The sequence below is a fragment of the Ascaphus truei genome, chromosome 9, assembly GCF_040206685.1.
Source record: "Ascaphus truei isolate aAscTru1 chromosome 9, aAscTru1.hap1, whole genome shotgun sequence".
Classification (NCBI taxonomy): domain Eukaryota; kingdom Metazoa; phylum Chordata; class Amphibia; order Anura; family Ascaphidae; genus Ascaphus; species Ascaphus truei.
This window is the reverse complement of record NC_134491.1, coordinates 35364207-35426496: the sequence shown is the minus strand read 5'-3', so window position 1 is coordinate 35426496 and position 62290 is coordinate 35364207. Positions and strand designations below refer to the sequence as shown.

The 62290-nt window shown below is 44.3% G+C and overlaps 2 protein-coding genes across 6 annotated transcripts; one reads left to right on the top strand and one right to left on the bottom strand.

Moving 5' to 3' along the window:
* Positions 1-2003: 2003 nt before the first annotated feature.
* On the top strand, positions 2004-24470 carry LOC142502815 (kelch-like protein 28). Of its 3 annotated transcripts, none has more exons than XM_075614348.1 (5): positions 2004-2141; positions 14239-15137; positions 20416-20859; positions 21937-22145; positions 23121-24470. In XM_075614348.1, the coding sequence occupies exons 2-5, from the start codon at positions 14239-14241 to the stop codon at positions 23345-23347; spliced, it is 1779 nt and encodes a 592-aa protein (XP_075470463.1). In that variant the 5' UTR covers positions 2004-2141; the 3' UTR covers positions 23348-24470. The 3 variants fall into 3 exon arrangements, with proteins under 3 accessions (XP_075470463.1, XP_075470464.1, XP_075470462.1); XM_075614349.1 differs by lacking the exon at positions 2004-2141 and adding an exon at positions 11126-11385; XM_075614347.1 differs by lacking the exon at positions 2004-2141 and adding an exon at positions 11413-11645.
* A 9355-nt stretch (positions 24471-33825) lies between these two features.
* On the bottom strand, positions 33826-42642 carry DORIP1 (dopamine receptor interacting protein 1). 3 transcript variants are annotated; one of them, XM_075614345.1, is made up of 5 exons: positions 42477-42641; positions 37669-38193; positions 36072-36161; positions 35816-35950; positions 33826-34788 (listed from the first exon to the last, which is right to left on the bottom strand). In XM_075614345.1, exons 2-5 carry the CDS (start codon positions 38190-38192, stop codon positions 34605-34607), a joined length of 933 nt encoding a protein of 310 aa, XP_075470460.1. In that variant the 5' UTR covers position 38193; positions 42477-42641; the 3' UTR covers positions 33826-34604. The 3 variants fall into 3 exon arrangements, with proteins under 3 accessions (XP_075470460.1, XP_075470459.1, XP_075470461.1); XM_075614344.1 differs by having other exon boundaries at positions 42482-42640; XM_075614346.1 differs by lacking the exon at positions 35816-35950 and having other exon boundaries at positions 42482-42642.
* Between the last annotated feature and the right edge of the window lie 19648 nt (positions 42643-62290).

Genomic DNA, 62290 nt, shown 5'->3' with positions numbered 1-62290 from the left:
GCGGCATTTATAGTTGGCTGATGTTAGTCAGCCATTCTATAATAGGACCGCGCACATGGTAGTGTGCGTGGAACTGGCCGACAGGGGGGAAAATGAGGAAAATAATGAATTCGTGCCGCTGGTGTGTGTGTTTGTTTACAATTAATAAATAAATTATTAACGTATTTATTTCAAATGTAATAAACACACACACACACTACCCACACACACACTACCCACACCCCCACCCCCTACACACACACACACACACAAAAAGCGTGCGACACGCACGCATGGTCGCATACACTATAGAACGGCCCTGATGCTCAATTATTATGGGTATATTAACCCTTTGAGTGCCCCATGATGTAGTCATGGGATCTAGCACTCCAAGGCCCCCCATGACTTGTCGACGAGGGGAGAACGCGTTCTGCGCTCCTGTATCCGGCAGAGGACCGGAACAGGAGGGCTCCTACGTGTTTCGCGTCAGTGATCGGCTTGTGCCGGCGCGGCCATTTGGAGTGTGGCAGTCCATTTGGCAGGTAAACGGTTAAACCCCTTTCCAGGGGGGGGGACGGGGGGGTCAGCAAACTCATTCCAACCTCTCCTGGGACAGAAGGGGGTGAGGGAGGTGCTGCTGCGGTCCTCAGATCTGTCAGTGTATTGTATTGTATGTCTTTATTTATATAGCGCCATTAATGTACATAGCGCTTCACAGTAGTAATACACATGGTAATCAAATAGTTAACAGATAATATAAATCACAGGTCATGGGAATAAGTGATTCAGACATAAAAGTAACATTAAGGAAGAGGAGTCCCTGCCCCGAGGAGCTTACAGTCTAATTGGTAGTTAGGGAGAACGTACAGAGACAGTAGGATGGAGTTCTGGTAAGTGCGTCTGCAGGGGACCAAGCTTTATGTATCATGTGTTCAGAATATCCACAGTGCTATTCATATGCTTCTTTAAGCAAGTGGGTCTTAAAGGTGGATAGAGAGGGTGCTAGTCGGGTACTGAGGGGAAGGGCATTCCAGAGGTGTGGGGCAGTCAGTGAAAAAGGTTTAAGGCGGGAGAGGGCTTTAGATACAAAGGGGGTAGAAAGAAGACATCCTTGAGAAGACGCAACAGTCTGGATGGTGCATAACGAGAAATTAGGGCTGAGATGTAAGGAGGGGCAGAAGAGTGTAAAGCTTTAAAAGTGAGGAGGAGAATTGAGTGTGAGATGTGGGATTTGATCGGAAGCCAGGAGAGGGATTTCAGCAGGGGAGGCGCTGAGATAGATTTCGGAAATAGAGTGATTCTGGCAGCAGCATTTAGGATAGATTGTAGGGGAGACAGGTGAGAGGCAGGCAGGCCGGACAGCAGGAGGTTACAGTAATCAAGACGGGAGAGAATGAGGGCCTGAGTCAGAGTTTTAGCAGTCGAGCAACAGAGGAAAGGGCATATATTTGTTATATTGCGGAGGAAAAAGCGACATGTTTTGAATGTGAGGGGCGAATGTGAGAGAGGAGTCGAGTGTGACCCCCAGGCAGCGTGCCACAGATTTATTATTAGTGGCATTATAGAATAAGGTGACATTAGTGGACATTAATCAGTGTCACGTGATGTGATTATAACGCATGCGCAGTGCGCTGTTTATGGGAAACCCCGCAGTAACGCTCCCGCGCTACAGTAACTGCACCTCAGCCCGGGGAAGCCACCGCTACCATGGTAACAGCCCGGCCCCGCCCTCCTCCAGCCGCAAGGAATCAGGCGCACGCTGCCGCGCAAAGCATGCTGGGAGTTGTAGTCTCAGTCTATCTCGGTGCATAACTCCTGGAATGAGCCAGGGCCAAGATATTAAGAGTACAAGTATTTGTATGTAACTTAGGCATGCTGGAATACTAATTTAACATGAATAAGTATTTTCTGCTGTGATTATTTGGCAGTAACCCCGCCCCTGCCTCATGTTATTAGCAGAGCTCTCCCCCCAGTACCTATTTGTTTGCTTCAAACACCCCCCCCCCCCCCCGAGGCCCCGGTACAGCAGCCGGAAATGACGCACCGCACTGCACTCTTGGCGACTGACTGGAGGCCGGACGTTACGCACCGCGCTGTGTTGGTGACTGACAGGAGAGGGAGGCCGTGACGTGTCTCGGTTCCGCTGTTTCCGAGTGACCCAGGTAACGTCCCTCACCCCCAGCATTGTATGAATTACAGCATGTTGCTACTCACCCCCAGCATTGTGTGAATTACAGCATGTTGCTACTCACCCCCAGCATTGTGTGAATTACAGCATGTTAGTACTCACCCCCAGCATTATGTGAATTACAGCATGTTAGTACTCACCCCCAGCATTATGTGAATTACAGCATGTTAGCACTCACCTCCCCCCCAGCATTATGTGAATTACAGCATGTTAGCACTCACCTCCCCCCAGCATTGTGTGTTACACAGTTACAGCATGTTAGTACTCACCCCCAGCATGATATGAATGACAGCTTGTTCGTACTCGCTCACTTCCAGCATTATATGATTTACAGCATGTTAGTTCTCACCCCCAGCATTATGTGAATTACAGCATGTTAGTACTCACCCCCAGCATTATGTGAATCACAGCATGTTAGTTCTCACCCCCAGCATTATGTGAATTACAGCATGTTAGTACTCACCCCCAGCATTATGTGAATCACAGCATGTTAGTTCTCACCCCCAGCATTATGTGAATTACAGCATGTTAGTACTCACCCCCAGCATTATGTGAATCACAGCATGTTAGTTCTCACCCCCAGCATTATGTGAATTACAGCATGTTAGTACTCACCCCCAGCATTATGTGAATCACAGCATGTTAGTTCTCACCCCCAGCATTATGTGAATTACAGCATGTTAGTACTCACCCCCAGCATTATGTGAATCACAGCATGTTGGTACTCATTCCCTTCCAGCATTATACATGTGTGTATTACAGCATGTTAGTACTCACTCACCTCCCCCCCAGCATTGTGTGTATTACAGCATGTTAGTACTCACCTGCCCCCAGCATTGTGTGTTACACAGTTACAGCATGTTAGTTCTCACCCCAGCATGATATGAATGACAGCTTGTTCGTACTCACCCCCAGCATTATGTGAATTACAGCATGTTCGTACTCACCCCCAGCATTATGTGAATTACAGCATGTTAGTACTCACCCCCAGCATTATGTGAATCACAGCATGTTGGTACTCATTCCCTTCCAGCATTATACACGTATTTTAGACTTGCTGATTATAGCATATTACTACTCACTCCCCGCATTATATTCACTTTATCATGGACTTAACCTAAACATTTCTTTTCACGAGCCCTCTCTTCTTGCCTGACCATCACTCTACAGTAGCATCTATTTATAAAATGTTTTACCAGGCAGTAATACATTGAGTTACTGCTCGTTTTCCTGCATGTCCTGGCCACAGTTATGATAACAATACATGGTTACATTAAATGAATAGGATTATACATATTTAAAGACGTTGCATGAACAGTTAAAGATGTTATGGGCGTGTGTAACGGTAACAGACCAGATTAACATGTGAGACAATTGTGAATAAAAGAAAAGCGCAAAAATATTGCTATGCAAACAAATTAATCAAATGAACAATGTGAAAATAGAGCATAAAATGAATCGGGGGGGGGGGGGAGAGAGGAATGTGAGACTGCTTTAGTTTTGAAAGAACTTAGATTGGTGGCGGTTTTGAGAGTCTTTGGTAGATTGTTTGAGGTGTGAGGTAAGAGAAGCGGCAGAATACTTTGAGCCTTTGAACCGTCTTTTGGAGTCAGATCTCAGTTGACAAGTGCTGCGTGTGGTATGGGTGAGGAGCTTGCTCAGATACGGGAGTATCTTGCCCAGAGAGTATTTGCCCAGAAAGTATTTGAAGGCAAGACAGGAAAAATAAACTTTGTGCCTAGACTCGAGTGATGGCCAATCTTGTTCTTTGAGCATTTCGCAGAGATGTGTGTTGTAGTTACATTGGAGGATAAAGCGGCATATTGAGTTGTAAATGTCTAGTTTGGGGTGCTGTTCCATATACTATGTCCCCATAGTCTAAAATTGGCATTACCATATGCTGTGCTAGGTGCTTTCTGATCAGCTAGCTTAGGGAGGATTTGTTCCTATAAAGTACACCTAGTTTGGCATAGGTTTTAGATGTCAAGGTATCAATATGCAATCCAAATGTTAAATAGGAGTCAAACCATATGTCCAGGTATTTAAAACTAGTGACGGGCTAGAATTGGTTCTGATCTGTATCTATTTTATTGGTAGCTTTAGAAATTTTGCGCTGGTCCCAATTACCATTGTTAGTCTTGTCAGTGTTTAAAAAACAGTTTGTCGTGAGAAATCCAGTTTTCAAGTCTCGAAGAATCAGATTGAAATGTGTCCAAGGTCAGAGTCTAGGGCTGTTGTCTATAAGATTGTCATCCGCATACATGTGCATTGAAACTTCCATACAAGCGGTAGGTAGATCATTAATGAAGACTGAAAAGAGTAGAGAACAGAGCCTTACGGCACACCACAGGTGACATCCAAGTGGTTGGAGTTAGAGCCAATAAGATGAACATGTTGGGATCTAACTCCTAAGAGTCAAACCAGTTTAAAGCTGGTTTCCTTACTCCCAAGCACTGGAGCTTGTTTAACCAGATAATGTGATCAATAGTATTAAAAGCCTTTGCAAAATCTAGGAATGTTGTCCCAGTTCCATTCTGCACTGGATCTCATTGCAAACTTTTAGGAGGGTAGTTACCTTGGAGTGTTTTAAGCAAAAGCCAGGTTGGAGTTGGCTAAGGAAATGTGTCTTGGTATAGTAATTCCTTAATTGGGAGTGGACACATTTTCCCATGAATTTGGATAGTATTGGGAGAAGAGAGATTGACTTGTAGCTTTTTTTTTTGTCCCCACTTTCGGTTTCTAAGGATCATATTCATGGATGTCTTTTTGCCATGCCAAATGGTAACTTATTGAACAATAAAAAAAGGTTTCATGTTAAGTGAAAAATATTTCTGCTTTTAGGAAGTACTGCATGCTAAGAGATAATGGGGAAGGGCAGGGTTGCAGACCTGTCTGAGACGTGAACGTGCTCACAAGTTATATTTTTATTTGCTGTACGTTGGAGGGTTTTTGTCACTTATTTTGCCCACCTTAACTACTATAATGTGTGGTTGAAACCGATCCAAATTTTACATTGCAAAGCTAGTATAACCAGCCTCAAACTAAGATCCAAAAGGTGAGAAAGCGGTCTGTGTAGGTTTTACGGACTACGTACGTCTGTAACCCCAGGGTGCTGAAAAGCTGTGTAATGCGCCAGGCAGAAGCTTATAGGGGTTCCATGTTAAAATGGATATGAAGCAAAGGGTGACACTGTGCTCTTCTGCATGTCATTTCCCAGAATCCCTGGCTGCATTGTATGCTTGGAGATAATGGGGAAGGGCAGGGTTGCAGACCTGTCTGAGATGTGAATGTGCTCACGTGGTATTTTTTTTGTTTTTAGGAAGAACTGCGAAAGTAGTTTTTGTAACATTTGGTAATGAAATGCTTCTTTAAATACATTGGCATGTAACAGCTTGAAAGATTAGTTCGTGGTAGCTACTTTCTCAAATGTTCTTGACTATAGCTTTGTGTATTTGAAAATGTATAGCTATAGCCTGTCTGTATACCCGTCAGCATGCTCATTTCCAGTGGGATTTTAACATTTCATTTAGCAATGTCTAAAAAAATAAAATTAGATTTGGAAAAGATGTCCATATAAACAAAAACGTTAGTTTATTTTGTTTTTACATTTTACCATACTACACACTATGAGCTGGTGTCTGTTTTCCCGGCAGCAGGCTCTATAACCACCTCCCTCTCCTTTTATTTCTTCCAGATTATGGTCACTCGGAGGCCCATATTCACTGAAGGATGCAAAGCTTTAGTACGCCTTGACTCATATCCGTGACCCTTTAGTGAATCTGAGCAAGCGAGTGCTGGTTAAGCGTTAGGGTGGCATATTGGCATTAGAATAAGTGTTAGGCTGGACAAGTCTTTGGATGAACAGGTGCCTTATTTACCCGCCTCACCTTTCAGTGATATGACCTCTTGCTAGCAGCATTTGAAATGTCTAATGTACTCCAATAGTCAACAGCACTTGGCATACATTTTAATTTAATTAAATGCCTACTGAAGTGCTCTGAACTCTTGTTGTTATGCCTCGGTTTGACAGAAAGGCCACAGTTTATTGCACAAGTTACCCATCTTTTATATTTCTTTTGCCATTGCAAGGTGTGCATGAATACTGCTTCAGATTCCTCCTGCTGACAGTAAGCAGGCTTGATGAAAAAAAGTAGAATGTAATAATTGGCAACATTATGATAATTAGCTGTTTTAATAGAGGGCTGTATTATTAGGGTTTGTAGTGTCCACTTCAATCTCCATATGGATGACAGGGCTTCATTATTATATATTTGAGAGTTGTGAACTGTATTTCATCTAATAAAGTGACGGTGCATAATGAATTTGCAGAGGTGTAAATTAGTGTGATTGCTACAAAATAAAACCTGTTATGTGGGTGGTGCACATGAATTGACTTAATTGTGAATCCAAAAGTAGAGTTCTAGGAGGCCTGGAGAAATGTGTAAATGTGTTGCAGAATGTAATCCTTTTTTTGATAGAATAACAGTAGTGTTCGCTGTATATGTTGATAAACACAAGCTTTAAACTGCTGAAATCTGTGCCTTATTATAACACACCTTCATCTCAAGTAGATACTTTCTTTTCAGATGCCATGAGTGCTTTGGCCATTAAAAAGGTTCATGTTTAAGGGAACACTGTTCCATAAGGGGACTGAACAGTGGCCTATTTTTTTCATGCCTAATAGTCATTTACAACTATATCCCTGCCTATTAATTTCATATTATTTGGACTGACTGTCTGTCTGATGCACATACTGAGGGACATGAGTTGCAGCAGTGGCGCAAAATTCAATAAATCGTTGGTCAGATAACTTCACATGCTGCTTTTATCAGGTGAAATGGAACATGCAGTGTCGTGCTGCACCAAGCCTCTTTTCAAGCATACAAAATGGTGTACAAATGTGGTAGTTAAATGATATAGAAATGTCAGCATCATTAAAGGAGCCGTCCAAGCTGTGGTGTGTGTTTTTTTATTTTTATTTATTTTTTTTTAAATATTTTAATTCTCTCTCTCTCTTTCCCCCCCCCCCCCCCTTTTTATAATGTGCATTAGTACAATCCACACAAGTAATTAGTTAAGTTGCCGATCAATCAGTGAAGATTCTGCTCGGGGGTTCATTAAATGACAATGCAGCAGAAGAGGACCAAAGATGCAAAGTTCTGTGGGGAAGATCATGTGACCAGGCATGAACCCCTCCCCACTTTCCAAGTAACCAGTTCTTTTTTTTAATGCAGCTGGTTGGGACACATCCAATGTGATCATTCTTCCTCCAAGTACAGTATAGAGATAAATAAGAAGTGTAATCAGTTAGTGCTAGGACCTGCTAATGGTCATCCATTGAAGTGGCTTGCAGGGTTAAAATGTTTTGACCAAAGGGTTTAACTAAATGACCCTTCAAGTGATATATATATAGCTCAATAACGCGAATCCGCTTATAACGCGATGCAAGTGTGGCTCCCAATTTTTGTATTTATGAATACGTTACAACACGATTTTTGGTATCTTAAATACTTTATTGTACAATGCATACAATTATACATTATTTCTAACGGGATCCACTTATAGCGCGATGTGATTCTTTGGACCCCAAGCACAGCGTTATAAGGGGGTTGAGCTGTAGGTATTTCACTGTATATTTTTGTCATATTGGATGTAGCTCTGGACTAATTTTTTTGTTGTATACATTTAACCTCGCCCAGTAGCACTCCAATTGACAATTATATACATGTATATATTATGTGGTAATTTGGGGGGTTTCTTAGAGCTTGCTGGGTATCTGTGTGCACTTAAAGGGTGAGCATTGTAAAAATAACTGGGTGTACCACAATTAGCACATAGATTTATAAACGGGATGAAAAACAAATGGTGCCTTTGTCTCCACATAAATCAAAATGGCAGGTGGCATGCATTCTCCGACATTGGCTTATCCTTGCAAGTAAACTGCTTTTTTTTTTTAAAATTCCCTCTTCATACAGATGTTCTAAGAATCTGTTTAATAAATTTATCAAAGTAGTAAGACCAACTTCTTCCTTGAGAGCTTTTCTTGTCTGATAAAAATATAAAATGGTACATAACCATTGTAATTCGGTAATCAAAACACCCTATACCGTCCACACTACCTGATTTCCATTAGGAATTTCTATACATGCAACTCTAATTTTGTACTTTATATACTGAAATGTCTCCGTGACATGTGTTCTGTTGGACTAAGACCTGATGGGAGAATACCAATTTGCCATTAGCAATATCATGAAAGATACTAAAGCATCTAGAGTCCCAGTTGAACGACATTTTAAAGAGGCATTATATAATGTAAATCGGCTGATTTTTCAGTTTGTCGATCGGGTATAGGAGAGGGGACGACAGACACTACTGAAACACGAGCTTTGGGTACGTTATCAACCCTAGGCATGTAATGGGAATTTGATTATGCCTTGTATTTTTGGAGTGATTTTTGACTGTATTGGGAGGAGCGGCTCAGTGAGTACAGACACTGACTGGCACAGAGTTTGAGGGGAACCTGGTTCAATTCCCGGTGTCGGCTCCTTGTGACCTTGAGCAAGTCACTTTAACTCCTTGTGCCTCAGGAACCAAAAACATAGATTGTAAGCTCGGCGGGGCAGGGATTGTCTGCAAAATGTCTCTGTAAAGCGCTACGTAATACTAGCAGCGCTATACAAGAACAAACAATAATTATTAATACTGTATTTTGTGTTCCTCTCCCTTCCCTGTGTATTGGATCGTTGTGTTAACACACTCTTTTTGCATTTGTTGTTCCACATACAGTATTTAGTATCCATGTTTAATTTATATCTGTTGGTTGTGGTAAATCCAGTTGTATCTATATTTTATGGTGGTTATCACAATTCTCAAATACTAATGATTTTTTTTCCTGATTTTTCAATCCACAGAGGGTTTCTGTATTTTCTTGCCTTTCATTTGGTGTTCATTGCTGGAAGCATTTCCTTGAGATGAGACTGGAAGTAGCATGTGTACTTTACTTGTGGGAACAGGCCTGAAGAAGGGAGTCCCTCGCCAAAAACGTTGTCCCCCTTTATTTAAACTTTTTTTTCCTCCTGTTTAAGCTCCTCCCTCCATTCACCTTTTTTTTGTTTTGCCCTTTTATATATGAATTTTCAGCATATTTGATACTCACTCGTATCCTGCATGGGTTGATAAGTATCTGTATTTGTACTTGTGTATATATTTTTGGTGCATTTTTCTATCATTCGTGATCGTATAGACATGTTGTATATATCTAATGTGGTTTATACTTGTGGATGTTATTTATTTATCTTTAGTCAAGCAGCATTATTACTGCATTTGTACACCATTTTGTATGCTCGTATACGGTTCCCACTATCTCGCCTAATAACAGAAGCATGTGAAGTTATTTGACGATTTTATAAAATTTTGCCCAAGTTGTTGCAGCTCTTCTGCTGTAGTACAGTAGTATGTGCTTTATATTATACACATCTGGAATCCGTCTTTTAGATGTGCTACTAACATGTACATTCACTTTTCCTGCCATACTTGTTCTGCTTTTTGATATTTTTAAGTCTAGCTCAGCGGTGGCCGACTCCAGTTCTCAAAGGCCACCAACAGGCCAGGTTTTAAGGATATCCCTGCTTCAGCACAGGTGGCTCAGTCGTTGACATTGAATTTGGTCGTTGACTGAGCCACCTATGCTGAAGCAGGGATATCCTTAAAACCTGTTGGTGGCCCTTGTGGACTGGAGTTGGTCACTCCTGGTCTACCTCATGGTCTAATGTAGCTGGTAAAGAGAGACTACATCAGCCTCCACATACGTGTTCATCTTGGTTATTTGCTTCAGTGTACTTTTTAATGTTTTTCAATGTAAAATGTCTTTCTTTTGTATAGAAAGTATATGGTTTAAACAGCACTCTAAGAATATAGGGGAGTAAATAAGACTGGTGCACGGGAACCTGGAGGGACCCTATTCCCTCCCAAAGGACAATATAGAACAAGAAATGGGGGGTTGTACCCAGCACTCAAATCAGAAAAATAATGTAAATGAGAAATATGTTATAAAGAGATTTTACTGTGATATTGCCACAATATGACCACACAATATGTTTAGATAATCGCAAAGGTCAGCAATATACGTACAACAGTGAGTAACCGCAAATGGAGTGGGAGAACACTGGATGGGGAAAGGAATAAGGAAAAGACAAGGGAAAAGGGGGAGGGATCAAGACATAAGGGGGGCAACATTTCGGGGTGGGATGCCCCCTTCTGGCCCGTTCCCCAAGATTTGTTTTCAAGGGTACTTCCTTTAAGTCCGATATGGACGGTATCTCCCACCACACTGAACAACTAAAAACAAAATACACAATATGACAACCTATAAGATAATCTAGGGATCCAAGAGTGGTCACTAGTAAATGTATGCCCAAACGAGGCTAGTGGCAATTAGACCAACCAACTGTAGAGCATCTCTCAAGGATAACCGGTAATTAGCAGAGAACCTCAAGCAACAATGCTATATAAGCCAACAATGAAGGGGTTAATTAACAAAACTGCTACAGGCTATGGAAGCCAATAATATCATAGAATTAGAGTCAGATAGGCATAAGGTATAACCAGCACTGAGAGGCTCAAAGGGATTACGTGCACCCAGTAGAAGAATTGTCTCAGGAAGCAGCACTGGATACTCTGCAGGTCACCTCCTAGTGCAGCTGATTAACTGAATCTAAATACCAGAACTTTGTGATGTCACATGGGCGTGGATCCTGCCGAGGAGCATACTGATGGGTCCATGGTAGTCATGGGGGGGGGGGAGGGGTGCCCTTGCAAACCAGGCAGGAAATGAGGCTGTTGATAGTTGAAGTGTCCTCATGGCAACCTCTGGTTGCTAATTGGCTCCCTGTTGTGATGTCATTAGCTGAAACCAGCCAATAGGAGCAAGATACCCACATTGCAATTGAATGTGATAAATGTGATGCCAAGGCAACCAGGGATGCCGTGGTAAGTCACGTGGACCGGGCTTTGCAAACTGCCCAAGCAGGGAAATTCCCGTCAGGCTCCATGTCGGGAATACAAGAACAGGAACCGATTCTGTTCGGCAGAGCTCTCAGTATGTCACGGCAGCAATGCAGGGATGTAAGAAATAGAAACACACAGGGAGACGGCATTAGTGAACAAATACTGTGTAAACAGATATGATGGACCCAGAGATACCCAACTAGGAGGCTAAGGTGCAGAAACTTATAAGATATATAGATGGATGATCTCAAGGCATCTTGGTACATTAGTATGGTATAGCCCCATAGTGGATTATAAATTGTACAATAAAGAATAGTGAACAGCTCAGTGGAGAACAAGCATAAGATAATCCGGTAAAGATATGTTGCCTTTATGTGCATATAGAACAGATAGGGCAGAGAGAGGTAGGATGAGACCAATGTATTCAAGGATGGATCACAAGGAAGGCGAGGACGGAAACGGAACAATCAAGGTATGTGGACAGATGGTTGGGCACATATTTCTTCTGTATAGGGCAATGGGACAATTTAGGAGGCAGAACGGTCTGTGGATAGAGCGTAAAAAAGATGTCAGTAAAACTATACTAGTCAAGATAGGCATCAAATGACTATACCATGAGCGTATTTCGATAAGGATTAACAAGGTTGATCCAAGAAGGATCAGAAAGAGACTCCAAAAGTTGCACTCGTGCCAGTGTATATATTGTATGAAATAGGGATTCAAAATATCCCTGAGATGTAATATCTCATAGAGGCAAGTCTATTCACTAATGGATTCATTGGTCAATAGACTTGCCTCTGAGATATTACATCTCAGGGATATTTTGAATTTCTATTTCATACAATATATACACTGGCACGAGTGCAACTTTTGGAGTCTCTTTCTGATCCTTCTTGGATCAACCTTGTTAATATATACATTTATTCCCCTATGCACATTGCAATCTTACATATACCTATAATTTAGGAATACTCCTGGTGAGAGGTTTGGTCACCTCTCTATTCAGCCTATTTTGATAAGGGTACAAGGTTTGCTGAACCACTAGCTGGGTCCAATTCAAATCAGAAAGCAGCTAAGGTCCAGTTCCTTGTTAATCCCCTCCGGGATCATCGTGTCAAGACGCCTTATCCATTTGGACTCCTTTTGCATAAGGAGCCTATTAATGTTACCACCACGGCGGCTTTTGGTGACCCCATCGATCACCTGATACCTCAGTTGGCTCGCATTGTGTCCTGTTTGTGAGAACTGATGTGCCACAGGGACCTCAAGATCATGCTTATGGCCGCGCTTATAGTGCTGGCGACTCGACGTCGCCTGAAAACAAATGCATTGCCGCCACGTGCGCTTATAGTAAGCGTAACGGTGACAATGCGACGGAGCGCCGTCGCGAAAACTGATAGCCAGCAAAATTTGATTTTTCAAGGCTGTCGCCTCACGTGACGGCCTTTGAACCAATCAAATGGACGGAAACCAGTGCGTCCGCCGCCCGGCGAAATATAACTTTTGCCGGTGGCGACGGTGACGTCACCCGTCGTGTCGCCGACGGCACTATAAGCACGGCCTATGGCATGACAGCCTTGTGGCAGGTATGGCAGGCTTGTGTCATAATAATAACTAGTGGTCACTAGTAAATGTATGCCCAAGCGAGGATAGTGGCAATTAGACCAACCAACGGTAGAGTATATCTCAAGGATAACCGGTAATTAGCAAAGAATCTCAAGCAACAATGCTATATAAGACAGTAATGTAGGGGTTAATAACAAAACTGCTACAGGCTAAGCAAGCCAATAATATCATAGGATCAGTGTCAGATAGGCATACGATATAACCAGCACTGAGGCTCAAAGGGCAGTAATGCAGGGGTTAATAAAACTGTCGTTTTGTTATTAACTCCTTCATTGTTGGCTTATATAGCATTGTTGCTTGAGATTATCTCTGCTAATTAACGGTTATCCTTGAGATATACTCTTCAGTTGTTTGGTCTAATTGCCACTAGCCTTGTTTGGTCATACATTTACTAGTGACCACTCTTGGAACGCTAGATTATTTTATAGGTTGTCATATTGAGTATTTTGTTTTTAGTTGTTCATTGTGTTGGGAGTTACCGTCCATATAGGACTTAAGGGAAGTACCCTTGATCACTGATCTTGGGGAAAGGGCCAGAAGAAGGGGCATCCCGCCCCGAAACGTTGCCCCCCTTATGTCTTGATCCATCCCCCCTTTCCCTTGTCTCTTCCTTATTCCATTCCCTTCCCCCACCCTGTGTTCTCCCACTCAATTTGCGGTTACTCACAGTTGTACATATATTGCTGACCGTTGCGATTATCTATACATATTCTGCGGTCATATTGTGGCAATATCACAGTAAAATGTCTTTAACATATGTCATTTACTTTATTTTTCTCATTTGAGTGCTGGGTATTCCTCCATTTCTTTTTCTATATTATCTTTCTTTTGTATGTGTGCAGAATTTCTTAAACATGGGTGTATTTGTACTTGTTTGGTTTTCTCACAAGAAAGTCTAAAACCAATTAAATAATAAAATGTCTATTAAAGCCGTTAAGGGGAGTAATGAGGGTGGGCAAAGAGTCGCAGGAGGAGGAAACAAAGGATGGTGGAGTGCATAATTCTCTGGTCCTTGTGGCTGTGCTATGTTTTCAAGGGACAGCATCTGTTTTCTTTCTTGCTGCTGCATGTTGTATCTCACAGAGCTGCCAGGCGCTCCCCTACTGCCTCCCTAACTCTCTTCAGGTAGGCCCCATATAGACACGGGCACCTTCTGCCTCTCTTCTGTCCGCGCGTCTGACAGCTCTGTAAGAGACGGCTCTACCTGCAGCAGTTGCATCTCTGACGCTTGCCGTGCTTTCTTTCATTACCGCATTATTTTTATAGCACTGGTATATTGCCCATCTCTGTCTATATATGAAACAAATCTTATATGGGGTCCTGGTGTTTTTAAGTTTAGCACATTTTTTAAATGTTCTTTTCTAACGTATAATTCCCCCCCCCCCCCAAGGATTTGCGTGTCCTGTAGTAGTAATAGCTTATTTTCTTGCTCTTCACAGATGGACCAGTCCTCTCAATCCTACATGCTTGCCAACTTAACCCATTTGCACTCGGAACAGCTTCTGCAGGGCCTGAACCTCCTACGCCAGCACCAGGAGCTCTGCGACATTGTCCTCCGAGTCGGCGATGTTAAGATTCACGCCCATAAAGTGGTGCTCGCGAGCGTCAGCCCTTACTTCAAAGCCATGTTTACCGGAAACCTTTCAGAGAAAGAGAACTCGCAGGTGGAGTTTCAGTGTGTGGATGAAGCCGCCCTTCAGGCCATCATTGAATATGCCTATACAGGAACAGTCTTCATCTCTCAAGAGACAGTGGAGTCTCTTCTTCCAGCTGCAAACCTCCTTCAGATCAAGCTAGTGCTGAAGGAATGCTGTGCGTTCCTAGAAAGCCAACTCGATCCAGGCAACTGCATTGGGATTTCCCGTTTCGCCGAGACTTATGGTTGCCATGAACTATACCTTGCCGCCAACAAGTACATTTGCCAGAACTTTGCAGGCGTTTGTCAGACCGAAGAGTTTTTTGAGCTGACAAATTCTGAATTACACGAAATAGTTTCCAACGACTGTTTGAATGTTGTGACTGAGGAGACTGTCTTTTATGCGCTAGAGTCATGGATCAAGTACGATGTGCAGGAGAGGCAGAAGTATCTGGCACCGTTGTTTCACTGTGTCCGACTGCCATTGCTAAGTGTCAAATTTGTCACTAGGTTGTATGAAGCAAATCATCTTATACGCGAGGACCACACATGTAAACACTTGTTAAATGAAACCCTGAAATACCATTTTATGCCTGAGCACAGACTCTCCCATCAGACGGTGCTAAAGACGCAACCTCGTTGTGCTCCTAAAGTGCTCTGTGCAGTGGGAGGCAAAGCTGGACTGTTTGCGTGTCTGGAGAGGTACGTTTCAACCCCAGTATGACCGTCATACTGCAGCTTGTTTAAAAGGTTTTATAAAACATACATTGTAAAGGTTTTTTTTTTTTTTTTTTTAAATGAATGTTAAGTTAGAGAAGCATAAAATATTTTTTTCTAAATCCATTTTGAGTACTGTCCCAGTAGCGCATTGCGACTGTAAGTAATTCTGGGCTTTTTTTGTGAAATGTAAATTTTTTTTTTTTAATCCTGCAACAGTGCACTTTTTTGTAATGTTCAAAACTGGTACAACGTCCTTGGTAGGAAATTCGTCTCAACAGAGCAGATTCTGCACAACAAAGACAGTTTGTATTTTGACCAACTTTCTAAATCCTTTTTGTTCAGCATCCTCTATGGCAGGGGTGTGGAAACTGGGGGGCGCACAAATTTGTAAGAGGAGTGCCACTCTTGTAGAGGCCCCGCGCAACACAGCGTCAAATGGCAATGCAACGTCAGATGCTGTAGAGCAGGGGGGGCGCAAGCAGGTTGGAGAGCAGGCAGGGGGTCGCGACTTGAAGTTTGTGCACCCCTGTTCAATGGACGGCATAAAATCTGGGATATAACTCCTCCTTATAGCTGGGGTAGGGCAAGAGTTCTAATGCAGGTATAAAGCAGGTGTGGCCTCATCTCTGGTCAGTTATTCTTGTCCTATATAAGTTTCCCATTAATTTTTTTTAGTTTGTATTTTTTTTCCATTTATTTGGCATTGTGGATTCAGGCTTGCCTGTTTTTTCTCCTGAACTGGCTGCTCTAAAGCTGTTCATGGGGGAAGGACCAGCTAAGTACCCATTTCATGGCACCCTTTGGCTGTGCAGAAGAATTAGGAGCCAGGCGCACAGGGCTGCTCCGTTTGGTCTGGGACGCAGTATTCCTCTCACACAGCCTTCACCACGTGGTCCTGGCATCCCAGAGAGGCCACCGTCCACTCTGCGGGGCCTGCTAATGTCTCTTTCGGTCATGTTGGAAGCCTGGATAGCGCATAGGCAGGACAGCCAGGTATGTAAAAGGTGGTGTTGTAGTATGTTTATTTGCACAGTATTGATTTACTTCTTAGCAAATTGAATGAGCTGCATCTGCCTGTAGAACTCGATAGCTTTCCAAGTGGCTACTCCCAGCAACTCTAGCAGCCTGCTTGCCACCTCATTGTTGACCGCTTTACTCAGCTCACTACCATTGCCTTGCTTAGTCTGCTCTTCCAAGCCGCTATTTTGGATCTCTACCCTTAAAGTGTCTGCCTCCTCTGCTTCAGGGGACCGGAAATCTGAGCAGCGGGGAGTCTCTGGCTACTAAGCCAAAGAAAGCAGCTGCAAAATCAAAATATTGTGCTACCTGTGAGGCCAAGTTACCAGCCTCTCATCCTAAAAGGCTGTGCACTGATTGTGTTAGGCTGTGTCCATACAGGGGCAGACAGCGCGGACGCGTCCGCACTCTGAGCGATCAGACTGCCTAAAGGCAGTGATCGCGTCTATACAGTGGGCGCGTGCGCGTGGAAGCGGGAGGGGCGCGCGATGCGCGTGAAATCGGTCAAAACTGATTTGTCGCGCGATATGGTGGTCACGTGAGCGGTTCGCCCAATGAGGGCGAACCAGCTCCGTGACGTCACTAGCCCGCCCATAGACACGCCCCCGGACGGCGCGTGTACTGAGGCCAGGGAAAGCACCCGCTTTCCCTCGGCCTCCGCACAGCTGCAGTGTCTATGGACCAGCCTTAGAAACATTTCGGTAGACGCTCCTTCAGCTTTAAATAATTTTGACTGCATTAAATCCTTTGCAAAATTAGAATCCCAGACTAATCTCAATCAGCTGGTTTGCAACACCCTGCAAGACCTGCCGCCCAGAATAGCAAAGGTTGTGGGTTTTAATCCTGTTGGGCCTAACATTGGTATCTCACAAGCTTTTTTAGACTTGTCAACTCGATATACTTTGCATATTTCATTAGTACTGTATATCTTTCAGGTACCTCGCGTGTGCTACTTTTAAGCAGATTTCAAGAAGACCATGTCATTTTAAAGTTGATTCAATTGAAAGATTGTTTAGAATATGCACAGTGCATTAAACATTGAAGACCCTAAGGAGAAACTCTGGATCTTGGATCAACTCCCAGGAAAACTGCTAGTTTATTCCAGATTCTGAGCCCCATTCAAAGCACTATCAAATCCGAATGGAAATTAGTAGGATGTGGTAATGTGACAAGACACTCTACTAATATTTACACATTCCAGGAAGAAGACTGCAAGACGTGGAGTCATCCTCCTAAAGTGGACGTGGCAATTACACAGCAAGGCACATGACCATCCCCTTAGAAGATGGTTCTACTGTTAAAAAACAACAACAATGGAGCTACTTGTTGAGGGTGTGTTGCGGAAGCAATACACCACTCTAGGAACGACTTTGAAACCAGTGACTGCCATGGTCCGTATATAGAGATCGGTGAGACTGGGTCTCTAATTTAGAAGGCATTAAATCACAGACTTCCAGACAGAGATTTAGTTGCAAAAAAATTTGCACCTCAAACTCCATTTGATTTTTTGTGACACAGATCCATGGATGTCACCCAGCTCACAGCAAGATCCTCAGCATATGCAGTAGCTGCCAGGAGGGCACTGTGATTGAAACCTTGGGCAGCAGACATATCTTCCAAACTGAAGTTCTTATCCCTGCCTTATAACGGTTATCTTTTTGGAGAAGCTTTGACTGGCATCCTTACCAGGCTCTCTAGCACCAAGGGTTAATTCCTGACACAGCAAAAAAAGTCAAGAACATCATCCTTTTTGAGACCACCAAGATGTAGTTTTCAGGAGGCCACAGCCTTGAGACCAGGTAGACCTTTCAGCAGAAACTATGAGCAGTACCAACTTAACTTTAGCCCAGATAAAGCGGGCTGAAGAAGCAGAGCTTCTGAAGGTTTATCGACCCCAGTGGGGAAGCATATGGATGTTGGGGTTAGACTGGCAAAGTTTCTCGACCGTCGGGTACATACTACGGAGGATTCCTAGATCCTTCAGATCATAGAGCATAGTTATGCCCTAGAATTTGTAAAGTCCAGGCAGGCTCTTCAGGGAGTCTTGCCCACCATGAGACCTGAGCAAAGCGGTCGAATTAAGGTAGGCTGCTGTTCAGGATCTCTGGCTCAACTCCGCCTTTCAACCGGTACCGCAAGATCAACGCTGTCAGGGCTTTTACTCTACTGTTTTTGGTTCCTAAAATCAGGTTGATTCCAGTAATAAACTAAAGAGGGGTCAAACATTTTTTCATAAGGATTCGACACTTCAAAGTGGAGTCCTTATGGGCGTTCATGTCAACAGTAAAAGGCATTTTACTTGGCATTGCTCTGAGATGCAGATATCAATATTCTGATTCACCAGGCTTATCACAAATTCCTCCGCTTTAGTGTAGAAGGCAGGCACTTCCAGTTCAAGGCCTTGCCGTTGGCAACAGCACCTCGGATACTCACAAAAGTGATGGCAGTGACGGCAGCAAAACTTTGACAAACTGGAATATCTGTCATGTCTTATCTAGACCAGCGGTGCGCAAACTGGTGGGGCTGGGGCGCAAGACTGACTGCGGGGGGCGTGGGGTTTACAGAGGCCCAGCGCACTTCCCGAAGGCACTTAAATTAAGTGCAGGGGGAGCTGCAGGGCCTCTGTACACCAACTTACCTTGGCTCCGCCGGCTTCTCTCACGTGTCGCCATGGCAATGCGGCGTCATTTGAGGTCAGACGTCATGACGCCGGAGCGGGGCGCGGAGGTGAGGGGACCGCCGGCAGGGGGGCGCAGGGAAAAAAGTTAGGAGTCTGGTCTTCACTTCAACAGCTTTTGAACCTCCAAGTTACCTATCCATTAAAACTCGCCATCAAGTCTGTATTTCTCACAGCAATCATTACAGCATGCAGAGTTGCAGAATTGCAAGCATTATCATGCAGAGAACCGTATTTCCAAATTCATCAGGATAAAATTGTGACATTTCCTCACTTTCATACTAAGGTGGTATCCCGCTTCGCTATGAATCAGGATATTGCAGACACTTCTTTTTGGGTTATATCTCGGCTGGTGCGAAATTAGGAAGGAAGGTTTTACGAGCTGTAATTCCGGAAGCTATTTAGGATGTACCCACTATTTAACTGCTTTGGAACATCCCAGATGTTAATGCTGCCATAGATGAAGCCATAGAAAATAGGAAATATACCTACCTGTATTTCGGTTTCTTAAAGTCCTCTATGGCAGCCTACTTCCCTCCCTTATTTTTTCTCTATTTGTTCATTTTAGCCTCTTTATGAGTTTAGATAACCGACCAGGGATGAGGCTACACTCCTTAATACTTGCATTAGAAATCTTGTCCTACCCCAGCTTGGAGTTGTATCACAGATGTTATGGCCGCCATAGAGGACTTACAGAAACCGAAAGATCGGTAGAGATTATATATTTCCTATGTTTTTTGGGGGGGGGGGGGCAGGCGGGAGGGGTGGTGTTTTCCAGAGCTTTTAATAACGGAGCATAAATTGCTTCATATAGCAGATCAAAGGGACTAGTCAGTTTAGTCCCCACCTTTTTAAGATACTGTATTTGAGGGAGATTGGTCTTGAATGCAGTTAGGTGGATTCTTCTCTGTCTTAAATACCATTAAAGAGATCTATTAGATGGAGGTTCAAAGTAGGGGAGACTTTCTTTATAATATAGTCTAGTAATATGATTCCAGGCCAAACGACAAATCTTCAAACCGATAATGGAAAATGCTACCTCTTGATTTCTGATTTTTAAAGACTCATGAATCATTGTTTAACCTGGGCAAACTGCAAGACCCCAGAAAATCATCCATAGAACGTCTAACCTTGGATGTATGTGAATTTTTTTTCCCGCCATAAAGAGTAGTCAAGTAACACATGAATTCTCTTGAAATTATAACTGGATTATGATATCTCGCATAAGAAAGACAGCAAGCACTCCTGTGGGCCTAAAGAAACCAATGTTGACTACGATCAATGTTTTGGTTCTCACATGGACCTTTATCAAGATTTAACCACAGTGTACCATAAATGCCTCCACCCATGTGGAGTCAGAAATTGGCACCAAAATGCAGCAACTGGCTTTGCCTAGAAACACAACGGAAGTAAAGAAAATAAAAATTAGAAGAATTAAAATGACATATTTTCTTAATGTAATGTGTATGAATTTGAACCAGAATTACCGTGTGTGTGTGTGTGTGTGTGTTTCTGTTCTGCTTGTTAGTTGTGACCTACTTTGAAGTATACTCTTGTTGCTTTCAGTATGGAGATGTACTTTCCTCAGGATGATTCCTGGATAGGGCTGGCCCCACTTGGCTCCACTCGTTATGAATTTGGACTGTGCAGCCTGGACCAGAAAGTGTTCGTCGTCGGAGGGATTGCAACTCACATTCGACAGGGCATCAACTACAGAAAACACGAGAATTCTGTGGAAAGCTGGGACCCGGTCACAAACACATGGACATCGGTTCAAAGAATGAATGAGTGCCGGAGTACTCTTGGAGCAGTTGTTTTAGCAGGTGAACTGTATGCGTTAGGAGGGTATGACGGACAATCATGTTTACAGTCAGTGGAAAAGTATATTCCGAGGGTTAAGGAATGGCAACCAGTGACCCCAATGATTAAAACAAGAAGTTGCTTTGCTGGTGCTGTGTTGGATGGCATGATATATGCCATTGGTGGCTATGGCCCAGCTCATATGAACAGGTACGTTGTATCTCTTGCAAGTGTTCAGAGATATAATGCTCTGCGGTGTTATGATTTGTCAGATGTGAACAGTGTAAAGCTTTGAACATTTTAATCCACATCAGGATTAAAGTCCAGAGACTCAGAATCCAGAAGGCACTATAAATATGAGGTCATGGTAAAATGATCTGTGCAAATGAAGAGCTGCATTCAGGAATATCAGAAACTTTACACTGAGAGAAGACCTGGGTCTATTCAAGGAGAGAATGTTACATAATCTGGATGTAGTTAGAGCATGTAATTCAAATTAAAGTCTCAGAATAGATTAGAAGTTAGGAATGACGGCAAATATTAAAATCTTATTTTATGTGAACTTCTCATCCCAATAAGTAACTTCTGCTGTCTCTTAGCTAGCGTATGTATGCATGCATGTATGTATGCATGTCTTTATTTATATAGCACCATTAATGTACATAGCACTTTACAGCAGTAATACCCGTGACAATCATATAAATAACACACAAAGGGGAGAAGTGCTTCAGACAAAAGTACCATTTAGGAAAAGGAGTCCCTGCTCCGAAAAGCTTACAATTTAATTGGTTGGTAGGAAGAACGTACAGAGACAGTAGGACGACGTTCTGGTAAGTGCGTCTGCAAGGGGACAAGGTTTATGTATGAGGTGTCATTAGCCATGGAGCTACCCATATGCTTCCTTAAGCAGGTGTGTTTTGAGGTGGGTCTTAAAGGTGGATAGAGATGGCGCTAGTCTGATATTGAGGGGAAGGGCATTCCAGAGGTGTGGGACAGTCGGTATATACTGTAGCTCAGGAGTGGCAAATTCCAGTCTTCAAGGGCCACCAGCAGGTCAGGCTTAAGGATATCCCTGCGTCAGCGCAGGTGGAACAATCGGTGGCTCAGTCTGACCAGAGTTGGCCACCCCTGCTGGAGCTAGACATCAAGATGTAAAGCAGATAGAGGGGAGATTTCAGGAGATAAATATGCATTTCCTCTTACGATTTAAAGTCTCCATTCAGCAGTAAATACAAGCAGATCTCTATTTGGAACACAATCAAACTACATTCTTCTCTCTCTTTCTAGTGTGGAGAGATACGATCCTAGTAAAGACTCCTGGGAGATGGTTGCTTCAATGGCTGATAAAAAAATTCATTTTGGTGTCAGCGTTATGCTGGGCTTTATCTTTGTAGTAGGTGGGCACAATGGAGAATCTCACTTATCAAGCATTGAAAGATATGACCCTCATCAAAATCAGTGGACTGTTTGTAGACCTATGAAGGAGCCCAGAACAGGTAAGATCTAACAAAACAGATGTTAAGCTGTGACATGATGAGGATAACTATTTAAAGTCGAGACAAGGTTTGAATGTTTAAATGTCATAGGTCATTCCAAATTATGTATCATCTAGATCCGAACTCCAGTTATCAAGGACCACTAACAGTGCAGGTTTTACATATACCCCTGCTTGTGCACATGTGGTTCAGTCAAAATAATTGGGCCCCCTGTGCTAATGATGATATCCTTAACCTGAACTGTGCACGGGCCTTTGGGGGCTGGAGTTTGGATCCTCCTGATATATTTTTTACTTGGAGAGAGAGGAAAATAACTATTGATTTGGCTGTCGGCACAATGCCACTTATGTGTTTGGAATTTGATTACGGTATATGTTTTAATTAAAAATAAGTTCCAACCAATGCAAAAGAAAAATAGCAATGTGGAGATTAATAAATATTAACGGATAAAGTAAAAAAAAATGATAAAGGGTTTCATATCCAGTTGACTATCCTTCCCAAGGTGAAATATCAATACTGTATTTACATTTTTCCCTAAATATCTGATACGCTGATTTTAAGGTCACCAGCTTTCTATACATGTCATTTTTAATTTTAACTACACCTCTGGACTTTCTGCTGACCTCAACACTGTCACCATCATGTCCAACTGCAGAATAATTGCATGACTGCCATGGCCACATCTCCATGTGTTTAAACTCTAACACAGACAACTGCTGAGGGAATATCAGCTTGTATGATGAGCAGGCCATGTGCTTTATGCTGGGGCACTAATGAAATGAAAAAGAAAACAAGCCTTTCAGTCTTAAGGTGGCAAACGAGCAATATTGCTTTTTTTATAGACTGAATCTGAGCATGTTCATGTCACTAGTCATATTTCACATCATTCTTTGCTTTAGTTACATGGACATTGCATACACGTTGGTGAGGATAATGCAATACAAGTCTCATTGTCTTGCTTTTCCCCCTTAATAGGAGTTGGTGCAGCCGTCATCGATAACTACCTCTATGTGGTTGGAGGTCACTCGGGGTCATCATATCTGAATACTGTACAGAAATATGACCCCATCTCAGACACATGGCTGGACTTGGCTGGTATGGTATACTCCCGATGTAACTTTGGTCTAACTGCCCTCTGTGTGAGCACAAGGACTATGTTTGATAATAGAGCTCTGCATGAGGGGATGTTCAATTCTTTGTGAGCCGGAAGGTGTGGCGGTGCAGTGGAAACTTCTTCAAATTGGATCGTCTTACTGGGCCTGATGTTGGTCTTCAAAAAGTTAGAAGACTTGGTCACTCATTAAAAATCCGTGACTCTTCTAGCATGCCAGCATATCCCCGAAACTACTTTAATGTGAAAACATCTACATTCATTCTAAATCAGCGAGAACGAGAAAACAACATTCAAAAAAGTGAATTAAAAAAGACTGTGCTGATAACAGGCCTTCTCACTTTTAACTCAAAAATGGCAAGTCTTTGACATGAAAATGCAAAGTGTATGAAAAGATGTACTGTACAAGTATGTTTCGGAAATCAGTTACATGTGTTGCTGAAGTTGGGGGGAATCACTGTTACAAATACATGTGCATGATTACTCAAAGGTAATACTGAAGTTAAGCAACCTGTGGCACACCTTGGGAAGTGGCACTCTGCCTTTGTCATACTATGAGTCTCATAGAGCAGCATTGAAAACATTCTATCATTTTAAGCTTCGATGATGTGCTTTTCTGTTTAACTCTCTTAGCATGGAAAGTGTGAGCACTTGTTATGAGTTGGGATAGGGGGTGGCCAACTCCAGTCCTCAAGAGCCACCAACAGGTCAGGTTTTCAGGATATCCCTGCTTCAGCACAGGTGGCTCAGTTTTCGACTGACAATATGGAGAACAATATGACCGGTTGAGTTTCATGTGACTTCAAAATAACAATTGTTGATTCCCTAATCTAATCCACCTTTTTCAGACTGTGGAACACCTTTGTCCCTACCAGATGGGAAACATGCAGTATGCTGGGCTAATGGGCACGAGACTTTCTTGTGTGCATTTTGTGATGATATGGACATGCCTTTTTGTATAGAAACAGAATTAAAACCGTGCTTCTCAATGTTTTTTTACAAATGGTTATGTAAAGGGCTGCGTTCTTCCTGTAACAAGGTTTGTAAATAGTAAATGTCAGTTTATTGCCTGCATACTGTTACGTTTTGAAAGGGTTGAGGGCTGGGCGTGGTAATAATTCTATATTTACTGTAAGGGAGATCCTTTTATACAGCTGTATGTTACCAATTGGATTCAATCAGAACATAAATAAAATACACTTTTTTTTTAAAATTCCAGTTGTAGGATGTATTTCTGTGTAACGCAAACCCGACACCATACGATTCTAGTGAGTAAATAAAGTAGGCTTCACTGTACACGGTACAGCACAGATAAGACGCTTGTGCATTTGCATGTTTCTTCTACAGGTCCCTTTCCCAAACCTGCTTTATTCACCTCATTGTCACATCATACAGTAAGTGGTTCAACTGCACACCAAGGATTCTGGGTGATAACATGCAAATGAGCACCTGGATTGTCCCTTTTCAGCTTCCTGCCTTTGATGCAATTATATTGATACATTTAAAGAGCAACGGTGTGTAGACTCTTGATTCGAAACAAGCACTGCAAACTTTAGAAGAACATGGAAGGGAGATATGTACATGGCAGTACTCTGCCCATTCAGACTTTTCTCTTTTGAATTATCTCTTTTTATTTCTTAAATGTATTGTTGCATTTTTAGATGTTAAAACAATGGTGCTAATTGTAGGATGTCATTTGGATGTCACCAATGTTCTTATGATCATGCAGAAAGCATAACGCATTAAATGTTTTGGATGAGAGGTTTTGTTACTGATTGGGCTGAGGTTTTTTTTTTAAATTTGTGCCTGCAAATTCTCATTTATTTTAGTAGTAACAAAGATCAACTCATTACCGATGCCTTATTTCAAATGAAAAGGTCTGTCGGAAAGGTCTATATTTTCAGTTAACCAGCCGTCTTCCAATGCAAGGAGGGAAGGGAAGCAATTTGTTCTCAAAACGGTCAAATATAGAGCATAGATGGTTAAAAAAAATTATATATATATTATATGTGTATATATATATTATATCCGTTATGCTGGGTTTCCTAGATCATGTTTATACCCACCTGCTGCCAGGTTAACTTCTTAATACTACATGCCTTTTTGTTTATTCGATTGATGCTTGATATGATAAAACAGTAATTATTGAACAATGATTCACTGTAATTAGAAACCAAATTCTTAGAGGCAATCTTTGAGGCAGTTTAAGAAGAAAAAAAGTTTGTTTTAATGCAGCCTTTGGTTACCTTTATTGGAAACTAATTATCTAAGCTGCCAATCGATTTGTTCTCACTGCTTCCCAGGATTCACTAAATGGCTGCCTTTCAGTTTGAAGGATTTATTAAATCAGTGTAACTCCGCATGTGCAATGAAACCACATGTAGGATATTGCATGAATTGCTCCTTTAAGTACCCTACTCAATATTCTGGGAATGATTGATTCATGCAGTCAAGTAGAAAATCACAAAATGCTATAATGTTAATGGAGCCTAGCTGTATAACCTCCTTCTTTTTTTTTTTTTTTTTTGTACTAGATTGAAAAGGGGGAACCTCAAGAGCTTCACTTCATTATTTTCAACCAGCCCCCCCAGGGATCCCACGGTGACGTTACCAGTATTACTTCCCGGTTTTTAAAGGGGATTTAAATGGCCATCCAATCGGAAGCCACGACCAATGTCATTGCAGCTTCCTACTGGCCCGAGGTATGATAGACATTGTTTCCCCGGAGGGAGACTTAAACCCGGTAACTTCACCGGTGGGATTCGAGGGTCCCCAGAGCTGAAAATAGCGGGGTTTGGCTTGGGGGAGAGGACGACCCCTCTTGTACCCACCCTTAAAAAAAAAAATGTGTTAAAGTGGGTGGGACTGCTCATATAACAATGTAGGTTATTCAAAGTAAGCACTTGGACAGTACAGGATATTTTTTTTGTTGTAATGTCTAAATATCAAAGATTAAAATCTTTGCTGTGCATTGCAGTTAAGAACTCTGAATTTTTCTAGAATGTCCCAAATATGTTTTCATCCCTGACAGTTTGAGACTGAAGACTTCAAAGGTTCATCATTCATGGGGAATTTATCAGGAGTCTTATCCCCTATTTCCCTTTAAATACCAATAGGGCATATACTGTTGGTAAGATGACTAAGTGTAATAAAGCTGTTTCTCTACCTTTTTTTAATTTGGCCAAATATAATCTTCAATCTAAAGTAGAGCTGCCCATGAGAAGACATATATGCTTTCTTATGTTGTCCAGTTAGATACAAGTCTGTGTACAGTGGTGAGAAAAAGTTTCTGAACCCAGAGGATAATTACAGAAATTCCATTGTTTTTCCATGATGAGTCTTGAATCAAATCCAGTCTTTTCTTAAATATCCGATAGGGTTTATATGAACCAATTCTATGTCTCTTGAAACAAAATTATGTATTAATTAGACAATGAGTAATTAAGAGTCAGAGATTGTGAAAAAGTAAGTGAAACCCTGTTTTATCAGTTAAATTAAAGGGGATAATTAGAATCAGGTGTTTAATTAGATCTTAATTTGTGAGTTTGGGAGGCTACCCTATGTAAAGATCAGAAGTATTGTGAGTTTTACCATACAGGTGTGTGGAAACACGTCATGCCACGGTCAAAATAAATCTCTGAGGACCTCAGAAGAGCAGTTATTGATGCTCATCAGTCTAGAAAAGGTTACAAAACCATTTCAAAGGATTTGGGGCTCCACCAATCCTCTGTCAGACAGTCAACAAATGAAGAAAGTTCAAGACTACCGTCACTTGACCTAGTAGCGTCCGTTCTACCAAAATATCTCCAAGAACAAACCGGCAAATCATCCAGGAAGTCACAAAAGAACTCCCAGAGTAAAATCAAGGATCTGCAGGCCACTCTCGCCTTGGCTAATGTGAGTGTTCATGATTCAACTACCAGAAAAAGACTGAACAAGGATGGTGTTCATGGAAGGATAGCCAGGAGGAAACCACTGCTCTAAAAAGAACATTGCTGCCCGTCTGAAGTTTGCCAAAGAGCACATAGATGATCAACAAGACTTCTGGAACAATGTTCTCTGGACAGACGAGTCAAAGGTAGAACACTTTGGCCTGTGTATTGTATCAGAAAATTCTAGAGGAGTGTCAGGCCATCCACCTGAGAGCTGAGGGAAAGTGGGTCATGCAGCAAGACCATAATCCTAAACATACAGCAGATCTTCCAAAGAATGGCTGCAGAAGAAGAAATTCAGTGTTTTTAGAATGGCTTTGTCAAAGTCCAGACCTGAACCCCATTGAAATGTTGACAGGACCTGAAGTGAGCTGTCCATGCAAGACAGCCCTCAAATGTCAGTTGAAGCAGTTCTGTAAGGAGGAATGGGCCAAAATGCCTCAAAACCGATGCGAGACTGAACAGCAGTTACAGGAAGCTATTAGTTTTAAGTCATTGCTGCTTAAGGGGGTGCCACCAGGTACTGAGTCTAAAGGTTCACATACTGTTTCACACGTGGATAATTGATGTTGAATCATTTGTGGATAAATAAATGTTGAAAAAGTATCATGTTTTTGTGTCATTTGTTTGAGGTTATCTTTATCTATTATTAAGACTTGGCTTAAGATCTAATAACATTTTAGGCTTGAAATATGTGTAAATCCTAAGAGGTTCACAAACTTCTGTGTTTTTTTTTTTCTTTTTCTGAAACAAACCTGCAGCCTTTCTTGTCCTTCCATTCATCTTCACACACACAAAACCAATGGGAAATGTAATTAAACAAGTTTAAATTCTGCATCTGTTGGTCATCTTAATTGCCATATCGCCATCATTTCCTTGTCTTTTTATTTGATCACTCGGACATAGCCGTGCATGGTGGAAATGGGACATAAATGAAGTTTAAAGATGAGTATTTTTTTGTGCTGCTTGTTCTGAATACTAGATTTTAAACATATAGCAATAATTGCATTGTCGTGGGATATCTGTTACACTTTTCGGTGAGGATGATGTGACTGCACAGTCGGTGATAGAACAGTCATTTTAAAGAAACCGGTCTTACTCCCTATTGAAAAAACTTAGTCTGTAAAAACACTATCTTCTCATAACAATTCAGTGGAAAAGGGAACAAAAAGTCCAGTGTCGCTGCTTCAGAGGTGTCCCAGGGCAGTGGTGCTCAACACCAGTCCTCAAAACACCCCCTCCACCCCAACAGGTCAGGTTCACCTGTGCTGAAGCTTGGATATCCTTGAGGACTGGTGTTGATTGAGCACCACTGTCCTTGGGTAGGCAACATTTGGCTCTTTCCACAAGTCTGAAAACGGCATGTGTTAATACTTGAAATGTGCGGAGTTCCTTCATAAAAGGCTGTGGGTCAGAGTATTATATCCATTAATTGTAATCCAACCCGAGGGTTTGATAAGTAAATGTGTGCTCCGAGATTAAGCATTCAGGGTAAAGGGGATATGAGTACCTGTTTTCGCCGACAAAGGGAAGTGACCCCAGACATCCCTTCGGAACCCCTGAACAACCCCCGTTTTAGAGCAACATGCGTAATCCATCATGCATGAGGATCTTCTGTCAAGCCAGCTCCCAAAGTATTAGAAGGAAGCTCTGATACAAAACCCCTTCGATCGAAACTTCGTGGGTGTGCTCCCTACTGTGTCGTAGACAGACAAAAATAAAGAGCAAAAGATGAACTTTGATAAAGCGCCAACAGGTGCAAAACGTGTTAGAGGTTTCTTGCCTTCTGGTTGTATTTTATTTTTATTCCTTGCCATGTGCTCAATAAATTGATTTTTATTAGCTATTTAGCACTCTAGCCCTTCTCTTTCGGAGTTTTTTTTTTCTGAGATGTGCACTGTCATTTTTTCCCCTCTATTTTTGTTTGCCATCTAATTAAGAACGATTTCAGGTTTGTACACCACACTCAATGTTTACACGTGCTGTTTTGCTGTGTCTTTGCATCGAGGTGCCATGGTTTGAGTTATTCTGCGAACACATTTCTTTTATTCCCATATGTGGCTTAAGATGTACTTGCTGAAGAGCTTAATCTGCAAAAGGTTTACCTGTGATAAGCGAGCAGTTACCTGTTGGACTTTACAATCTTTGCCAGAGGTTAGTATCTAAACAGGTGTTTGTAATGGGGTTTGTTGTTGTACAAGTTTGCTTAAAGCAGCAATTTGCCCGTTTTTGTTGGTATATTACCTAAACCGGTAGTATCTGACCTACAGTGGCTACCCAGTTCCTGGGATATCCGTTGGTGCAAACCCAGACACTGATCCTTGTCTGATGGACACATCAGTCACTGCTTTCTAACGGTGAGTTATAGTGGTGGCTTTTTCACTGACAATCTACCGTGGTTACCTCGGGAATTGGTAAGATCCTATATCTCGCAGATCTTCTGGGTAATAATATAAATGTGACATAAGTATCTTTTTCCAATCGGAGGCCTACATTTAGTTATTGAGTTGATTTTGCTGCTGGAAAAAGTTGCGTTATAAAATATTGGGATCTAAGCAAATTTTTTTTTCTTTCAATTCTGTGTATTTAAGAATTCTGTATTCATAAGAGAGTTGCGATATTCAACCGCTGCATACGCCAAAAGTCCATTCTGTCAGAAGAAGCGTTAACTCGTAGATATCTGCGTTAATCAGCGCTAGCGATGCAATAGCGTGTATGGGGAGGGTTATGCAATGGCCTTTCAGCAAAACCTTATGATAGAAGATTATTTAACTCCTTTGATGGCGGGGGCTAATATATTAATAAGTTAAACATTTGTTAATATGTATTTTTACTCAATCTAGCTTGGCTAGTCTAATGTTAACTGTCTATATTATATTACCCATTATATACATAGGCAAAATCCTGGGGTAGGTGATCTGTTTTGGTGGTAGCCCACTATTGCCAGGTATCAGAGTTAAGTGAATTGATAATCGGCTATTCTATTAATTCATCATTTGCATGCTCGTTTGTGCTACTGTTATTACATGTAATTGTCTTGCATAAGTAAATATGCAATGCATACTCATTTGTAATATCGGCATTTAATTATAATTTAGCCCACACTTATCGTTGCTTTAAACCTTTTTAGTAAACATTTTTCCCCATTAACTCAGATATCAATTACGACGCTTCTTAGACCATAGAATCGCTGGTTACAAGTTTGGCAGGATAGCGGTTATAGCCGTAGTTGTCACCTGTAAATATTTGCCCATGTCCAATTAATGATGCCAAGTAGCCAAATTATAGAATTCCTCTTTGCCCTGTCTTCCTCTATAAAGAGTGGTGTTATATCTTAATATATAAAATTGAATGGTTAGTGAGGTTAGTGCTATCTGCGGTGAATCTGATTGGTCCGTGACTCTCATTGGCCAAGAGGTACGCCCCACTGTGACATCACCTCCTTCACTCTCACACACTTGCAGTCACACCACACGACCAGAACCTCTGAGGACTCCTTGGTAAGTTGACATATCACACTGTCACCCCCCACACTCACACACAACCCTGTACACACAGTCACCCCCTCACACACACACACAGTGTCACACTCAACACTGTACACACACTCACACTCAACCCTGTACACACACACACACACACACACACACACACACACACACACACTGTCACCCCTGTGTACACACACATTCACACTCACCCCTGTCAAACAACAACCTGTATACACACACACACACTGTCAGCCCTGTGTACACACACACACTCTCACCCCTGTGTACACACATACATCTTACACACTCCACACATTCACACTCAACCATTACCTTTATTGTCCCTGTGCACATCATCTCTTTTCATCCCGCTCTCTGGCCACATGGCCGTCTAAACCGCTCATATATGCCCGCCGCCGCGCACATTACACCGCCCGCACGCGTCCATTACCTTTTATTGTCCCTGTGCACACGCGCGCACATTACACCCCCTCCGCTCACCTCTCCCGGCGCTCCCCTCATCTCCATCCCCGGCGGGGGAACAGGCAGCGGACCCCCTTCCTCCCTCGCGGCGCCTCATCTCCATCCCCGGCGGGGGAACAGGCAGCGGACCCCCTTCCTCCCTCGCGGCGCCTAAGATGGCGGCGCAACCGGAAGGACACCCTTCTTCCCTCGCGGCGCCGAGTGAGAAGATGGCGGCGGCCGGAAGTAGAGGTAGGGGTCGCGTGTGTGTCGCTCTAGGTGTCTGTGTGACAGTGTGTGTGTGTGACACTGTGTATGTGTGACACTGTGTGTGTGACACTGTGTGTGTGTGACACTGTGTCGCCCCCCCTGCCTTTCACGCCCCCCCCCTGCCTTTCACGCCCCCCCTGCCTTTCACACCCCCCCTCACGGCCTCCGGGCAACGCCGGGTATATCAGCTAGTTCTAATATATGAAACTTATTTTGTGGTTCCAGTATTTGACATGCCAACATGGTGCTATTGTAATTATTTTGCGTCAGTAACCAAATCTTAGTTGGTATTGGTAAAAACCTTAACATCTAGAACAGGGGGGCTCCATTCCAGTCCTAAAGCTCCTCCTCCAAGTCAGATTTTCAGGATATCCCTGCTTCAGCACAGGAGGCTGTCCTTGACCCTGAGCCACCTGTGCTGCAACTTGGATATCCTGAATAGGGTGAGGTGAGGGGGCAGGTGGGGGAGTGATGGGGGGGGGGGGGGGTGGTGTGCAGGGGAGGGTTGGGGTGGTGCATCTGTTCATTGCTAGCTGCCAATTTTACATTACATTCTCCGTAGGAATTTATATGATTTTCATTTGAGTGTCAAACAGGTGTTCTGTCTATTTTCACAAACTAGGAATATCCAGTCTTCGTCTAAATCCTGTGGTAGTGTTTCTCCTCACCTTGGAGTGGACTGGTGCATTATATAATGTACTGTACATGGTCCACAGCCTTATTTTAAATACGGTTATTGCTGGATTGAAAATATGGTTGGATGCCTAAAATAAAACCAAGCCTTGTCTGTCTTTTTGCTATATACATATCCTCATGATTTCAATTATCCAGTTCTGATTAATCTTTTAAATTGTTTTCTGGTAAACTACTTTGTGTAATTTTGCTGAAATCTGTTCAAACAGAACATAATGGTATATACATTTCCTGTTAGTAATATTTTTATATCGGATAGCTATTTACACCACTTTTTTTGTCATGGAAAAACATTTTGGATCTCCAGACCTCTACATCTATATTATTACATATATAGTGTGTGTGACTGAGCCTCTTGTTAGACCATGTAAGCCAATGTGGTTTTTGTGACATTTTACACGAGTCCTTTCAATGAAACACAATGCAAAAAAGTTCCAAGCTTGCCTTAAATTCCTGATGATATTTTAATTCAAGTTGCAGAACTGGATGAGATTTCCTATATTTTTGCCTTGGTATACTATACCTTAAATTCAAGGTACCTTTTCTTTTCCAATAACTTTCCTAACCTGTACAATAGAGTGCAGTATTTGTACTCCAACGAATAAAAGGGTGATTAATAAAATATAGATTTTATTCTGTGTACGTAAAGTGACATTTATTCTTTTCCCCCCCCCCCTTACATAGCAAGTGGAATTTGAGTTACCCTTTAACTGCTGAACCAATGAATTCCCCTCCTCTAGCAGCCTATATGCTATTGCAGTGGGCCTATTTAATGGTTATTGGTGTAACAGTATTTTATTTAATGTGAAGTGTTTATTAAATAAACCTTCAACAAATATTTGTAGATTACTTTTTTTGTACATACTGTATGTATACTTTTATTTAGATAGCAGCATCACACTTTACAAAATTACAATACAAGGTAAATAAATTACAAACAATGGGGGTAAGAGTGGCAGGTAAATGACGACAAGGTTAAAGGAGGCAGCTCTGCCCCGAAGACCTCCCAATCTGTCAGAACACAGCTTTGCTGTAAAGTCCATATAACTTTATTCTTGGGTACAGCAAAGATCTGTGCCGAACGTCACATATAAATAAAAGCAATGTTAAATAAGAGCATACTGTTAAAGTAAAGGGTGAGGAGCATTGGACACACTGGTATAGCAGTTGGGTGTAGAAACATTTTAGTCAATCTTGGCATCGACCTGTATTTTTCAGACACATTGCCTTAGGGTTTTACCTTCATCAAAAAATGGCTATATTTTAATATCAATAGCTCAGCACCTGCATGTTCTTCCAAACTCCCACCACTTATCATACGGGGAGAGGTAAAGTGGATGTTAAAGAATCTGAGGTAGTCATACATATTGTAATGAGCAAGTTGATACTTAAAGCAATATTTGTGTGGCTTAACAGTATTTAAGAGCCATAATCCAGCACAGGTTTGGGTATAAAACACCTACAATTTGAAGTGGTTAAATGAATGCACCTTATTGCTTAATTTGAACAACTGGCTTGAAATCTGTCATGACGTTTAAATACTGGTAAGAAGCACTCCTTTGTTTTCTACAATGTGTGAATTTGGGACGTTTCAGGGTAGAAGAGTGTTGTGCTGTAATGTTATCCACTTTTTACAGTGCTATGAAAGTAGAACACCTCACACTGCTTGCAGAGAGAACCATTGCCCATGTATATTCAGAAAAATGAAACAGCAAACTGACTTAGGAAACAAGCACAGCTTTTATTCCTCCATGGTGTGTGTATATATATATATAAAATGAAAGTACAAAGTATTGCATAGTTATTTTTCCTCACTCATACTTTATAACCAGGGAAAAAAGCTTTTCGTACACCAAACTACTGTAGTTCAAATGTTCTTGGATGCCAAGTAAACACATGCAGGTAGCCTTAATATATCAGGCACATTGAAAATCATATTTAATGCAGCAATCTTCCCCACTATCCATATTCCTAATTTTTACATAATTAAAAATCCACAGGTGTGAACCATACCATGTTTGTAGCTGTGGGGACCTGTTTTTCAGAGAGCTGCACTGTTAGTCATCAGTGTTTAACCGTATGGTTGCTCTCCAGCAAATCACAAGCAAAGTGACTGACGTCCCTTAACCTGGTAATGGAAGGAGGCGGTCTCTTCCATTTTCCTGCATTACAGATAGTGTTCTTACATGATGTACCCACTCTGCTGTGGGTCCCGACATGCCACACTCCATGACTTAGTGGCTGTCTTGGGGCACCCAGAGGGGTCAAGCGAAGCTTCAGGAATTCAAAATGGCTGCCATTGACCGTGGTACCACAGGCCAAGAGGAAGTGGTGATGTTGTGGCTTCCTTTTGAATGACTGGGCACTATTTTTGAAAATCCAAAAGTACCAGGAACTCAAACAGTTCGTATCAGGAACTTGGTCCTCCTCGGATGTAAAATCGTGTGGCCGCGCTTAGGGAAGACTACTACTTTACATTCTGCCAGCGCAAAAACCCTAATCATTTCTCTGCAGCTCGTATGTAAACCAAGGAAGACAGAAGCAGCAGCTCTGGAGGTTTGTTTAATAAAATTAAGTTGACATTTCTAAGGCCGTCATAGTGCATCCAATATCCATCAATCTGGAAGGCCGCAGAATAATGATGTTCGTCTTTGTTAAACAGCGTGGCACCTTCCAACAAATATCTGAAAATGGAACAGAATGAGACCGGAGTAAGTGGCAGTCATTCTAAATGTTCAAGTGTAGCCGACTTCATTGTCCACCCATGGGTACAATGTTGTGCTATGAGGGAGCAATGTCACATGCTCCATAATCACCATCTATATAATGTCTACAAATTACAACATGTTAACGCTGAAACAGTGTCACACAAACTAAATACTCTGAACCACGGCATTTCAATGCTGCACTTACAAATGGTGTCTGGGTGGAATGGAGCACAGGCCAAACAGGAACAAACAGGCAAAAAGGATCATGACAGGGTAACTCCCATAAAAATATTATTTATTCAGCTCACAAGCATAAACAGGTAAAAATACCCCACTTATGTGTTTCGCGCTTATGTGCTTTATCAAGGTGCATGAGCGCGAAACATGGAGGTAGGGTATTTTTTGCCTGTTTATGCAAGCTGGAAAATATTAATTTATTATGGGAGTTACCGTCCTGGTTATTTTTGTCCGTTTGTTCCTGTCGGGGCTGTGCTCCGTTCCACACAGACACCGTTTGGACACCTTTTTTCAATGGATTCTACACGCTATTCGGACTTGCCAGATCCACTGAGAAGGCTTCATACAAAAGGTAACAGGCATTAGCCTTATGATAGATATATATCCGTAAATTTGCAGAGGCGAGAGTCCTATATTGCGCCATATATTGTGGGTACCACTAGGCGTGAATTCTCCCAAGCATTTAATACCCTGGATTACTGAAGGCATTTCCGGACATTATTGATCTAATACTAGGAATACTCCATAGACTGAGCACCATTTCATCCCTGAACTGTACTGTTGTACTTACAAATTGTTAGAAATTAAACCTGATCACTTTATGCAGGTTGCAGGCACCCACCTGCACTTGACCCCAAAAGGTAGTGTACAAAAGGCCCCTCCGTACCCCCCCCCCCCCCCCCACCTTTTGTTTTCCATTGGTGGCTGGAGACTTATGGTGGCATGTTTGGGGGGATGTGCACATGCAGTTACTGTCCTTACTTACTTATGATCTGACAAATCCAAGTAATATGGTACATATGCCAGTTCTTCTGACTTCCATTGTTCCATATTTAAAATAACAAAAGGAGGTGCTCCGTGACAGAAAATTCTAGGAGAAAATTCCCTCAAACCGCCACACCTACAAGAGATAAAGAAGTCTTACCTGCCAGAATAGTATACATATAGACCTATAGCAAGCAGATACTCTGCAATTTATCCCTTCGGTGTTGGAGTCGGGTCCCATGAAATGAGTCACCTACCCATACACCTCACAAAGCTCAATCTTGAAACAGAAGAGCTCATCCACAGCCAGCTGAACCAGGTCTCCGTGTGGTAGATCATGAGGAGGGCTGAAATAAATCGTTTGTTAATGATCAATAAATCCATTCAAGTGACACAGCTAAAGCGGTTCCATCTCAAGTTTCTCATTTAGAGCATCATAGTAATAAGCAATCCATGTGTGACACGCAAATATGCTTTTTAATTAAAAGTATATCATGTTTGAGGGTAAATATACATGAACATATATAGTATATGTACACAGTATAAATAGGTATCGCCCCACTGTAGTGAGAATGCCAGTACTGTAGTGTTTATTAAAATAAAATAATAGTGACTAATGCCCTTTAACACAAGTATAAGTATTTGAAGTCATTATGTTGGATCAGGGTGTATACATAGCAACCGGACACCCTGTGGAAATGGTTTTACTTTCTCCCCCCTCGTCACTGAGCAGACATATCCTCCCTTTCCTAAACCCTGCTCTTTCACTGCTTGGGCATCTGAAGAAGAGCAAGCACGTTCAAATAAGGTCACTGAGCAGAAGGATATGGGGGAAGCGTGCAGGAAGCAGGAGGCTGACAAACGCATACAGAATTACCGGGTCAAGAGAAAATAAAAGGTATTTGTTTATTTGAATAAGTGCAAAACACAAATGTTCAAGTAAACTAGTATAGGGAAGTAAATTACATAAGTGGTATAAAAATGTTTTTTTTATATTGTAGTGTCAATAGAGAGATATCCATTCAACTGTGATAGCGCTGATCTGACTTCGAATGGAAGTTTACACATGAGTGTCCCAATCGGCACTATCACAGTTAAAGGCATAACCCACAATATCTTCTATATACCCAGTTTAACTATCTACAGGGCCTGGGAATTTACCCGTTTTCATACACTTGCATTCGTTTGTCTACTTTAAGTGTAGTTTTCTTGTCATAGTAATTAATTACAATTTTTTATGTTACATTTACCTAATTTTCTCCATTACTTAACTGTACTATGTAGTTAAAAAAAAATAGTTATTCATTACATTATTTATTCTGCTATTGATCTACCCGTGACATTGCATTACAGCTACAATCATGCCTACTATTCACTTTCATTTACCCCTCTTCAAATTTGACAATATTCCCTTTTTGACCCATGAGGCCTTCACAATATGTTACTACAAAACGCCTGCGTTCTTCAATTCTGCCACGTCATTAAGACGCCTATATATTTTGAAGCTGCTTTTCCATGTCAGGGAAGCTGGGATCTCCAATCAAACAAAGCACATTTGCACCACATTAGAAACCTAAATGATTCATTGTTTCATGAAATGAATGTGGCGAGTTTTCTGTCTGTGAGCGTGATGTTTCCCTCTTTGGCTCCAGAACAGTCCCCTATTGTAGGACAACCTTGGTTCATTATTTTTTTTTTTATTCGTATTTTAGATGTTTGGTTTTTTCTCTCAAAATAAATAGGAATCTACACGTTCATATTCTTTAAGCCAGTGACATGTGAAACTTTCTGTTGCAACCAAAGTTGGACTCGGAAAGAGTGAATAAGTTATTGTAAAGATTGTTCTTAACTTACTTTATAAGAATTGTTTGCATCTGGCTGTCCTGCATGCGAGTTGGACATCTTGAATTTGAACAGTAGCTCTCTTGTATAGAAGCCATAAGGTGCTCTAGGTTTCTTGTAAAGTTCTTATGCTCATTTCCAAACAAGTCAATCTCTAAAGACGTTTTGTGGATCCCAGACTTGTACTGGCGTTTCTCCATCTTGTCCCATATCCACAGCAGCTTGACCGATGTGAAACTATAGGAATCCATCAAATGAAGAAAACAATCCACAAACTCTCGGCCAAGGAAAGGGGAAAGCTCTCTTGGGAAGGTGTCATTGTCACGCAGAATGACATACAGCAGCATTAAAAAGCCATCAATTGTGCATGTATTCTTTAGTGTTATCTCAACATAAAGAGGTGTGCAGGACACTGCTTTACGTCCAGCTTTAATGGTAAAAACCCCTCCCCAAGGAAGCACGGGTCTCCAAAATGAGCGTTCATGATCAGAATTGTTTTTAATTGATGCTTTGATCTCTTCAAACAATGTCTTCATCCTGAACAAACACCGAAAACAGGAGAAATTAACTGTTTAGGTCATCAGACACTATTATAAGTGTGTTGCTTTCTTTTTCAGTAAACAATATCCTAGACACGACACTCAAATTGGTAACATAACATAATTAAGGTATCTACACAAACTAGCATTTCAACACCTCGGACCACAGGAATCTGGAAATCTGTAGTTGCATGCAATTTTGCATTACAGATTCACAGTAAACACCACAGGGATATTTATAAAAGTACAATACGGGTGCAAAAGTAAATTGCTCTGGGTAGCAGCAAAACACACGTGTATTCAGAGGGCAAACGCCATGCTGAAGCATTTATAAACTTTGCTGAACACGGAGTGGGTCTTAGCACTCTCCTATCTTTTGTTCCCTTCTTTCTTTGACAGGTGTGAAGAAATCCGATCACAATATCATTACAGTGGAGCAAACAAGATTGACAAGCAGCTTCACTGCACAGAGCCTCTAGTCAGTGCAAGTGGAACAAAAACTGCCAAACGTCATAAAATTATTTAAAACAAACACTGAAACAGAGATGTAACCTATTTGCTGCCAGTGTTGCAGGCCCCTGTACCATGAACAGTTAGCCCATTAAACAAACATCACTATCATTAGTTTAATTCAGTCCTATGTGGACAGCAAATAAAAAGATAACTTGTGAGCACATTCACGACTCAGGCTTGTTCTATAGTAGGTGCGTGTGCACGTGACGCACACTTTTTGTGTGTACAGTCCGTGCTGCCGGGAGCGACAGGTTTGCAGTGTGTATGTGTGTCTGTATGTATATATATATAAAATATATATATATATATATATATATGTGTGTGTGTCTGTATGTATGTATGGGTTTGTGTATATATACACACATGTATATTGTGTGCTATTAATTTATTTATATATTTTTTAAATAAAAGGCACGTTGAGAATAAATTATTTATACACACACACACACACACACACACACACACACACACACACACTACAGCGGCGCGAATACTTAGTTTTCTAAGTATTCCCCGCTATCGCCCGGCTCCACACACTTCCGTGCGTGCGCGCGCGCGGCCCTATCATTCAATGGTTGGCTAACCACAGCCAACTATAACTGCCACGCACACACGGCGCAGCGCGCTCCCCCACTATATTACGGGCCTCAGATAGGTCTGCATCCCTGCTTCTCCCCAATGTCTCTTAGCATAGTGCTCCACTGTAGTTAGGGATTGTGGGATATGACATGCAAATGAGCACATAGTTATAATATGTGAGATAACACATTTAACCACATTATGTCAGGCTGTAGGGCAGTAACTATTTTTCAGGATTATGGAAAGACCTCAGGATGGTGCCGCGGGGACCGAACGCATCAGAAGGCACAGATCCCTTTTGTACTAAAGGTCAGATGACAATACACGGATATCCTGCCTTAAAACACATGCAACGTGTGCTGCTGTTTTGTTTACATAATGGATTGTTGATGTGAATGCCTGACAACTTTTGCAGTAGAAGCACCAGTTATATTTTTTCTCATAATTAGCAACTAAGTACTGTGTTTAAAGAATCACAACATCAACCTTTCTCTATTCTTTCATCATGCATATAGCACTACAGACAGACACTCACATTTTGTGGCATGTTTTTCCATATTAAAAATAGATATTTAGTTAGTATATTTCTATCTACACCAATATGACATCTTTCCATGCTCTGTTTCAAGGTGTAAGTTAATGAGTCACTTGGACAGGGTTCTTGATACACTGAATGGAAGAGAATCATTGCGACAGAGCAGACTATGTCTGGGTATCAATCTGGCCCTTAAGCAGCTGGTCAAGTTCTTCATTGAGCCAGTCAAACTGCAACTAGCTCTTAAAATAGCCCCAGTTTTGCAGCTGGGCGACTAAGTAGTCCCAAAGATTTAATTTCAAGTAAGATTTATAACTTTTGAAATTATAATTTCACTGAAGTCAATGAGGGAAACCGACTCGTACAATCCTTCATATGTTGCAGTGCAGAAACCTTTGCCAAATTCAGAAAGTGGTCCTATTAATATGGGACAAATGGTGTGCTGAAAGATTAGTATGATTCATCTACAGTAAATAAAATAGCATGTGTGGTGCATTTGCATGTCTCAGGTCTGCAACCCTATCTTTCCCCATTATCGCTTAGCATACAGTGCTTCCACTGCAGCCGGGGATTCTGGGTACTGACATGCAAATGAGCAGTGTGTCACGCTTTACTTATCCATTTTACCATGGAACCCTATAAGCTTATGCCTGCCATTTTACACAGCTATGATTAATCTGAAGTCAACGTGACCTCAGTCTCAGGCAGTTAATGGAGAGCTTAACGTCTGTAGGAGTGTGTGTATGACTTGCGTAACTGCCAATTGTATTGATGTATTTGCAATATGTTGCAGGCACGTCTAGCAGTCAAAAACGCTGTGCCATCAAACAACTTGTCCTCTCATTCCCAGAACAAAACCACACACAGATCAACAACCTGCCAAATAAGCAAATCAACTCATTGCCAGATAAATGAAGGAACAGTATGCAATGATGTGGAAAAATGATAACCAGCGCTCAAAGAAGCTGGAGACCTATCACAGCCTGCAGAGAGAATACACTCTCGCACCTTACCTACTGAAGGTAAAAGACCCAAAGCAGAGACAGACCTTGTGCCACTACAGAATGAGCACCCACGGCCTGGAAACAGAAGCCCAGGGAGATGAGACTGCGACAACTATGTGAGCTAGGAGAGGTAGATGATGAAACATTCCCTTCTGTGCTGCACAAAATACTCTGATGTGAGAGGTGGCCACTTCTAGAAACTCACAGCTCCACAACTTTAATATTATAAAAGAGAACCAAAAAAAATAGCAATCCTCCTAGGAGAGGACAAAACCCCAGCAGAACTGGCTGCACACTATCAGCCCGTCTCAGGGAGAGAGATACCCACTAAACGCCACATCCCTGTAACAGTTACCCATGTACTGTGGAAACATTACACCCTGCCCCGTTATTCATGTACCGTGTAATCATTATACTCTACCCCGTTATTCGTGTACCATCTAATCATTATACCCTACCCCTCGTTATTCATGTACTGTGTAATCATACCTACTCCCTGTTATTCATGCACTGTGTAATCATTATGCCCTACCCCGTTATTCATGTACTGTGTAAGCATTGTACCCTACTCCGTTACCCATGTACCGTGTAATCATTATACCCTACCCCATTATTTATGTACTGTGTAATCATTATACCTACTCCATTATTCATGTACTGTGTAACCATTAAACCTTACCCACTGATATGCATGTACTATGTAATCATTATACCCTACCCCATTAACCATGTACTGTGTAATCATTGTACCCTACCCCCTATTACTCATGCTTTGGCAATACTGAATGTTTTTCTGTCGCGCCCATAAATCTTATTTGATTTGGATTATAGAGAAGATCATATACTTGTATGGAACATATCATGTTTGCAGCAGTGATTAAAGTGAGAGTAATTTGACCCCAGTGTCATTCTGTCAAATGTAAATTAGGTTTGTAGGAGGGCGATCCCATCGTTTAATCCCTGAGGTCCCAAGCAACACTAGAGAAATCAGTGCAGATTCAGGTTACATCAAATATAGTCGGTCACGACTTCTCACACTGCTAAGTGATTATTTATTTGCAATGTTTTGCAAGTCCCTCTAACATTGCAGGAGATTAGAGGGCGGTCACATGCAAGTCTATGAGACACCTGCCATGTGATTAAAGTGTACCCCAGTCTGGTAAGGGGGGGGGGTATTTTAACCATGTCACTGCCACAGGAGATCTCTCTGTATTATGCTGCAGGCACTCCTGGCAGTTGAGTAAGAGGGGACTGCAGGATAGTGTAAGGCTACGCTTATAGTGGAAAAATCATTGAGATGACTTCCAGCGATCAAGCCGTCGCGCTTGCTATAATTGCATGCTAGAGCGGCAATGCCTTTGTTTTGACGCGACATCGCTTCGCCATCACTAAAAACGCAGCTTTACGCCTGCCCCTGGCAGTGGGTGAGTAAGAGGGGCCCGCAGGACAGTGTGAGGAGGGTTTGCAGGGGCCTGCGGGACAGTGCGAGGCGGATTGGCAGTGTGCCGGGGGGCGCGGGGTGACAACGGAATCTCAGTAACTTCCGGTGGAGATCTCGGGCTTGCTGTGACAGGAGCGCGGAGGGGGAGGAGCTGCCACTGCACATACACCCCGCGCTAACGTGACCTGGAGGCGGCGGCGAATAAACACCTCACCCGCTGCTACAGGGGACGGTCACCCGCAGAGGAAGCGCCGAGGGCCCCGGGGGGCGTCTTCCCCGGACACCGCCATGGGGCTCAGCCACGTGTCACTGCTCCATGACCGACTCCTACCTCCGCCCCAGCGCCGCGCGCACACCCAGGGCAACATCTGTCCCCGCCCTCTGACGTGTGCGGATCACGGTGGAACGCGAGAGCTCACGCACGCGTGCGTCTGACGTATGCAGATCACGGTGGAACACGACCATATCCACGCACGCGTGCGTCTGATGTGTGCGTCACGGTGGGTGGCTTGGGAGCGTGGCCAGTCACGCACGCTCAAGTTAAGGGGGCCGTGGCAAAACAGTTGCTATGGAAACAGATGTGTGTAGCAGCTGTTTGGAAAGGAAATGGAGGGAAGTCCTCATGTTGTACAACTGTGTGAAGCTCCTCAAAGTATTAAAGGCTGAACTTGTTAATAAAACATAAATACCATTGCTCGTCTCCCATTGGTTAAAGCAGGGGGTGCGCAAACTTTCCTTAATGCACCCCCCTGTCTTCTACCCCCCCTCCCCCCCCGGCATCAAATGACGTCATGTTGCCATGGCACGTACGCTGGTGCACGTACGCTCGTACGCTGGGCGCTTACCGAGACAAATTAAATTGACTTTGAGGCCCGCTGAAGAGTCACATGACCTCAGCTAATCAGCACCAGTCAGTGTTTTGGCCACACCCCCCCCTGCTCCCGCTGACAGAAAAAGTTGCCGGACACCCGAACGCTCATGCTTGTAGAGTTGGTGACGTCACCACTCTCAGGCATGCGCGCGCTCCGCGGCACGGGATGCAGCCTAAGAAGTTTACAGAGACCTCGTGCGATCCACAGCATTAATTTTAAATGCCTTCGGGGAAGCGCAGGGCCTCTGTAAAGTTGCGCCCCCCCCCCCCCTTTGCGCACCCCTGGGTTAAAGCTCAGAACCTTTAGCTAATTACAGCAGCTTGAAGCTCAATGACAAGAGTTGTCAGGCGGCTTCTCCAAAAATACTGGACACAATGGTGAAAGTAGCGACGTGCTCGACACACACTCTCACTTCTCCATGCTCCATCCTCCTCTCCTTGGCCCCACCCCCTGGCTCCTGACTATCTGCATTAACCAGCAGCAGCTAGTCAGGATGGGAGAAGTTGCCAAGCCCCCTAGCAACAGCCCTGCCCGGGGAAATCCCATGGCCCCCCCAAGCCAGTCAGGTCACGGTGTCCAGAGAGGTAATATCGGTATACACATACATGTCCAGTATTACCTCTCATTTTTTACCGGACAGTGTCCAAATACTGGACACCTGGCAACCCTATTGACGGATTTGATCAACGGACTATAGGGAATTTATCACCACTTTTCATTATACAGTGTATATATGAGGCTCAGTGAGTAACGTCACTGACTCTGAGTACAATAACACTGCGTTTGATGCTCTATGGGACAGGAACTCGTGCCTGCAGAAATTCTATGTTCAACGCTATACATTATCATTAACTGTTCATGTAATGTCTTTATATATGTAGCACAGTTTCCCTCACTCTCTGGGAGATTTACTCTGTGGCTACCGTGTGGTGCTGAGGCATACCTGTAGGTTCAGGAGAGCTGAGCTGATCTGCGGTGATATGGGGATCAGGACAGGCTTTTGATGTCATCTGTAGTTCTTTCCTTTGGTGTTCAGCGCCTTCAGCTTCAGGGGGCTCTGGTAGTACCAGAGACAGTCCTCTCTGAAGCACATCATCCATACACCACATGCACTGACTCAATCCAGGCTGATGTATAATTAACAAAGGGGCTTTATTCTTAGCAGTCACTGCATGATGGTCTTACAGCAGTGCAAGGGTTTAGAGGGTTCCCACCTGTGGATGGTGCTTGACCCTGATAGTATAGGGTCATCTTCCTAGGTCAGATGTTCCCTCAACCACAAGGCTGAGGGTGAGCACGCTCATCCCGCTATGGGAGAGACTCACAGCTCTCTGCTGCGTCTCTCCTCCAGAGCAGGAACAGGACTGACTCTAAATTTGGCATTCCCCTAATTAGGCCAAAAGGGCGGGCTTATGGTCTATACCTATCCCTGATAGGCTTACACAGGCCATGAGTCACCACCTTACTCCTGTCCATCATAGGGGAACACGGGTGGGGTCACAAACCCATTTGATTAACCCCTTACAGCCTTCAGCTATCAGGACTTACATAACAGGGCGGGGAAAGATAGGCAGAATGACATACCCGGTTACATATCTAATCCTGTTCATTTAATGTAACCATGTATTGTTATCATAACTCTGTGTCCAGGACATACTTGAAAATGAGAGGTAACTCTCAATGTATTACTGCCTGGTGAAACATGTTATAAATAGAAAAAAACATTATCTATATGTAACACCCCTATTCCCCCCACCCGGCAAAAGAGACAGGGGGTACAGTGAAAAGGAGAGGTTAGAAACGGTCTCTGTCACTTTACACAGGTTTAGGACCAGAATAAAGGGTATAGGTGCTCTGCGGTTTACCTGTGGCATCTCAGGGTTGATGACGTGGTTTCGTGCCGGCTTGTATAAGGAGATAGTGCAGGAATAAAGAGGAAGGCGCCAGAAACTTTCAATTTGCTTTATTATAACAGGGAAACACTCTTCAGAGGCAATCACACATTCGTGTGAAACAGGACAGGTTTTAGCATATCCAAAAAGGTTCTTCCAGCTCATAGTCACATAGTGGCTCATCTCTATAAAGAGCCTTTTGTCCTGCTTGACACAAACCCACTACCCTATAGTCAGGATTTGTTAACAGCCCAACCAGGCCTCTTCCAAGTCCTGTGATGGAGACTACCCCCTCCTGTAGTATAATTACTTTGGTTCCGTTTCCTTGGAAGCCCCTAATACTGGGATACTGTCCCATATGCTAAAATAGAAATAAAAGGTGTCCTTACAGGTTAGAGAAACCTGGAGACCTCCCTGGAATCCTGGATGTTAAAATGATCCTCTTAGATGGTACATGGGGTCTGGCTACAAAATAGTGGATCCCCACCTTTTACTGCAGGCCTGCACAACTTGTAAAGCGAGAAGGGCCGAACTGCTCCAAGGAAAACAGATTCGGGCCGCACGGGTAAAATCATCATCATCATCATCATCATCATCATCATATCTCCCCCTGCACCTCTCATCATCATCATCATCATCCTCATATCTCCTCCAGCACCCCTCATCAATCTCTCCCAGCACCCCTCATCATCCTCATATCTCCTCCAGCACCCCTCATCATCCTCATCTCCCCCAGCACTCATCATCTTCATATATCTCCCCCAGCACCCCTCATCCTCATATCTCCCCCTGCACCCCTCATCATCAACCTTTGCGAGACTCACCCTCTATCTCACACCCCCATCTCTCCCCCTCACCCATACACAATACTCCCCCTCCACATAACACACAATACTCCCTTGCAGACCACACACATCCCACCCCCCTGCACCTCACCTCAGTCTCCCCCCTGCATCTCACATCCCTGCACCTCACCCCACTACACATCCCCCCCTGCACCTCACTTCACTCTCCCCCTGCACCTCACATCACCCCACTACACCTCCCCCCTGAACCTCACCCCCCGCACCTCACATCACTCCCATGCACCTCACCTCACTCCCCTGCACCTCACCTGACTCACTCCCCTGCACCTCACATCCCCCCCACCTCACCCCCACCCCCTGCACCTCACCTCCCCCCCCTGCACCTCACCTCCCCCCCACCCCCTGCACCTCCCCCCCTGCACCTCCCCTGCCCCCTTGCACCTCCCCCCCTGCACCTCCCCCCCCTGCACCTCCCCCCCCTGCACCTCCCCCCCCCCTGCACCTCACATCACTCCCCTGCACCTCACATCACTCCCCTGCACCTCACATCCCCCCCACCTCACCCCCACCCCCTGCACCTCACCTCCCCCCCCTGCACCTCACCTCCCCCCCACCCCCTGCACCTCCCCCCCTGCACCTCCCCTGCCCCCTTGCACCTCCCCCCCTGCACCTCCCCCCCCCTGCACCTCCCCCCCCTACACCTCCCCCCCCCTGCACCTCACATCACTCCCCTGCACCTCACATCACTCCCCTGCACCTCACCTCCCCTCCCCCTTGCACCTCCCCTCCCCCCCTGCACCTCACCCCCCCTGCACCTCACATCACTCCCCTGCACCTCACCTCCCCTCCCCCTTGCACCTCACCTCCCCCCCTGGCAACTCACCCCCCCCTTGCACCTCACCTCCCCCCCTGGCACCTCACACCTCCCCCCCTTGCATTTCACCCCCCCTTCTTGCACCTCACCCCCCCTTGCACCTTCCCTCCCCCCTTGCACCTCACCTCCTCCTTGCACCTCCCCTCCCCCCCTGCACCTCATCTCACCCCCCGCACCTCACCACCCCCTGCACCTCACATCACTCCCCTGCACCTCACCCCCCCCCCCTTGCACCTCACCTCCCCCCTGGCACCTCACCCCCCCTTGCACCTCACCCCCCCCTTACACCTCACCCCCCCTTGCACCTTCCCTCCCCCCCTTGCACCTCACCTCCCCCCTTGCACCTCACCCCCACTGCACCTCACCCCCCCCTGCACCTCACCTCCCCCCCTGCACCTCACCTCCTCTCCCCCCCTTGCACCTCACCTTCCCCCCTGGCACCTCACCTCCCCTTGCATCTCACCTCCTTCCCGTCCTTGCACCTCACCTCCTCCCCCCCCCCCTTGCACCTCACCTCCCCCCCCCCCCCTTGCACCTCACCTCCTCCCCCCCCCCCTTGCACCTCACCTCCCCCCCCCCCCCTTGCACCTCACCTCCCCCCCCCCCCCTTGCACCTCACCTCCCCCCCCCCCCTTGCACCTCACCTCCCCCCCCCCCCCCCCCCTTGCACCTCACCTCCCCCCCCCCCCCTTGCACCTCACCTCCCCCCCCCCCCTTGCACCTCACCTCCCCCCTTGCACCTCACCTCCCCCCCCCCTTGCACCTCACCTCCCCTCAACGGCACCTCACGGAGCAGGCAGGACTAGCACACTCGTGCAATCCTGAGAGCAGGCTCGAGGAGGAGGGGGATCGGGGCTCGTGGTTCCCGGGTGGGAGAGGAGGGGGCTTGCGGCTCCCGGGCGGGAGAGGAGGGGGCTCGCGGCCGGGAGAGGAGGGGGGGATAGCGGCTCGCAGTCGGGAGAGGAGGGGGGGATAGCGGCTCGCGGCCGGGAGAGAAGAGGGATAGCGGCTCGCGGGCGGGAGAGGAGGCTCGGGAGGGAGGAGGACGGGGAAAGCCGCCGCGGGCCGCACAATGAGTGCAGGCCTGTTTTACTGTATACCCAGGGGCGTGGCCAATAATCTACCCCAGTAACTGGGCAGATTATATATTGCAGAAGAATCACAGGTGAGGTGGGCTGGTTACAAAGAAGAAGTTAACCCACCATTGTGTTTTATTTATTGCACGTATTTATTCATTTTTTAATCTTACACTCCCCTATTTTGGCATTTTATAGAAGAATCACACTTGTCATGTGACACTTTCAGTAACTTCTAGAACTTGGGCAGTGCCAGACACTGAACTTTAATTAGCAACATATTAGATACTAAACTGTAATAAGGCAGGCCCTGCATAGGATTAACCCATACATTGCCTTCAGGGACCAATACTGAATGGAAAGATTTCCAGCAGGGTACTGCATATATTTAAGCAAAATACAGGTGTCTTATTGGTTCATTCTTTGCGCATAATAAATTACACGTATTATGCCTCTCGTAGGAGGTTCTTACTTGATTGTAAGATCCTATGTCGTACATTGATAAAGGAACTAAAGTGTACTATACTGTACCTACAGTATTTCCATGTGCCCAATGTTAGAAGGTCTGAAGTAGCAACTGCATATGTGGAAAGTCTCAGTAAAATGCCTGCTGGGATAGAGCACAATGACAGACAGAATCACACAAAACTTTAATCCCTGTCTGAAAATGCCACTATGCTCACTTGGAGGGTGGGTTGGAGGGAACCAGTAAGCATTGAGGATGAGACAAGCCAGGGGTTCTGGGAGAACGAATAGAAACCAAGCCTCCCTAATTCAATGGCATCTCACTAATACAGTAACAATGTTTCTAACTATAATTGTTGACAAAGCATATGATGTGGTTAGCTAAAAGTTGACTAGGTGGGGGATTCATATTGGTAAACATATTTAAACTATTTGTAACCCTGCCTGCCTGGCTTCTAGGGAGATTACATCGGTATACAATATGTGGCTACAGAACATGGGTTACCTTGACTCAGGGTGCTGTATTCAGGTGTCTGGGTGATGAGGTAGCAAGGGTGAAAATAATTGGCACCAGGAACCTTTGTAGTACAACATCAGTCTTTATTCATGTCCCCAGGCACGGGGACACACCACACATACATGACAACGTTGTACTATTTTTCATGGTTATTTATAAATACTGTGCTTCCTTAAGTGCCCACCCTTACACTCAGAGGTGGGTATATCTGCTTAGTTGCTTTACTGGTATTGGACCTGGCCCCCCTTGTCCCTCTGAGTAACTTCTGTTATACCCCATTTAAGCTGGGCATCTGCGTTGCCACAAAGGCGGGTAGCCTGATGGGGCTCCCCAAGAGCTGCTCCCCTCTGCACAGGACCAGCGTGCTAAGGGTTCACATGTGCTTTTACTTTGTGGAATGTCAACCCCACCCACTGGAATGTTAATGAGCCAAGAGGACACAAATAACTTTTTGTTCACCGCTGCATTGAAAATCAACCACCCCAGTGTACATCTGCGTTGCCCCAAAGGCGGACAGCCTTTGGTGCAGCCAAAGGGTGTGAGCCATTTGCTGCTGTTTGGTGATGCTAAAGTGATGTTAAAGCTGCTCTATTTCAATCAGAAAATCACAAGTCCTTTATCCCCTGTACCCAATTTTCCTACTCTATCTGTCCATGAAATGTCTGTGAATTGACTGTATAACCTCTGTTCGTTTAATGTAACCATGTATTGTTATAACTCTATGCCCAGGACATACTTGAAAACGAGAGGTAACTCTCAATGTATTACTTCCTGGTAAAACATTTTTATAAATAAATAAAAAATACCGGCAGCGTTAGATTCTGCACACACCACCATACCGGCAGCGCCAGATTGCGCACACACCCGTGGTTATTTTAAACCACCTGTGTCATGAAGACGCCCAAACCCACTAGCTGTAATCAGCTTAGCAGGAGATATATAAAATCCGGCCAAACTGGAAGGTCATCACCAGACCGGGCTGTCGTAGCCACAGCCCAGCAACACCTCCCCCACCTTATTGCCACTGGATCGCTGATCCAATCTTACCATTGGCAATCTGAACATCACCCCACCGCCGGCTGTGACAAATAACAAAAAGCACTCAACCTTCCTTTTATATATACATATGATTAACTCTTTAACATAGATCACTTTGATCCTTTTTGTTTTTCTTTATTATTGTTTTTTCTCTCTTTTTTAAAAAAAAAAAATGTGCCAATAACAGTGGTTTTCTGCAACAGCACGCAATAACATTAAAAGTGTAGTACACGTTGCTTTTTGCTAAATAATACTTTTTAATTCAGTTTCTAGGGAGTTGAAAGAAAACATTGTGTTCCTGTTTCTGGGCACTGGATGTCACTGTTACTCCAGGATTTATTACACATTAGACAGAAGAGCTTTGCAGAAAGAAACCACCCAGACTTTATATTATTAATATTCTGTACATATTGCAGAATTGATAGGGCTATATTCTTTATTGGCCACTGCAATCTGTTTGTGAATAATTAATAGCATTTTTAAGTTCTTGCAGTGGCAGAAGCTTTCTTCAAGGAAGTCTAACCAATATCCTCCTTCTGCCTTAATCTTCCTGCTCCTGCCTTTACCTTAACACCTATCATCTGTTACCATAATAACAGTGTCCCAGCTCCTAACTTTGCAATAAACAACCTCTTTATCCAAGACCTCCACAATACCGTTTCCACTGTTATCAGTCAAGTGAACCAAAGCAGGATCCTATGGTATATCCCAGCGTAACTTGGACTGTTCACTTTCCTACTGTAAACATCGTATTGTAGGAAAATTGCTTCCACATTATTGATAATACTTTTCTGCCCATTCCCTCGCCCTGTGTGACCCCTCTATTTTAATTCCTTTTAAATATATATATACATTCTATTTTTGTTCTGTATGCACATCACTTTTCTTTTATTTTTAATCAAGAGTAATTCAAAGTGAAGTTTTATTTCATTGGAGTGAACTCCTTTGGGGTGAAGGCTATTCATCTTGCCCACATTTCCAGTGGTAGAAGCTTTCTGCAAGGAAGTCTACACAATATCCTGCTGATAGCCTCAATCTTCCTCATTCTGCCTTTAGCTTAACACCTATCATCTGTTAGCTTAATAAGAGTGTACCAGCTCCTAACTTTGCAATAAACAACCTTCAGAAACACATCAACCTCTTTCTCAAAGGCTTACACAATACCGTTTCCAGTTCCCCATCCGTTTACACTGAAAACTCTTTTTATTGTATTGCATTGTATGTCTTTATTTATATAGCGCCATTAATGTACATAGCGCTTCACACCAGAGCCCTATGTCTACTGTTCTAGTGAATGTTAATGTTAATTGTTTTGTTATAGTTTTCACAACCCCTTTGTACTGCAATGTACAATATGTTTGTAACGGGTATTCCCCCCCCCAATCGCAGATCTAGTGTGGGTGCGGAGAACATACGGTGTTACCCGGTGTGGTGCTTTACCTTTTGGCTCGCAGGAGGGCTGAGCTTCCGCCACGGGGAACCTGGGGCAATTATATTAAGAGTAACACGGTACTCGGTGCAGCGCCTCCACCTGCGATACAGAGAAAAAGGGTGGTGTGAATAGCGCTATAAGACTAGAGTGAATAACATAAAAAGTGATCTACCAATAAACAATAATCAATAAAATGTAAGGGGTGTAAATAAATGCACCCAACCTATTACATATAGGGCAAGGCTGCCTGATTAAAACTAACCCAAAACACAGTTAGTAACAGAACAAACAATAACAATACAAACCGGCGCCTTTAAAGTCCAAAATAGGAACTATTGTGGAGTCCAAATATGAGACACAGTCCACTACAGGAGAGTCCAAACTTCAACTGCAGGCTCCACAGCAGGGATTTACATACGTGATGCAAATGAGATAAAAGAAAAGAAAAACAATCATAGTGCAACAATGATAAATGCAAACATATAGGACTCACAAGACAAGACAAACACAAAACAATAACAGGTAGGCTGACTAATATTAATAAGGAGTAAATTTAATAGACAACTAAAAAACGCTTGAAGCAGATTTCGGATCCGGTTGGTAAAAAATTGGTAGATAATAATCGATTGTAATAAAACCTGCTGACAAAGGGGTAGGGGGGGGGGTATAGTGGTGATGGATACTCAATACTATCTAAAAGAATCAATGAGATTAATTGGAGATACAGCCACTTACCTCCCACTTGCCACTAATCCTTTAGGTCCGTTTGAAATCGAACTAAAAACTCTACTAAACAAGGGTCTTGACAAGGGAGCAATATCACAGTAAGAATTAGAGTTTTTGTACATTAAGTGTTCACGTACACCTATTTTTTATTTTATCCCCAAAATACACAAGAGCATTACACAGCCCCCCGGTAGACCGATCATTTCAGGCATCTCATCACTCACTTCAAATTTGTCATTATTTATAGATCATCACCTTCAAACTTTGGTCAGTCAAGGCAAGTTCTACCTGCGTGACACAACGCACATTCTCCAAATACTGAGAGATCTAGAATGGCGGCCTGAATACACATGGGTAACTGCCGATGTCACATCTCTATATACCACCATCAATCATGGAAAGGGATGTCAGGCGGTGTCACGCAGGTTAGAATCAGATTCCACTACTTCACCTGCACTTAAATCATTTTTACTAGATAGTATTAAGTTTATTTTAACTCACAATTATTTTCAATTTAATGCACAATTTTTCCTTCAGATCTGTGGAATGGCGATGGGCACCAGATTTGCCCCTAGCTATGCTAATTTATTTATGGACAGTTGGGAAGAAGATTATATTTGGAACAACTGTCCACTTGGGGCACATCTGGTGCTCTGGCGCCGTTTCATAGATGACATTATATTTGTTTGGTCGGGCAGCCAGGAGCAGCTGGATTCGTTTTTTATTTATTTAAATTCTAACGATAGGGATTTATCATTTACATTTAATTATCACAAAGATCACATAGAATTCCTTGACCTAAGCATATACATAAGTAACAATGAAATTCAAACTAAAACGTATTTTAAACCAGTTCAGGCCAACACCTATCTTAGGGCAGACAGCCAACATAACCCTGGTTGGATTCGCAACATCCCGAAAGGACAACTCATCCGCCTGAAGCGTAACTGCTCAAATCCAGAGGAGTTCGCTATTCAGGCGGATAAGCTGAAAGACAAGTTTCGCGAAAGAAAATATCAAGAGAACATACTAGTAGAAGCGTCCCTGCAAGAAGACGACATTGAAAGGGATACCCTTTTGGAATATAAAAATAAAACTAATAATTTATCTAATAATCCCCACAAGGGAAAAGAACACAATGGCGGAGTGGCCTTTGTTACTCAATACAATGAAATGGCACCAAAAATTCGCCAGATTTCAAAAAAGCATTGGCCAATCCTTCTATGTGATCAGACATTAGCACAATATCTCCCTGATAGACCTAATATTATTTTTACTAAAGCTTCAAACATTAAAACTCGACTGGCACCGAGTTGTCCACTTGACCATTTTAAATCTAAAGTAGCTAATATTAATAAGGGCTTTTTCAAATGCACTAAATGTATAGCCTGCACGTTCAGCCACAATACAAAAATATTTAAATCAAATGTCACCTCAAAAACATATACTATTAAAACATCGATTAACTGTCATACCACCTTTGTGATATACCTACTAGAGTGCCCGTGCGGCCTACAATATGTGGGCAGGACAGGTAGGTGCTACCAGAGGAGGGTATATGAACATATTTATAATATTAAACGAGGTTTAACGACACATAGCGTCTCGCATCATTTTAGCATTCACCATAACAAAAGTCCAATTGGACTTAGGTGCCAGGCTATTGAGACCGCACCAGCTAATTGGAGGGGGGGAAATCAGCTCGACCAGATCAGTAGGCGTGAAGCCTATTGGATCTACGAGTTGAAAACCCTCTCCCCCAATGGTCTCAATATTGATTTTGAACTAGGTGTCTTTTTAAAATAATTTTTTAGAATAATTTTTACAAATAATAATAATTTTTTTTTAAATAAGTGATTTAAAATAATAATAATTTTTAAAAAATAGTTTCTCTATAACAACATCTAAGAAACTAATAGATTTTATTTTATATATATTTATTAAATAGTATACGCATTTTAAAATGGTTCTTACACCTAGTATGTCATTGGATTTCTATCCCTCCATTTGAGTGCATTTTGATGTACACTATACATGTTTTGCTGTTATACCTGAGGATTAGTTACAACATTGTATATTATTTCATAAGAGTAATTAAGTGCATTTTTTGTTTGTCATATGTTTTTATGGTTGTTTTTATTGTGTTTGTGTAGTATGTTAGGTAGGCTGTGTTTAACACAACACATGACTGACAGAGGTTTAGACCAATCAACTAAGGTACTACGTCATTTTATTGTTTTTATTCATTATCCAATGGCGTCCACCCTGATAGTATATAATGATTACATGTGTTGTGTCCAATCTTCCCCTGATGAAGTGCGCATGCGCACGAAACGCGTTGGGCAGTTGGAAGAGAGAGTACTAGCTTGTCAGCAGAGCAATACAGGAGTTTGTCCAGACATTTGAGCAGGAGAAGGGAGTTTCGAACATTTGTTCCGCCTCCCGTGACGCACTTCCGGCAACGGAGTGGCAGCAAGCACCAGGAGAAACCGGAGACCAACCCAGGGTGACTTACATCCGGATACAGAACCCAGGAAGTGATCAGAGCATCTGCCTGATTGCCACGAGTCTACGAATAGCTGCTGCTGGAGTCCCATCACCGTGCATCACTGCTTATTTGTATTGGACATCTTGTAAGTAGGATTCCGGTTTTACCAACCGGATCCGAAATCTGCTTCAAGCGTTTTTTAGTTGTCTATTAAATTTACTCCTTATTAATATTAGTCAGCCTACCTGTTATTGTTTTGTGTTTGTCTTGTGAGTCCTATATGTTTGCATTTATCATTGTTGCACTATGATTGTTTTTCTTTTCTTTTATCTCATTTGCATCACGTATGTAAATCCCTGCTGTGGAGCCTGCAGTTGGAGTTTGGACTCTCCTGTAGTGGACTGTGCCTCCACCTGCGATGGTTCCTAGCAGAGCAGGAATTGTTCCTCGCAGGACACATACAATACTCACACACCTTAAGTATGATAACCAATACTGTTTACTTAAGGAAACATAACACTCCATAAACATGCACAGAATGACGGGTGTCCCTCTCGGGAGGAGACACTAACTAATGCGCCTCATAGGACACTTCCCCAACACAGGATGATCCCACCCCGTGTCCATAAGATCCCCACCCAATGTACCGCACTCTTGTAGAGAGATAGGATATGGGTGACTGCGCAGTCACTATTAAACTAAGGGCCCGTTGGTGCACTTGTTGACATAAAGTACCTGCCCGGGCACTCCAGTGCTCGGATCTCCAACACTTCACAAAGGATCCGGCGACAGAAGAACACCGGAACCACCTCCAGGACGATCCCACCCGGAGAACTGCTGCAGCCGCAATGATGAACTGCGCCCACCTTGCTGCACGGAGGCGCAGCGCCCGCTGAGTCCCTAACTGACTCTTATAACTACAGGGACAATTCTGTACTATAGGCCGTCCCTACAGCACAGCAACCTTGATGGCTTAGGGGGAAACTCCTAGGGGCCTACAGGGGTTAATAGCCTGCCCCACTCCCCTAACTCTTCCCAGTCCTGACTAACTAAGAACTAGCACTCGCAGCCACGCACTGCAACCTGCGGAGTGCGTACAGCAAACTTGCTGCACGCTAACACTATGCCTTCTTGTCAGGCCACACAGCACTGCCAGCCGTGACCCTGACAAGACAGCACTCACACGCACTAAGGGCAGCGTCCCTATCTTGAGCCGTCTCTCAGCACTTACTCACTAACCTGGTGGGGAGTTGGGGCCTACCTGGGATGTGGGGGACCTTACTCGATGCAGGAGCTGCACTTGCTCTCTGCACCCTTCCTTCCCCTTCAGCTCCCCAGCTCCAACTGACAAAAACCCTGTCTGCACACAACATTGTTGCAACCCTGCAGCATGAGAATCTGCCAGCTCTATTGGCTTCAATGCTGCCTGTGACCAGGGTGAAAGGGCAGTTCCCAGAGACTGCTGGGAATTGTAGTCCTTGGCACAGCTCTTTCCTATGGGGACCGAGTGCGCGATCTTTACTGCGCATTTGCGATGCTGCAATGGCCGCCGCAACCTCTCCCTTGCTGTCCCTACACTCGCGCAACTTTCTAAGGGCTGCCGTGACTCTCTAGCTAATTCTGCGCATGCGCGATCCCGTGCACGCTCGTGCAACTTGTCATGGCGGCCCCCGCTAGCTGGGTGCGCCGCCGGAGCTCCAGGGACACCGAGCGCTCCCTGCACTGGCCCCCACCTTTGTGAACAGCCGGTGGGTCCGTCGCTGCCTCCGATGGCACCCGCGACCGCGCTGACACAAGGGAGGGGGGTCTCTGGTGGCCGAGGGGCACCAAGCTACACTCTCCCCCTGGTGAAAAATCCAACGTCCCCGCTTGGGGAACGACATCACTCGACATAAAAGTTATATAATCAAAATGCATTGCACAGAAAATACAACTTATCAACTTACCTTTAAACATCAGGGTACATGGCAATTCACATACTGTACCCGAGACTAGCTGAGACCATTTGTGGGGTGCCCCTAACTGATCATGTGGGGGTACCTCACTTTTGCGTCCGTGAGCCTCCCCCAGAAAAATCTCTTGTAGAGCACGCTCTGGGGTGACAGTCACCGGTTCTGTACTACTTCCTCCCCCTGGTGGAAGGAATAGCACAGTGTCTCTTAACCAGGCCTTTACCCGGCCATCCGCAGCATTGATTCGGTAGGCCAGGAGATCGGGACCTTTCCCGCGGTCCACCACATGGTGAATGGAGCGCTCCTTTTTGGGCTTAAAGGAGGCAGCTTTCCCTGAATCCTTCTCCACACAGTCTTTGTCCCTACACACTTGTGAGGCTCCCACTGGGAAGCGAGCAATGGACAATGTCTCTTTCCGCAAAGTCTCTGTGTCACCTGGCAGGGGGTAAAGGGTAGATACCTTACCACTGTGGTGCTTCACGGTGACCAACAGGTCCTCGGGGACGCTGTCATTTCCCACCTCGGCTGTATCGGAACCTGTCCCCGGCACTTCTGGGACAGTCCAATTACTTGCTGGAACCTCGGGAATGTTGGATCCCAGTCCTGGGACCACTGATGTCGAAGCGCACGGGCTCACACTCAGATCAGGAGCCGGTGGGAAGTAAGGAGGTTCCTCACCACTCCACTGGCTTGCGATGGGTTCCTCTTCATCTGGAACACGGGCAGGTAGGTAGGGGTCCACTCGCACCACTGGACAACTACCATCTAAGGAGGACACCTCCGCCAGGACGCGATGCAGAGTGGAGCCATTCACCCTGGTGACCAGACTTAAGGAGCTACCGTGCTCCGCGGTCACCTGGAGGCTCACACCAGACACCCCTGGGGCAGTCGACTCACCCTCGTCTTCGTTAGGTACGGGTCCCAAGCCTAGGACCGATGGTACCATCGTAGTAGGCCGGGCTGGCCGTTGTAGGACACATGGGCCCACAGCAGGGTCCGCAACATCGGGATACACCTCCTCCAGGGCCCACGGGCCCACAGCAGGCTCTGTATCCACCGAAATAATTGGTTCGATGACTTCACTAGAGTGGTCCGACGGCAGGCGCATCACCACGAGAGGTTGGTCGCTGGAATCACTAAAAGAAGATGGCGGTATAGACACCTTACCCTGTGATTCCGGCATCGGCTGGTCTGGGCTCTGTGGTTCCTGCTCCACCACTAAGCCGTCCCCTTTGAGAGGGTCTGGAACCGGTTCTGCAACATGGTTGTGAACACACGGGTCTACTGAGGCCGCTGGAATTAGGACAGACTGATTAGCAGTGTCCCTCACTTTTGCAGAGGGGTCAGGCTTCCCCGCTTCTTTCTCCACAGATTCCGAAGCCTGGGGTGTAATAGGCTTCAAGAACCGTACACCGCAGCATTCACATTCGGGCTCCCACGCCAGTGCACCTCTAGAACAGTCACAGGTGGGACTAAAACACTGTATACCCGGTTCTCCGCCTACCTCAGTCGTCTTGAAGTCTAGCGGTAACTGGGACAGGTCGGCTCCCTCGTCATAGGCTTCTTGCAGGCAGGGGCACATTAGCATAAGGCCATCTACTCCTTGCGCTCGCCAGGCCACATACACATTGGGGTGTATGTCCTGACAGTCTATCTCATCCTCATACATCATCTCATCCTCAGAGAAGAAAGAGTCTATTAGTGTATCACTGTATGGTTGAAAAACACAGTGCTTACTCCCCCTGGTGGAATGTGAAGGGGGGGCACTTTCTACAAGGGAGTGGTTCTGGCTCTGCGCTGAGTCACTCACATTACAGGGGAGGGGCTCTGATTTTCGCGCCAAACCCGGACAGATTTCTTCGACACAATTTAGTGCAGGCTTGCAGTCAGCAGCACGTGCGCTCTCCTGCTTTGGCGGGAGACGCCATTTGGCTGGGTCGGCGTAGACTAGGGGGTACCCCTCAGATGGGCCCCCGGGCATACACAGGGCGGACGGTGCCTCTGCCAGGCATATATCCGCAGTGGGGATTGCCACAAAAAGTATGGTTTTCCATGTGGACGTGGGATCCTGTTCTTCCTCTAAGACACATGCACATGGCCACCCAGGAATTCTACGCATATAGTACTGAACCTCAACCGCGGGTATAGTTGCGGGAAGGCCTCCTACCGCCACCACCCGGCCAGGTTCCATACATTGCCTCAAAGCCCAGGCAAGGACCTCTTGTCCGGACTTTACAAACATGGTGAAAAATATAGGAAGTGGACAATTTGAAAAAAAAAATGGAACAGGGCACCCCAGGTCTATCTCAGCAGCGCCTCCAAATGTAACGGGTATTCCCCCCCCAATCGCAGATCTAGTGTGGGTGCGGAGAACATACGGTGTTACCCGGTGTGGTGCTTTACCTTTTGGCTCACAGGAGGGCTGAGCTTCCGCCACGGGGAACCTGGGGCAATTATATTAAGAGTAACACGGTACTCGGTGCAGCGCCTCCACCTGCGATGGTTCCTAGCAGAGCAGGAATTGTTCCTCGCAGGACACATACAATACTCACACACCTTAAGTATGATAACCAATACTGTTTACTTAAGGAAACATAACACTCCATAAACATGCACAGAATGACGGGTGTCCCTCTCGGGAGGAGACACTAACTAATGCGCCTCACAGGACACTTCCCCAACACAGGATGATCCCACCCCGTGTCCATAAGATCCCCACCCAATGTCCCGCACTCTTGTAGAGAGATAGGATATGGGTGACTGCGCAGTCACTATTAAACTAAGGGCCCGTTGGTGCACTTGTTGACATAAAGTACCTGCCCGGGCACTCCGGTGCTCGGATCTCCAACACTTCACAAAGGATCCGGCGACAGAAGAATACCGGAACCACCTCCAGGACGATCCCACCCGGAGAACTGCTGCAGCCGCAATGATGAACTGCGCCCACTTTGCTGCACGGAGGCGCAGCGCCCGCTGAGTCCCTAACTGACTCTTATAACTACAGGAACAATACTGTACTATAGGCCGTCCCTACAGCACAGCAACCTTGATGGCTTAGGGGGAAACTCCTAGGGGCCTACAGGGGTTAATAGCCTGCCCCACTCCCCTAACTCTTCCCAGTCCTGACTAACTAAGAACTAGCACTCGCAGCCACGCACTGCAACCTGCGGGGTGCGTACGGCAAACTTGCTGCACGCTAACACTATGCCTTCTTGTCAGGCCTCACAGCACTGCCAGCCGTGACCCTGACAAGACAGCACTCACACGCACTAAGGAAAATTCCCTATCTTGGGCCGTCCCTCAGCACTTACCCACTAACCTGGTGGGGAGTTGGGGCCTACCTGGGATGTGGGGGACCTTACTCGATGCAGGAGCTGCACTTGCTCTCTGCACCCTTCCTTCCCCTTCAGCTCCCCAGCTCCAACTGACAAAAACCCTGTCTGCACACAACATTGTTGCAACCCTGCAGCATGAGAATCTGCCAGCTCTATTGGCTTCAATGCTGCCTGTGACCAGGGTGAAAGGGCAGTTCCCAGAGACTGCTGGGAATTGTAGTCCTTGGCACAGCTCTTTCCTATGGGGACCGCGTGCGCGATCTTTACTGCGCATTTGCGATGCTGCAATGGCCGCCGCAACCTCTCTCTTGCTGTCCCTACACTCGCCCGACTTTCTAAGGGCTGCCGTGACTCTCTAGCTAATTCTGCACATGCGCGATCCCGCGCATGCTTGCGCAACTTGTCATGGCGGCCCCCGCTAGCTGGGTGCGCCGCCGGAGCTTCAGGGACGCCGAGCGCTCCCTGCACTGGCCCCCACCTTTGTGAACAGCCGGCGGGTCCGTCGCTGCCTAGGGAGGGGTGTCTCTGGTGGCCGAGGGGCACCAATGCTACATGTTGATGGGTTATTAATACATGATAATAATAATAAGCACCTGAAACACATTTGATGGCATTGGTGGAGAACCCAGGCTCTAGATTTCTATGTACAAGGTGTGCAGAAAGCAGCGACAGTTCCATAGTGAATTGAAATCCAAGTTTATTGAAGCCTATGAGATCGCCAGTGCTCCAAAATTCATAAGATTGATTCCAAATAAGTGAGACTTCATATATCTGCCCCTATACACACACAAGCCACGGTCTGCATTACAGATCTAAACATGCATCAGCCCACTGACGAGTATTGTCTATATGTTATGACTTAGGTTTTCTATTTTATATGTCCGTTGTCCTTTCTGATGTGCAGCAGCAAAGTTACGGTGCAATAAAAACAAATGAGCATCATCCTGGATACCTCCAGCCAAAGGTGTCTGAAACGCATTGTAAACAAATAGTTGATGCCACAAGCTTGAGTGGGTCAATGAATCTCCCCATGCCGCAGGTATTTATACTTCCTCCCAAACCTGGCCCTACTACCTCCTTCCACATTACTATTGGAAATACGATCATTCACCCAGTAGCCCAAGCACGCTGCCTAGGAGTTACACTTGATTCCTCTCATTCTCTTCTCATATTCAAAACGTTTCTAAAACTTGTCGCTTTTTCCTCCGCAATATCACAAAGATACGCCCTTTCCTCTGTTACTCGACTGCTAAAACTCTGACTCAGGCCGTCATTCTCTCACGTCTCTATTACTGCAACCTCCTGCTGTCCGGCCTTCCTGCCTCTCACCTGTTTCCCCTACAATCTATCCTAAACGCTGCTGCCAGAATCACTCTACTCTTTCCTAAATCTGTCTCCGCATCTCCCCTCCTGAAATCCCTCTCCTGGCTTCCGATCAAATCCCGCATCTCACACTCAATTCTCCTCCTCACTTTTAAAGCTTTACATTCTTCTGCCCCTCCTTACATCTCAGCCCTAATTTCTCGCTATGCACCATCCCGACTCTTGCGTTCTTCTCAAGGATGTCTTCTTTCTACCCCTTTTGTATCTAAAGCCCTCTCCCGCCTTAAACCTTTCTCACTTTCTGCCCCGCACCTCTGGAATGCCCTTCCCCTCAATACCCGACTAGCACCCTCTCTATCCACCTTCAAGACCCACCTTAAGACACATCTGCTTAAAGATGCATATGAATAGCACTGGATAATCCTGGACACATGATACATAAAGCTTGGCCCACTGCAGACGCACTTAATAGAATTCCCTCCTACTGTCTCTGTACGTTCTCCCTACCTACCAATTAGATTGTAAGCTCCTCGGAGCAGGGACTCCTCTTCCTTAATGTTACTTTTATGTCTGAAGCACTTATTCCCATGACCTGATTTATATTATTTGTTATTTATATGATATGTATTACTATTGTGAAGCGCTATGTACATTTATGGCGCTATATAAATAAAGACATACAATACAATACAATTTTGGATAAAGGTTAATGGCATGTACAGCACAACACAACCTGGGAGGGCTTTCAAAAATATAACATATTATTAAATGTTAGGGTTGCAGAAGGTAAGGGCTAGTGGTCAGTCTTAGGCTATGCTTATAGTGCCGGCGACTTCAGGCTGCGGTCGTTGGAAAAATCAAATTGAGATGACTTCCAGCTATCGCGACCAAGCCGTCGCTCTGTCGCACCGTCGCGTCGCGCTTACTATAAGCGCAGGCGACGGCAGCAATGCATTTGTTTTGACGCAAAGTCGCTGTCCCCGTCGCCGGCGCTATAAGTGCAGCCTTATACACAAGGTTTAGGTTGCACCTCTCCCCCATACACCCGTCACTATGCTAATGTATGGTATGAGCATACTCTTGGACTTATCTATTTATCAGGTACTGCTATATCCATTGGCTGAACCTTCATCTAAAAGATCTTATACAGTAAATGATTGATTTTTAGCTCTCCTATTGATTAGAAGTTCTAGTGCAGCTTGTTAATCTTGCTTCTTACAGTATATC

Coding starts and splice junctions, on each gene's coding strand:
- LOC142502815 (XM_075614347.1), top strand. CDS start 11,535: ATGTTGCCTTTATGTGCATATAGAACAGATAGGGCAGAGAGAGGTAGG. Junction 11,646..14,238: donor ACGGAAACGGAACAATCAAG/GTATGTGGACAG, acceptor TGCTCTTCACAG/ATGGACCAGTCCTCTCAATC. Junction 22,146..23,120: donor TATGAAGGAGCCCAGAACAG/GTAAGATCTAAC, acceptor CCCCCTTAATAG/GAGTTGGTGCAGCCGTCATC.
- DORIP1 (XM_075614345.1), bottom strand. CDS start 38,192: ATGAAGACATTGTTTGAAGAGATCAAAGCATCAATTAAAAACAATTCT. Junction 36,162..37,668: donor ATGCAAACAATTCTTATAAA/GTAAGTTAAGAA, acceptor GATTTATTTCAG/CCCTCCTCATGATCTACCAC. Junction 34,789..35,815: donor TTGGATTTGTCAGATCATAA/GTAAGTAAGGAC, acceptor TTCCATTTTCAG/ATATTTGTTGGAAGGTGCCA.